At 43.4% G+C, this 57,202-nt stretch overlaps 1 protein-coding gene across 1 annotated transcript; it reads left to right on the top strand.

Moving 5' to 3' along the window:
* The first annotated feature begins 11,183 nt into the window (after positions 1-11,183).
* Positions 11,184-48,573, top strand: Il2ra (interleukin 2 receptor subunit alpha). The gene is made up of 8 exons (XM_041630815.1): positions 11,184-11,236; positions 38,407-38,583; positions 40,056-40,166; positions 41,830-42,045; positions 44,387-44,458; positions 44,837-44,908; positions 46,162-46,228; positions 48,549-48,573. Exons 1-8 carry the CDS (start codon positions 11,191-11,193, stop codon positions 48,571-48,573), a joined length of 786 nt encoding a protein of 261 aa, XP_041486749.1. The 5' UTR covers positions 11,184-11,190.
* The last annotated feature ends 8,629 nt before the right edge of the window (positions 48,574-57,202 follow it).

Below are 57,202 nucleotides of genomic sequence, written 5' to 3'. Positions count from 1 at the left end.
TTACATTTACACAATGGAGTACTACACAGTGTAAAAAAAATAATGACATCTTGAAATTTGTGGGCAAATGGATGGATCTAGAAATCATCATATTGAATGAGGTAATCCAGACCCAGAAAGACAAATATAATATGTCCTCAATCGTAAGTGGTTTTTAGACATAAAGTAAAGAAAAAACAACCTATAAATTCACAATACTAGAGAACCTAGACAACAAAGAAGACCCTAAGAGAGACATATATGGATCTAATTACTTGGGAAGTAGAAAAAGACAAGATCTCCTGAGTAAATTGGGAGCATGGGGATCATGGGAGAAGGTAGAAGGGGAGGGGAGATGAAGGGAGGGGAATGGAGAAAAACATATAGCTCAATAAAAACAATTTTTAAAGACCTTTAATAAAAAAAAGAAGCAGACAGCAGTACTCACTGGTACTGGAATAACCAATAACAGACACTAAATCAAACAGCTTGGGAACATCAACAGAGAAATCGATTGACAAGAGGTAGTGTTTTGCATAGTGAAGTTAAACCTTGAAGAGGAATATATGAACATATATAATTATAAAACTCTACAGAGGGAATGATAGTTACAGACTATGTATAATAACACGTATGTATGATGTGAATATAATAACACACATGTGTAAGATGTGAAACAAGGCTGTGTATCCTCTTTGGTACACCCACATGGCCCTGAGCTTTGAAATGGCTGGAGGATGCGAGGAAGCCATAGCAACAACAGCATGTGGAACAATGGAAAAGGAGCTGAAGGATGGGGACAGAGGAAACTTCAACCTGATCTTGTCATTCAGCTTCCTTCATCAGAAAAGCAAACGTGAGGCTGGTGACGGCTCAGTGCCAGGCACCTGCCGCCAAAACTGCTGACCCAAGTTCAATTCCCTGGGTCCAGATGATGAAAAGAGAGAAATGACTCTTTCAAGCTGTCCTCTGACCTCCACATACCACAGTGACACATTTGCACACATGCGTGCACACACTGACACATGCACACACATATACATAAGTGCACGCAGATGTACACAAAATAAATAATATACAATAGAAGTTTTTGAAGCAAAAAAAAAAATAGAAGAGAAAGTGGGGAATGGCCATGAGTTAACTGGCACAGGAAACAACTTTCTGAACAGAATATCAATAGTGCGGGGACTAAGCCTGACAATTAATAAACTGGACCTCATGAAATTCAGAAACATCTGCGTGCAAAGGATACTATCATTTGGACAAAATATCAGCCTACAGAATGGGAAGAGGTTTTTTTTTTTACCAACTGTGCATTTGATAGAGGGCTGATATCAAAAATATATAAAGAACTCAAGAAGTTAGATATTTAAAAAACCCAAATAATCTAATTTTAAAATGGGGTACAGATCTAAACAGAGAATTCTCAAAAGAGGAAACACAAAAGACTGAAAAACACTTAAAGAAATGTTCAACATCCTTAACCATCAGAAAAATGCAAATCAAAACTACTTTGAGATTCCATCTTACACCTTTCATAATGCCTGAGATCAATAACACAAGTGAAATCTCATGCTGTCAAGGATGTGGATCAAGGGGGCCACACTTCCACTGCTGGTGGGAGTGAAAACTTGTACAGCCACTATGAAAATCAGGGTGGTGGTTTCTCAGGAAGATGGGCATATATCCAAACTTTGTTTCATCCTACTACAGGGACACTTGCTCAACCAGGTTAATTGCTGCTCTATTCAGAATAGCCAGAAATTGAAAACAACCTACATGTCCCACAGAAGAAGAATAGATAAAGAAAATGTGGTGCATTTACACAATGGAGTTCCTTTCAGCCATGAAGAAGAAGGAGGAGGAAAAGGAGAAAAATAGATTGTGAAATTCAACGATAAATGGATGGAACTAGAAAAAAAAATCATCTTGAGACATCCCAGACCCAGAAAGCCAAATATGATATATATTTGCTTATCTGTGAATATTAGCTGTTTATTCACTAATAACCAAGCTACAATCCACAGAACCACAGAAGTTAAGTATAGAGTAAGGGACTGGGGGAACAAATAGAGCTCATTAGGAAAGGGAAATAGAACGGGTAGTTAGGAATGGATGAGGGGCTGGAACAGGAGGATCAAGTGGAGAATGGGAAAGAAGAGGAAGATAAGGGAGAAAATATGGGGAGAGACAGTTAAAATTAAGGGCCATTTGATGTGAAATTTAGAAACTTAATATATATATATATATATGTGAAGGCAATCTACTGGACCTCACCAAATAATGGTGGTGGGGAGGGATTCTGTCCCAAATAGCTACTTTTTGTCACCATATGAAGCTTCTATTACCAGGATTGGGTTACCTTTAATTGAGTTTTTGGCTAAAGGGATCCCATGGGAATCCCCAAACAACCTAGGCTGTTGCCAAGACAATAGGTTGCTCTCAATGAACTGACAGCAAGGCCCCATTTCTACAGACAACACCTACACAACTCACTGCACTGGGGATGTTGAGCTGATGCCTGCATAGAGACCTTACCTCTATGTTCTGTCATCTTTGGTACAGGAAGGTATTCTGCACATACCAAAAGTAAACACCAACTCAACCACAAACCCTTGGATAGACAATGCTGTCCTACCTTTAAGATATGCTAGGGCAACCAAAGTGGCACAAACTTGTGGGAGTAACCAACCAATGTCTGATGCGACTTGAGGTCCACTCCACAAGATGGAACCCATATCCCACACTACTTGGGTGACCAAGAATCTAAAACTAGATAGTCCAGGGATCCAGGGTGAAACCAAATACTTATATTCTAAAACAAAACAAAACAACAATAAAAATGTAGCAATAAAATGACTCCTGATGAGATTATGCTACACTCATAGATCTGTACCTTGCTCAGCCATCCTCAAAGAAGCTTCCTCCTGCAGCAAATGGGAACAAACGCACAGCTAGACATGCAGAGAATGAGAGACCTTGTAACACTAACCCTAAATGGGATATCTCCATCAAGTCCTTTCCCTCAGGGCTCAGGGAACCCTGTAGAAGAGGAGATGGAAAGAGCAAACGAGCCAGAGGGAATGGAGGACACCAAGAAAACAAAGCCCTCTAAATCAACATGATCAAATCACATATGAAGTCACAGAGACCGGAGCAGCACACAAAGGGTCTGCATGAGTCTGTACCAGGTCCTTTGATTATATAGTATGCCTTCCAGTTTAGTGTTTCTCTGGGCTTCCCAAGTGTATGAATGAGTGGATCTCTGATTCTTGTGCCTTCTCTTGGGCTCTTTTCTTTCTGTTTGTTCTGTTCAAATCCAGTGTGCTAGTTTTTGTTTTATTGTATATTATATTTTATTATTATCCCTTAGAAGCCTATTTTTTTCCAATGAGAGACAGAAAAGGAGTGGATCTGGATGGGAATGGGGGGAGGGACTAGAATGAGTAGAAGGAGGAAAAACTGTAATCAGTATATATTACCTGAGAAAAAAATCTATTTTCAAAAAAAAGAAAAAAAGTTTAAAAAGTAATTGAGAAGTAAATATGGTCAAGGATATAATATATATATATATATATATATATATATATATATGTCTGAAAATGTCTTAATGAAATACATCGCTTTGTATAATTACTATATTCTAACTTTTTAAAAAAGAATGAGCTGGATTTAATGTTACAGATTTTTCAAAGACCACTAAGAACAGAGGAGGCCATTTGGAGGCTTAGTGGATGGACAGAAAGTGTGAAGGAAAAGTGGGGAATTTCTACTGCAGAGGTAGGCTGAGGCTGAACATGAAAACTGGTAAATATCAGGCTAAAGAAGTTGGGATTAATTTCAATGGTATTTTGGCCATTTCTTAAGATTAGCTTGGAGAAAGGAAGGAGAAATGTATTCTTCAGGAAGGTGAGACTCAGGGAGGAACCAGGGCTGTAGCTTAGTGGTGAGGCTCTTGCTTAGTGTGTGCCAGGCCCTGCTTTCGATCACCAGCCCTGGAAGGAAAAGCACGAGAGAGGGCAGAATGTGTGAGTCAATGAAGTCCATTGGAAAACTCTAGGTTATGATGTCTAGACAAAAAGTGACACAGACATGACTTCCCCTGCCTCCAAACACCACAGCCCAGGGATCCAGACGCCACTGGGGTTCATCACTGCTGGCTTGAGAGACTAAGCTACTCTATTGTTCACCTTTGAGCTAGAACAAGGGCAGATGGGCTAAGGGCACCTTTCCTGATATCCACATTGCAAACACTCAATAGAAATGGGGACCATGGGCTGGGAAGGTGGGTTGGCTGATAAACCACTTGTCACACAAGCATGAACACCTAGGTTTGATGTCTGGTCAGGTTTTGGAGTAAGATGAAGACACTCAACATCAACCTCCTCTGGTCTTACACATGCAAACCCCTGCTTGCAACCCTGCACCCCTGCATACATACACACACACACACACACACACACACACACACACACACACACAAAACGGGGTTATGGGGAATGGGAATCATAAGATGGAGATCATAGCCAAGTTGATGCTTGATTTTATGCATAGGGACTGAACTTGTGAGTCTGACAAGCCAGTGGTCTCCCAGTACTTATTAGAGGAGTAATTCACAAGGCAGGGCACTCCCAGGGAGCTCAGCATTTGTACAGAGGATGGTTCCTTGGTGCATAGTGGATTCTGGTTTTCCACAGGACCCTGTCTGGTAAACCCTAGTGGAAATTACAAGCTGAGAAATTCAGCCCTGTGCCACAATAACAGGATGCACCTGTAGATTTCACAGAATTGGTCGCCGTCTTCTCTTAACACCGGTTTGAGAGAAAGAAGCCTGTTTGTCTGCTGCCAAATAGGGCAGAATCTGAAGTTTTCCCACATATCTGCCAACGATGGAAGTTATCAACCACAGTGAAGCTGTCTTTCCACCAGCCACCTGACAGGGACTGAGGCCAGCTTGCCTCTCTTTCCCCATCACGCTCCCTCCTTTTGGCTTCTGTGGGAGCTATCCATCTGGAATGCTTCACAGTTAATAGGGGCTTGTCTGGCCCTGCAGTCCCATCTCCATGGTTAGATTGTCAGTTCTTTGAGGGCAGGAATTTCTTTCAACTCATTTTTGATTCCACGCACTGGCACAGAACCCACTTCCTAGATTCTTAACTAGTATTTATTGAATTGAATTCTACAAAATGATGCATTTACAAGCACATGAACTGTGTAAAGGGGAAACCTTTTTTGTAGGTGGACATCCACACCTATGTCTAAGAAATAAAGACTTGATGCCCCATAGGCGGAAAACCACCTAAAAATGCAACAGATGTATAAATGATGGGTGCCCTGAGCTACTCCTAGCCGTCCTCCAAGAGAATGAAGGCTCCTTTTCTCCTCACATCTCCCCCTTTCCCTTCTCCTCAACTTTCCCCTCCTCTTCTCCATTTTCTTCTCCTCTTTGTACTCCCTTTCTCATCCTCTCTCCTACCCCCTCTTCTCTTTCTTTCTTCCTTCTTCCTCTCCCTTCTCTCTCCTCTCCTTTTTTCTCCCTTCCTCTCCTACTCCCCCTTCCCTTTTCTCCTTTCCTTTTCCCTCTCCTCTTCTCTTTTCCTTCTCCCCCTCCATGCCTCCTCCCTTCCCTCTTCTCCCCTCTCCTCTTCTCATTCTGAGACCACAAAGGAGCACCTGGCTCTTCAGAGAGGAGAGAGGAGAGAGATGACAGAGTGAGGGTGCTTTCATGTGGTGCCACTCAGGTAGAACTGGCAAGTCTGATAGCGTCAAGGATCGGTGAGCAATTGCTTCCCTTTTCATAGACTGGTTTCTTTTTCTCCTCGAGTAGATTCTGGGCAGTGATGACATCTTAACTTCTTGACTTCAGAGCCCAGTGACAGAATGTTAACATGTCAAAGCCAGCTCAACTCTAGAATGTATGAATAATAAAAAGGAATTCAATCCAAAAAAATTTTGTAGTGTTGAGGGAAGAGGTTAATGTCACAAAAGGGACCATAAACTATCACCATCAATGATTTTTAGGATTTCTTTTACTCTCTTTATTGTGCCCCTGAAGTTGCTCTGGTCTTTCTACTCTATCTGGATCCCTGTCCTTCACTCTTTCTTAAAATCTCTTCTACTATCTATCTCATTTCTTTTTATTAATTATCATCTTGTACATATATGTGGCTGTAGAATGTGTGCATATTACACACATGTGGGTATATGTGTCCCTGGGCACATGGCATGTTTGACATCAGGTGTCTTCCTTGGTCACTTTCTACTTCATTCTCTGAGAAAAGTCTTTTGCTGAACCCAGTGCTCCCCTGATTCAGAGAGTCTATCTCACCAGCTTGTTCTGGGGATCCCACTACCACCCCCAGAGTGTTGGAGTTAGAAGCAGCCATCATGCCTTCCTGGCTTGTGCCTGGGTTTTGGAGATCTGAACTCCAGCCCTTGCTCCTGTGTGGTAGGTATTTTATCCATTGAGCCATCTCCCAGCCCTTCATCACCTTTTCTATATTGTAAATTTTCTTGTTCTTTGGGTCCCTATTTTGTGAAGTCTTGCCTACCATGTTAAACATGTCAGAGAAATAGAAACAGGATGATGGTAGGGATCACAGCTTCAAATGTGCTAAGCAAGTACTCTGTCACTAAACTACGCCCCATCCTTAACCATGTCTTAACAACTGAAAACAATGATAAAATAATTCAACTGACGTCTTTTTAAAAAAAATTATTCACTTTTATTTTTGGTATGTATTAGTCTTTTGGTGTGTGTATGTGAATGCACCATGTGTATTCAGTAGCCTTGGAAGTCAGAGAAGAGAGTCAGATGCCCTAGAACTGGAGTTATGGTTGTAAGCTGCTATGGAGGGGCTGGGAACTGAACCTGAGTCCTTAAGAAGAGTGGCTAGCGCTCTAAATCCTGAGCCATCTCTCCAGACCCATAGCAGATGCTTCTGAAAGGTAGATAATGGGTACTAACGTGCAGTTAGGGGGAAGGAAGAAATCCTAATGTTCTGTAGCCTGGTAGGGTAACTGTAATCTACAACAGTTTATAAGAGCAGAACCTGAATGTTTCCAACACATAGGAATGAAGAATCCAAGGAGATGGAAATACCGTCACCAGACTACATTATTACGCACTGCATGTATGTACTGAAGTATAATACTGCACCTTGTAAGTAAGTATAGACATGTCTTTCAGTTTTTAGACCAAGACGGCTTTGAATCTGGAAGTACACAGCTCAGTATGGGACATGTGCCTAACACCGATGGGACATGTACTTAACACATGAGAGACCCTTGGTTCCATCCCCAGCCACAAAGCAGAAAACAAAAATCCTTACTTTATGAAAATGGTAAAGAAAAACATTAGAATAATTTTTAAAAGTAGGGTATTAGACTTTCCAGAACCAGAGAAAATTAAGGGCAAAGTTAACCTAGAGAATAACAGATAAAACCTGGCAATAGGATTAAGAAAAAGCAAACCAGAAAGCAAAGATGGCTACTTATACAAAATACTTGTGTCCAAACCATTCTTGTGACTGTTTTACACACTGACCTACAGAAAATGAATGGAAGTGGAAGCCGGGCATGGCGGTGCACACCTTTAGCCCCAGCACTCAGGAGCAGACAGTGGGTTTCTGTGCATTCAAGGCCAGTCTGATCTGCATAAGAAGTTCCAGGACAACCAGGACTTCATACAGAGACCCTGACTCAAAAAGTATTAGTGGAAGTATTAAAAAATGCTTTATATGTAAAGAAAAAAGAATGCAATACAGTTCTCGTCTTAGTAACCTTTCGTGTGCAGGATAAAACCAGCTCAATAGAAAAAGAATAACCAAACACAGGCCCTCTGGGGCTGGTGGCTTTTCTGAAATTACGGTGACAAAGCAGGAGGGCCAGGGAGGGGAAGTGAGAGGGGACTATACTTCTCTTCACCTTTCTCCCCAGTTCCTCCCATCTTTTGCTCCAGCTTTGACTCTGATCAGCAAAAAACTCTATGGTAAAAGTTAGTGAGGTGAAGGTAGGGGAGACTGGGAATCACGTGTTAGTGAAGACGGTGAACAGAGCACCTTCAAAGACTGTCCCATATGGTGTGAGCGAGAGACCTGCCCAAGCAGAGCATTAGCTCCTCTCTGTGAGTGAAACCATCTTTCTACTGCGTGCGTAATGCTAGCCTCAAGCACCTGGACTCAACCCATTCATGCGGTTAACTCAAGCCAGTAAAATTTTCCTCCCCAAAAGCCCACAATTTCTGCTTTCTACCTCCCATATTCAGATATTAAAAACTGCGTGTTCCCCTGCACAAAAACTCTGCCAGCAAGCTTCCATGTTATTTGGATTTGTAATAAACAAATTTAGGCCTCCATTATTCCATGCCTAGAGAGTATTTTAACATCTCTCAGCCCCCATTTCCCTTAAAATTGAACTCTTCCCTGCATACCATATCCATTTTAGGATTCCTGGGTGTCTTAGGGTTACTATTGCTGTGATGAAACACCATGGCCAAAAGCAACGTGGGTTTATTTCACCTAAAGAGAGGATTTATTTCGCCTAAAGTCCCATATAACAGTTCATCATCAAAAGCAATGAGGGCAGAAACTCAAGCAGGGTAGGAACCTGGAGAGAGGAGTTGTTGCAGAGGCCATAGGCGGATGCTTCCTGGCTTGTTCATCGTGGTCATCTTGGTATGCTTTGTTGTTAGCACTCAGGACCACCAAACCTAAAGAAGGCTCTACCCACAATAGGCTGGGCCGTTTCCCATAAATCACTAATGAAGAAAATGCCCCACAGCCACATCTCATGGAGACTTTCAGATAACTCTAGCTGGTGTGAAATTGACCTAAAATTAGCCAGGGTGGTGAGCTCATGCTCCACCCTGCTTGGACATGTCCAGTGGCTCAGAACCAACCATCTTATTCTATTCTTCAAAATCCTCTTCACCATTAATTTAACTGACGTTTCTGCCCTCACCTTCTTCTAGCCACCATCTCAACTGTGCTTCTGGTTAACAACTGACCACGACATGCGCCCACAGGATCCAAACTCGAAGATTACCTTCACCGTTCAAGGACAAGCCTTGGGTCTTTCCTGAACATATCCACCTATTACTTTCCCCTTGCTAAGTTTGCCCTGCTCTTCTGTGCCCTGATCACTAGCCAACTGCCACCTTGTGCTGTTAGAAAGAGCAAAGCCTCACCTCCTAAGCTGACACAATCTGGGTCAGATGTTTGGTGCCTGATATGATGAGCAGTTTCTTCTGAGAAATACCAAACACTTCTGATAATAGAGTCAAACAACTTCCTGATATGCCGAGACTCATCTTTATACAGTTGACCAATCACCTGTCCTGAAGGAACAGAGTGACCTTTAATCAAGTGTTTAAGCTAATCTATTGGGGTCATCTAGACTACCTTTTCTTCCTTACAGTTCTTTGCCAGGGAAGAAATATTTGAAATGGACTTAATGGAAACTACCTATTTCCAGCAGGTTTGAAACAAACCTTCGGTAAGTGCTTACAAGAACTTGTCTGAAATGACTTAAGATGTATGGGTGTTATATATTCATGTTCACATGTGTCCTCATGCATCACGGTTGAACACCCACCCATATGTGTAATGTACTGTTCCAGTGGTGATGTCAAAAATACATTGGATATAGTCTGTCTCCAGAAGCCCACAGCATGGTACCTTTAACCCAAGATCCCCAGACTATTAGAGTTCAAAGTGCCTGTGACGCTCCTGGAAATGTCTATAGATTTCCTGCTTATATGCTGGTGTGTGTTTCTCTCAAGGGAGAAGATCAAGATTTCATTAGATCTTATTCATAAAACACGATAAACAGCAGCTAAGCTAGAAGTTAAAAAGCATATAAATGGTGGCTGAGACAGCATGTTGACACGGTGAGAGAATACAAAGGGTTTTGAAAGGTCTCCTGGGAGAAGTCATACTCAAGAGTGCAAATTCTTTGGGTTCACTTTCTTATTTAGCTTCTGTAGGATCACGAATTATAGGCTCAGTGTCCTTTATTTATGGCTAGAATCCTCTTATGAGTGAGTACATCTCATATTCGTCTGGGTAACCTCACTCAATAAAGTGTTTTCTATTTCCATCCATTTGCATGCAAAATTCAAGATGTCATTGTTTTTTACCACTGAGTAGAACTCTAAAGTGTGTATGTGCCACACCTTCTTTATCCATTCTTCTATTGAGGGGCACCTAGGCTATTACAAATAGTGCTGCTATGAACATAGTTGAACAAATGCTTTTGTAGTATGATTGGTACTTCCCATAGGGCAGGGAACCCTGACTGCTCTTTGACCTGGAGAGGGAGGGGGAGGAGGAAGGGGAGGGATGTGGGAGGAGGGGAGGAGGTGGAAATTTTTAATAAAAAAATATATAAAATAAAAATTTAAAAAAAAGTGCAAATTCATCTGGGCACCAGACCGTCTTCTGGATTTGTGTATCCTACACCCATGGTGCAATGAGCCATGCATCCAAATTATTCAAAAATCTTATGCATGAACTGAACAGGTTTGTTTGTCATCATCCTCTAAGCACATGGCACAGCCTGGAACCCAGTTAGACTTTTAAGAGCGCTCCAGAGTCAGGCCAATTTAGATAAAACGTCTATCCTTGATCAAAGCTGCCCATCCATACCCCTGCATGACCTTGCTTATCCTCTCCCCACAGCCTCTGTTGAGTCCTCTGGGACTCCCCCTGGCCAGGGGACTCAGTTTACAAAACCTCAACTGAGACCACTGCCAAGAAGTGCTTGCTCACCCATCTGCAACGGCAGGGGAATCTCCCTTTTCCTTTTATGAGTGAAGCACAAGAAAGGATTCATAAGTGGAGCCTGGATCCTTCTCACCAAACACAGCCCACACCTCCCAGTAATTGAGCTTGATTTAAAAAAAAAACTGGTTAGAGATTACCGCAAACTATATTGTCATCAAAAAAAACACTTCCTATATGAGATCACAGAAGAGAGTAGGCACAACTTCCTGCTGAGACGATCAGCTAATGCTTAAATAGAACAACTCCTGACTGTCATTGACATTTTATAAGAAGACACGATGACAGCCCAAGAGGATACAGCCCTTATCCTGGCATCCTCCCAGTAGGATTCAGGAAGGAGGCTGACCCAACATACTGAGGAGCACTTCATCAAGTTCCCTGCTCCATCCTGATTCCAGGAGCCAGGATGATGGAATCACGTTTGCTGATGCTAGGATTACTCTCATTCATCACAGTACCCAGTTGTCTTACAGGTAAGAGGCCAGAAGCTGTCCTGGGAATCTTGGGAAGGCTAATGGACTCTTGGGAAGCCTAACACTCCTCAGCTGCAGAACCAGAGGGAGCACTAAGGTAGGAAACTGTGAGAAGGGGTTTCTACCTGTTGAATGTGGCCCACCAGAACCTCACTTTGTGCCTCAGTGGCCCCTGATCTATAAACTTTGCTCAGAATGGCATGAAGGATTTCATCACTCATAGTCCTTTATAGGTTTTGTTTGTTTGTTTGTTTTGAAACAAATTCTCGTGTAGCCCAGGCTGGCCTCAAACTTCACTATATAGAAACAAGTATGACATTGAACTCTTGATAAATGTGCTCCACCTATCTGGTATTTGCTTGCCTTCAGGTAGTCATGTAGCCCAGGTTAGATTAGGACTCACTATAAAGCCTAGACTGGTTTTAGACTGGAGATCCCCTTCCTCATTCTCCCACGTGCTGGGATTATAGGCCTGGGACACCATGCCCACCTAATACATTTTCTATTATTCTTTCTCTACACCCCTAAACACAACTGTATGGTAATTCTAAAAAGTACTAGAGACCTCTCAAAGTCATATTTAACATGCCTAAAGTATGAGTAACTCTATGAAGCAGACCATTTAGGACTTCAGAAACGTTTCATTCCCAGGGATGCTTTGGTTTTGCTGTCTTGGGGAGATCTTTGTGAGTGTGATTTTGTAGCAAATTCAGAAAACATAAATTTACTCATTTTCGGAACACAGCTCTTCTCTCCTTCTTTGTGTGTAGCTTCTCTATAAGTACACATGGACACGTATGTTAATAGTGAATTCCATCATCATGGATTTTCTCAGATATTATTTTCAGAAATAAAAATCACCAACTTGGGTATCAAATAGCTCCTCTTAATTGAGGGTGGATTTTCTAATGCTGCTTTTTTCTTGTTAATCCAGAAAGAGAAGTAAGGTTTGGGGAAAATATATATAGAGAGAAATGGGGGTGTCTCACTATGTAGTCTTGTATTGTTTGGAACTTGCCATATTGGCAAGACTAGATTGGCTCAAACTCATAAAGATCCACCTGCTTCTGTACATACCACCATACCAGGATGAAAATATGTATTTTTGAGAGCCTATGATTTCATATTCTTAATTTCTAGAAATTTATTCTCTAATAATGCGTAAAATGTGTTGAGACTGGAAAGCTTAAGACATTTACATGGAATCTGGTCGCTGATTTGGGGGCTGGTGACCACATTATGTTGGACCACACAGTGACCTGGTGTAGGAGCATTGTGACTTTGGAGTTAAGGTTCCCATGATTTTAGGAAGCTTTTAATGTGGTTTCTCGCTCAACAGCATCTTTCCTTCAACACAGTCTTTGCCAGGTCAGTCCAAGTCAAAACAACCAAGTCTTAACAATCAAGTGTGTTCTGTCTCTGAGAAAAGCATTTCAAGTAAACTTGTGTTATTATGAGCCACGCTTGACTTATAAAGGGCTCGGAATGGTCTTTGTGGGTTATCATTCCGAGGCCTTCATTTGTTTGGTTTTGCAAAATTCCTGCCCATACACTTCTTATGCATACATGTATGGAGAAATGGCAGTAATATAGCTTGAAGTGTGTTTAGAGCTATGGAGTGTGGAGCTGCCAGAGAAGCCTTCATGAAGGTAGCGTGTCAGCTGAGCCCTGGAGACTGGTAAATTTCCGTAAGGGAAGATTTAGGATGAGAAGACACGTGGGACACAAGACACAGAAGTGCACGCAGAATTAACAAGCAGTCCCATGTAGTCTCTATCCTGGGCAGGAATATGGGGATATGGGGGAAAGGACGGAAAGATAAAAACTAGGCCAAAGGAATTAAATCCCTGGTCAGGAAGGTCTTTTCTTTTCCGGTATTGTTGAGTTGAAAAGAAAGGCTTTGAATGTTCTAGACAAGTTCTCTACCACTGAGCTGCATTTTGAGCCCACAGCTCAAAATGTCGTAGCTGTATTTGGTAGGCAATGAAAAACTACTTGAAAATGTTAGGGAATACCACCCATAGAGCCCCTTTGACTAACCAGATACATACATTTTATTGCAATTTATAACCACTTGGCAGTATGGATGGCATGAATCTGTAGAATAATCCCAAACTCAGATCATCATGGTTGCAAGGCTCGAACTCAGTTTGTCCGTCCTGTTGAAAACAGGACCAGTGGCGACCCTGGCTGAGAGTAGAGGGGGAACAGGGGCAAGGAGCTACGTCAAGAGAAAAATTGGTTCCCGGTGGAAAAGATGATGAAATGGACTGGCGTACTGAGGTCGAAAGTGTCTCAGACACTACCCCAGGGCAAGAGGTAATGTCATTTCAGATTTCTTTTTCCCCCAGGAAGCCTCCAGTTTAAACAGTTCATGGGGCTGGAGAGACGACTCCCTGGTTTAGAGCGCTAGTTGCTCTTATGGAGGACCCAGGACCCAACATGGTGGCTCACAGCCATCTGTAACTCACTCCCAGTTCCAGGGGATCTGACAGCTTCTTCTGGACTCCATAGGCACTGCATGCACTTGTGCACAGACACATACACAGGCCGAACACCTAAAGATATAAAATAAATAAATCTTAAGTTGAAAACAATTAGAAAAATAAACAAGTCCTTCTATTCTTCGGGGGCGAGAGAGAGGTCTTTAATGAAATAAAATAGACTGCCAGCAGATATGCAATTTCTAGCTGATTGATAAAGCAGATTTTCATTCTGAAAATTTCCAAAGCCACCATTTAAAAGTGTGATGCGGCACAAGGGATGTATTAGTCAACCTGGGTGTTCTTAGTCTCTATATCACTGGGCGTTGGGATGTGGTTAAAAAGAGAATTCTCCCTGATATTGCCAACACGGCGGGTTACTACAGGCACCTTTCTCAGAATTGTGGAAATTCTGAGATACCCTCTGATCATCTTTCATTCTAGGAATTCTGTAACCAAATCTTTATCCCTGTAGAGTCAAAAGACAAAAGGTATGGAAACCCAGTAAGGTGACACACTTGTCTAATTATCCCTTCTGGTAAAGGCTGCTGCCCACCCCAGAAATTCCCATCTTTACTCATCTTTACTCTTGCTACTCTGACCCATGCTTCGCACGTGATCGTTCACTGTCTCCACACTTTAGAGCCACCGTTGCTGTTCCTCTTCAGAACAGACCCTGGAGAGAGATGGGCCTTTGCCAAGCATTGGCAATGCTTAATGAAAGAGTCATGACTTTGTTTTTAAGTGTCTTAAATAGACAGATAGGTATATAACCCACACTTATGCTCCATTGAGCTTTGAGAACTGACTGAAAAAAAAAACTGTAATTGATTCCATTCACATATGCATCAACTGGCTGTGCTTTGAGAGAACAGCTTGCGTGTTCTACAGCTCCACCACTCCATTCCCCCCAAAGACAAGGACTCTTGGGATTTTTGTGTTCACGTGGAAATGTGGGCATATGAATGGCGGCGGGGGTCAGCTTTGTTATTAATCTGCATGCGCCATTCACATGAATTTGCTTTGTTATCATTTGGGAGTTTTTATTGCTGTTGTCTGGAGATGGGTTTTTGTTTGTTTGTCTTTTGCTTGCCGGGGCTGCATGGTTGGGCGAGGATGTCTGGGCAGAGTTTCAGAAATCTACCCATTTCTTCTTTCCCAGAACTGGCATTAAAGGTATGACTGCCACATCCTGCTTTTCTTTTCTTCATTTTTTATAATATTTTATTTTAGGTGCATGAGTACTTTGTCTGCATGTTTATATGTGCACCACACAACTACCTAGTACCCTCAGAGGTCAGAAGAGGGCATTGGATTCTCTGAGACTGGAATTACAGATGGTTATAAGTTCCCAGGTGGTCCTGGGAAGCGAACCTGGATCCTCTGCAGGATCAATAAGTGTCCTTAAGTGCTGAGCCATCTTTCCATCCCCCATACTTGGCTTTTCTCTGGGCACTAAAGATCATACCTATGCAGCCAGCACTTTACAAACTGAGCCATCTCCCCATCCCCAGAGACGTGTGCACACATACATACAAGCACACACACACACAAGCACACACACTCAAAAACTTTGAAAGTTCTAAATACTTTTGTGTAATTTCTTGTGGAAATCATTCCTGTGCTAGCAATGAATGCCATGAAGGTAGATTGTACCTCCACACACTAGGTTAACACCCCATTTTCCATAATGTCTGGTAATGTACATAAATTTCACAAATAAAGTATGAATTTCTTTAAGAAATAGAGCATACCAGTCAGGCGGTGGTGGTGCACACCTTTAATCACAGCACTCAGGAGGCAGAGGCAGGCGGGTCTCTGTGAGTTTGCGGTCAGCCTGGTCTACAGAATTAGTTTCAGGACAGGCTCCAAAGCTACAGAGAAACCCTGTATTGAAACCTGCCTCCCCCCCCTCCCCCCCAAAAAAAGAAAGAAAGAACAAAAGGAAGGAAGAAAAGAAAGGAAGGAAAGAAGGAAAGAAGGAAGGAAGGAAGAGCATACCAGCAGTGGTTAATGAGGAAGAGAATTAGGAGACAAGTGAACTTGTAAAGAAGTGGAGTTTGGAGCAAACACCTAATGATGTTAGAAAAACCAAAAGCAAGATCTAGGAAGCCACAGCTTACAGGAAAATTCTAGCTGCAGGAGAAGGTTGATAGAGACCTCTTGAAATCCCCTTCCAGCTCCAACATTCTATGTCCAGAATTCTGGAAATAAAAACATTCTCCACAGAAAACATTTTTATTCTAGGGTACTGTTGGAAATCAGAGAAGTTCCCAACCAAAGACAAGCCCAATAGGATATGGATTGAAAGGTCACCCAGCATCAACAGACCAGAGTCTGATAGCTCCGTTGCAGGTTATTTCCCACTCTCATTGTAGCATGATTACAATTTCCGCATTGCTCAAGCTGTGGGTGGAGGGTAAAAACATCACTGTGTTTTGATGAAGTCTTCTTAGGCTTATTTGCTTTCCAAGGGAATTTCTTCCCTCCAGTGATGCCCTTGTTTCTCAAAAGGACTGTGGAGCTATCTTTCTTCTCTTTCTGAGCCATCCCCTGTGAGAAAAAAGAACACCTTCATTCAGTACATCACTTCAAAAAAGTTAAAGGTCCCAAGGCTGAGATGCCTTGGGAGTTAGGAGCACATGCTACTTTTGATGAGTTAGGTTCCTAGTACCCATGCTGGGAGGCTCACAACTGCCTGTTTGGATCTAGTGATCTCTTCTGACCTGCATGTACTTATGGACACACACATAAATAAAAAATAATTCTTTAAAAATGTTATAAACCCTTCATCTCTAAATGGGTTTTAAATAAAGGCTGGACTAGAACCCAGGTCTCTTGAATATTGGCCCAATATTTCCTGTACATCTTTATCCTGATTCTCAGAAGTGATATCCCTTCCTTCATCCAGCCATCATTCATGTATTAGGATTATAGGGATAAGAAAAGGTACAGCCCTTGTTATTCCACAGGGAAGATTAAATGTCTGCTGAGTGGCTCCTGTTTTGAAGACTGCCAAGGGAGTGTCAACATCAGCAGTGAGTCAACATTCCATTCCATACCAATTCCCCACCATGTTTTCAAAGAAGGCACCCATCTGCAGGGAAAGCAATAGTTAAGTCATCCCTGGAATTTTAGATGATTTCTACTCTAATGTTGTTTGTTGGGGAAGGCCAAAGTAGATATAAATATTGTAACTGTAATTCTTGCTTGATACCTGTTCTGTTATATATAATTTTACTATGCTAAAGTTAAAGCCTTCCTTTTTATTTAGACAGAAAGGGGGAGGTGATGTATGCTGTGAATATGGTTTATTACCACTGGTTAATAAAGAAGCTGCTTTCGGCCAATGGCTTAACAGAATATAGCCAGACTGAAAGAAATATATAGAGAGAGAGTAGGCAGAGTCAGTGAGAACCATGTAGCCGCCCACAGGAGACAGACACCTCTACTGGCGCCCAACGGAACCTTGCTGGTAAGCCACAGCCTCATGGTGATACATTAATAGAAATGGGTCAATTTAAGATATAAGAGTTAGCCAGATATATGCTTAAGCTATTGGCCAAACAGTATTGCAATTAATACAGATTTCTGTCTGATTATTTTGGTCCTGGACATCCGGGAATGAGCAAGCAACCTCCACCAACAGTTGTTCAGATAGTTTTTGGCTATTTGATTTTATGGTCATCTTGGGATTTGCCTTCATCAGTAAGAGAACACAGGTCTCACTGGGGACTGGCTGAGGAACAGTGTTGCCCAATACCAGCTGCACACTAGAGTGTGCATCTGGGATGCTTGTGAAAGTGATGACTGAGACTTCTTAAGACCAGTGAAGCCAGACTCTCTAGGGAGAAAAACCAGACATGCTGATGACATTGTTTGTTATGTCTTCAGACAATGAAGACGCACTGAGGATTGATACCCAACTAACACTTTAGAGAAGGAGAATAATGGCCCAGCCAGGCTTGGTGTGTACACCTATAATCCTGCACTTGGAGACTGGTGCAGGAGGATGGTGAGTGTGAGACCAAAGCTCCACAGTGAGACTGTTTTAAAAAGAACAAACCACAAGAAGAGAAGGAAGGGGGAAGTGGGAGAAGGAGAAGGGGAAACATAAATGATTCCCACGTTGGTCTGATTTCGTGATTTCACTTTTGTTCACTAGGACTACAAAAGAACTTCCCACACTTTACAGGACTCCTGGAGATATTGTCCTAAAGCACTCTTTTTGGATAGGGATTTGGTTGCTTGAAATTCTAGCTCAAACAGGCTCCAACATGAGGCCTCTGTTGTCAGTGCCTGGGCCCTATTGTGAGCAGCAGGCTCTCAGGTAACAGGAGGCATGCACACTGCCTACCCACACAGAACTCGAGACTGAAATGGGAAGCAACTCCAAAGAAGATCAAATGTTAATCAAAGGTTGCAAGATCTGTATAACACAGCCTATGGATGTTGTGCGTAGTCAGAATATAGAGAGCAGAGTGCTGCCTGGTTAACTAAGGAAGACCTCTGAGAAGGGCTTTTGGAGAACCTAGCTCAGAAGGGTGCTTAAGAATAACAGATGTTAGAAGACAGTATTGATACCGTCTTCCTGTATACATGGACCGCTATCCATGCATGGCAAAGTAAAGACTGAGGAACTGAATAGAACAACCAAGCCGATAAACTATATCTGTCATATATACTACATATATATGCTTACAAATGTGTGTCTGAAGAAAATGAGGTCCAGGTGCATAGTGGTTCTCTGATAAAATTTAATAATTTCCCCACATGAAAAAGAAGAACATGGTGATATATGTTTGCAATCCAGTGCTGAGAAAGCAAAGCAAATCCCTGGGGCTCGCTGGTCTACTGGCCAAATCGGCAGGCTGGTGGAAAACGATATCTCAAAGGGAAAGGTGGATCACTTCTGAGGAATAGCACTGAGGTTGATCTCAGGCTTCCACAAGCACACACATGACAGATGTGCCCTCATGGGTGTGTGTAGTAATAATAATAGTAATACGAATAATAATATTAATAATGCTTCTGCTCAGACAAGACTGTGCGTGTCCCTCAGCCTACTCTAGTCCTTCCGCACCTACAGGTGTTACTTGTCTCTAGTAGATTTCTTCTACATGATGGATTACTGACTAGCTTTGCCAGTATCACATGACATCCCTGGCTATGGTCAACGCCAGGGCTTCTAACCTGATACCCTACTTCATCTAGGCTTCAGTCAGTCACTCTCAAAGGCAGTAGCAGGCAGGAGTCTTAGGTTCACATGCCTGGACAGTAAGTGAGTTCACCGAAGAAGCAGCATTTTACTTTTTCTTTAAAATTTTTAAAGATTTTAGTATATTTTCTGTGTGTGTGTGTGTGTGTGTGTGTGTGTGTGTGTGTGTGTATGTATGCTCCATGGATATGCTTGGTGCCCAAGGAGGCAGAATAAGGCATTGATTGGATCCCCTGAAACTGGAATTATGAAATGTTGTGTGCCATGATGTGGGTGCTGGGAATTGAACCCGGGTCCTCTGCAAGAGTAACAAGTGCTCTTGACTACTGAACCATCTCTCCAGCTCCAGAAGCATTTTAAACAGTGATGATAACAATGAAAGCTTATGTTCACTGTCTATGTGTAGTTTTTCAGTTATTGTGTTAAATCAATATCTCTTGGGTCAATTTTCAAAATAAGATAGTTCTGACAGGCATTGTGGTTTATGCCTTTAAGTCCAGCACTTGGGAAACCAAGGCAGCAGATCTCCATGGATCTCTTCTACATAGAGCAATGGTTCTCAACCTTCCTAATGCTGGGAACTTTTAATACAGTTCCTTATGGTGTGGTGACCCAAAGACAAAATTATTTTCGTTGCTACTTCATAATGGTAATTTTGTTCCTGTCATGTATTGTAATGTATTAGTTAACCCACAATCACAGGCTGAGAACCGCTATCATAGTGAGTTCCAAGCCAGTCAGGGCTATATAGTGAGCCTCTGGCTCTCAAAAAAAAAAAAAAAACTAAGTAGTTCTTACTATCTCCACTTTATACCTGACAAACTTTGTCTTTGATCAGTGAAACCAGCAGCTGATGTAACACAACTAGAACGGTTCTAGAATTTGAGTTTGTAGCACCTCTGCCTACCACCTGCCTTACAGAGCAGCTCCAGGGTCTAGCAGAATGGCCTACCTGTTGGATCTCTTGCATTTCGTTGTGTGCATGAGTGTGTGTGTGTGTGTGTGTGTGTGTGTGTGTGTGTATACACGTGCATGTATATACACGTGTGTGGAGATTAGAGGTCAACATTCTGTCTTCTTTTATCTTACTTCTTTTCATTTTTATTTTATTTATTTTTGAGACAGGGTCTCTCACTAAGCCTGACCTGCTCAGCTAGACCATCTGGTGAGAAAGCCCCGGGGGATCCTCCTGTCTCCCACAGCCCCGCTGCTGCTGCTGGGGCTACAGGCCGACATCACCATTACCACACTCAGATTTTCCCGTGGGGTGTAGGGCTCCCAACCAGACTCCTCATGTTTTCACAGCCCTTTACTGCCCAGCACAGCCTCAGCCTCTTTTTTTTTTCTTTCTGAAATGCAGTCTTATGTGGCCCAGGCTGGCTTAGAAATTCATGACGTCAAAATCTTGATCCCTCTCCTCAACTTCCAGGTGCTTGGATTACAACCACATACCACTATATCTCAGTCTGGTAGAAGCTCTTCAGAACCCACCTTGTCCTTAGAACCCATGCTCTCTGGATCCTGCTGTTTCCTTTGCAGCTTTTTCTACCTGTTTTCCTTTTGCTGCCTTAACAGAGCAGCCTGGGGTGCTTTCCTTGCATCTGACTGAGCTTCACAGAAAGCGCTGTAGCCGCGTCTGCCTCGGAAGCTCACAGAACAGAGGAAATTCTGAGCACCTCTGGTCATGAGTCACCACACCTTGTTCAGGAATTGCCATCTCTGCCCACAAAGTCACCCACTGTTTTCTGTTTGGGACCAAAATAGATACCTCCTTCAGAAACTGGCTTTCTTTTGTGCTCCCAGTAATAAAAAAACAAAAGACAAAGATGGGTACGTGCCTCTCAGGGCTGACGGAGAAGCTGCTGAACAGGTAGATGTGACAGGAGGAAGAAACAGTGACAAGGGACATCCTATGTGTGGGGCTGGGCTTCTGATTATTTCTGTGTCTATCTCTTGGTCCAGTCATTTACTCACTAATTCATTCCCCATGTATTGAGCACCTACCGTGTGTGAGTCACAACGTCAGAGGTGAGTAAAACCCACCTCTCGGCCTCCAGGAGCTTATCAGGAGAGAAATACTGCCTGGACTCCTGGCATCCAAGCCAAGGGCTGAGATGCAAGTACAAACACAGAGATGATGTACACATAGGCCATTGTCCATTACTCCCATGAGACCAGCACACCAGAAGCCAGTAACTCTCCCCCATTACACTAACATTTAGAGCAGAAAGAAGGGCCCAGAGCAAGGTTTTGTCAGCATAGATCGCTGGAATTATTAGGATCCGATACTTTGCATTTGGAACTTAAAACAGTGTGGACAGAGGTTGTGCACTTTGTCTGGCTCAAGAGATTCCTTGCAGGAACATCTCAGGTAGGATATATGTGGAGTCCTAATCCTGTAGGGACAAGAGTATTTCCACGGCCTTGTAGATCTTCCAAGCACCATCTACAGGTCAACTGCCACACGTCTGAGTACGTATGGAGTTTCCTCCAGTCCTCAACACCTATGGCCTTTTCCAGGAAGGAATGAGAAAACGGAAGGAGAGAGGGAGGGAGGGAAGGAACCTCATTAACCCAGTTCTTACTGTTAGTGAGTTTCCCTTCCCTTTCCTCCTTCTCTTCTCTGTCTTCTCCTCCCTTCCTTCCCCTTCCCTTCTCTCTCCCCCTTTGTTGTGCTAAGGATCTATCCCAAGACCTTAAACAGGCTAAACTATGGCTTAAACACTCTACTTCTGAGCATATCTTTAACTTTTGTTTTTAGAGACAGGGATTCTAACTCAGACTGATCTCGAACTTTCTACACAGTCTAAGCTTACCTTAAACTCATTCCCTTCCTTCCTCAGCATGTCCCGAGCTCTGGGATGGCAAAGTTTATCATCAGTTTAGGCTTTTGTTTTTATTATTTTGTGTAATGCTGAGAATTAAACCCAGGCCTTCATCCATGCTAAACAAACACTTTACCACTGAGCTGGGCTAGCACTACTTCATAAAGCAGAGAAGGAGTGCTTCTTTTAAGATGTATTTTTAAACTATAACAATAATAAATGAATACATACAAAACATATGATACATACATGTAAATGAAATTAGCCCCCCCAAACTGGCTCATGTCCCCAGGGAAAGGTCAGTTTATCATGCTACTGGGTAATGGCAAGAGAAACATTTCTAAAAGTTTTGTTTAAAGTCCCCCAACATCTATGGTGACGTCAACCTCTTCCTGCCCAGCACCTTGAGAGTTTCCAGGGAGTTTTGGGGCCAGTGGCTTGACACCGGGTTGCATGCTTGACACTTGCTGACAGTGGGCAGGCTGTGGTGGCTTTCCCCGCCAAGCTTGTCACTCAGCTGAGCATCTGCTTCCTGCCCTTGTGGTAGTGACACGTCTGTTCAGAGCCTAATTTAGAGCAAAAAGAACCTTTGTGAAGAGAAAACTCCTCATTTAAAGAAAAGGAAAACAAGCTTCTTAAGAGTCTTTTTAGAATAAAAGGGCGATGTCCTCAGAGATCCCACTAGTACCCCTGACGGAAGGCACACCCTGAGGGCTCTTGATGTTCAGTTTTTCGCTTAGGCTTCCCTGTCTGGGACCAGCCAATCCATTACGTCCCCTTTCTCACTGCTTCCTCAGGTTCTGCTTCTCTGAGGCAATTTTTAGCTCTTAATGCTGAGGAACTGTTGTCGAGGATCCAGAGGCATCTGACTGCCGTCCTCCTCCTTAGAGGATACAATTGCAGCTGTAGGTAGCTAGGTAGGCTGTCTAGCCACTGAGCTCAGGGGGTGTGCCTGTCTCCACCTTGTTGGTTCTCTAGTATGGGGATTTGAAAGTGCACAGCCATACCAGAGTCTATGGGATGCTGGGGAAATGCCCCCAGGCCCTCATGCTTGTGCAGCAAACCCACAGAACCATCTCCCAGCCTTGGTTTCATGTTTCAACACAGATTCATATTATAATATACAGCATAATATATGTTCTTATACTATTGCATTGGCAATGCTTAACATAGTTACTCCTGGTGCCTCTTATTTTCCATGGCTTTTTGTTTTGTTTTCTGTTTTTCTTCTAATCCTAAATTGCTATCCTATACCATATTTACCTTCCTGGCTATTTATTTATTTATTTTATTGTTTGTTTATCTCTCTATTTTTTTTATTTATTATTTATTTGAGACAGGGTCTTGCTATATATTCCTGACTGACCTAGAACTCACCACAGAGTTCATGGCCGTGGACACATGGTGATCACATGACCTCACAAGCACTGGGCCTACAAATCAGGGGAAATCCCACAGATATCCATTTGAAAAATCTCCTCATCAACACAATTTAACTTCTCGGAAGGTTCTGTCTTTTTCCAGAAGGCTGTGGGTGAGATTTACCAGTTTAGCACATCTCTGCTAAAAATATGCCTCTTTCCCAAGAAAGCAGTTTCCAAGATTTGAGGGGAAAACTCTTTAGTTTTCAGAGAAAGAGCAGGGATGTTTCTTCCCCATCTGTTTTCTTCTTCTCCTCCTCCTCCTCTTCTTTAAATCTGATAACACGTTAATTTAAATCAAGTTGACATTCTGTGGTAAATTTGTGGTTAACTCTTTCAAGTACTGAAGCTTGTTTTCAGTGAGGAGACTGAAGAGTGAGAACAATCCAGGCCCAACCACTCTAAGGCTGAAGCGTCATAGATCCTCAGACCTGACAATTTAGAGATAGCGATGTGTGACAGGGGATACTTTCAATGGCTTGCTTCTGTTTCTTTCTAAGAGCAAATTCTTAGTTCTTCTAGGTCTACTGTTTGCTGTTTGTGTAATTACCTTGTGTCCAATGAAGGCACAAGGATTTCTCCAAAGGGATCTTACTGGTGAGTTGCTCATTCCTCCCTTGTGGAAACTGCCTCTTTGATGCAACCTGAGAGAGCTGACCTCAAAAACTGGGTCAAATAACACAGCACTCACAGAAAAGCCAGACTAATTTCCAGGGAGACACCACCATACAAACATTGCTTATTGTTTATTTTCAGGGTCTTCACTTGAGTTTTTAGAAACTTCTTGAGCCTAGCATGGTGGCACACGCCTTTAAGCCCAGCACTCAGGAGGCAGAGGCAGGTGGATCTCTGTGAGTTCAAGGCCAGCCTGGTCTACAAAAGGAGTTCCAGGACAGCTAGGGCTACACAGAAAAAAAAAACAAACTTTGTCTCTAAAAACAGAAAAACAAGCCAGGTGGTGGTGGCACAGGCCTTTAATCCCAGCAGCACTTGGGAGGCAGAGGCAGACAAATCTCTGTTAGTTTGAGGCCAACCTGGTTTACAGAGCAAGTTCCAGGACAAGCTCCAAAGATATACAATGAAACCCTGTCTCAAAAAACCAACCAAACAGACAAAAAACAGACAAAACTTCTTTTTAGTAATGACTGCCTTAAGAGATTTTTCTTCTAACCATGTGTGTGTGTGTGTGTGTGTGTGTGTGTGTGTGTATACAGGGTCTCACTATGCAGTACCTAGCTGTCCTGGAACTCAATATGGAGACCAGGGTTGTCTAGAACTCACAGAGACCCACTTGCCTCTGCCTTCCAAGTACTGGGATTGAAGGAATATGCCACCATAACTGGCTTTCATGAATATTCCTTTAATCATTTTTAGATTCTTTCTTTCTGTACTATTGACAAGACCATATAGATTTCCACCTTCAAAGTTATGAATTAATCAAGAGTTTTTCCACTACCATCCATCATTACAGAGATAAATTCTAATCAATCAGAATATTAGTTTTTTGGGTTTTTTTTTGGTTTCGAGACAGGGTTTCTCTGTGGTTTTGGAGCCTGTCCTGGAACTAGCTCTTGTAGACCAGGCTGGTATCAAACTCACAGGCTAAAGCTGAGTAAGAATATCATAATATTCTGACATCTGTTTATATAAGTGAGACTTTCCTATGATCATTTTCTCTGCAGTGTGTTCCAGGTTTAATAGAAAGACTACAATAACCATGTAAAAGGCATTGGAAAGAATCATTAACCATCCGTGGTGATCCGAATGAGAATGGCCCCCATAGGCTTAAATATTTGAATAGTTGGTCCTCAGTTGATGGAATTGTTTGGGGCAGGATTAGGAGGGATGTCTTTGTTGGAGGAGATATACAACAGGGGCAGGGGGTGTGCTTTGAGGTTTCAAAAGACTCCAGTAATAGCCCGTGTGCTCTCTCTCTCTCTCTCTCTCTCTCTCTCTCTCTCTCTCTCTCCCTCTCCCTCTCTCCCTGCTTCCCCCCTCTCTCTGTGTCTCTGTGTCTCTGTCTCTCTCTGTGTGTCTCTCTCTCTGTCTCTTTCTCTCTGTCTCTCTCTCCCCCATGGCTATGGACCAAGATGTGAGCTCTTAGCTGTTCTATTGTTCTGCTATCATGAATTCTAACTCTCCAAACCATAAGCCAAATCAAAAGGTTTTTTTGTAAGCTGCCTTGGTGGTCCTGATGTCATATCACAGTAATAGAAAAGTAACTAAGATACCCTCTGAAACAGTTTACACTGAACATCTGGTACTTACTTGTTCCTGAGTTGACTTTTTTAACTGATTGATATCTTTATTAATTATACTTCTACTCTTTCTTCAATTTCTTTCTCTCTTTCTAAGACAAGGGCTTGCCATGTACTTCAGGCTGGACTTGAACTCACAATCCTGCTTTCCTTTGAGTTTTTGGTGGATCAATAGCTACATCTCCTTTTTCTTCGTACTGTTGTTCTGTTGTGCTTGCTCCTTCTAGTTCTGGCTATTTTCAGAATCTATTTAAATGAACAGCTTTTAATTTGCCTGACATTCTTTATTGTTTTTTTCTCTTTGATCAGTTCTTCTTGTAGTCTTTGTATCTTTTATCTCCTTTCTTTAACTCTATTAAACTCTAGTGTTTTTAACTTCCTTCAAATAAATATTTAGTTGGACAAGGCTTGCTCTTTAATTAAGCATGTATTTTCCTTTGGGGTTGTAAGCCTCCCTGTAGGTATGGTGCTGGCTGAGTTCTGCAGGATTTTATGCTTTTCGTGTTCCTTGCCATTCTGTGCAGAGTGTTTTACAGAGTGAGTTGTGAGTTTGCTTTTGATCCACGAATTTATTTGGAACTTTAAGCTTCCTTTTCAAAATGTGTTAAGTTGTATTGTTGTTTGTGGTTTTGCTTTCTGTTCTTAACTTCTACTTTCATTACACCGTGGTTAGAAAATGAATCTGTGTGATACTTACTCTTTGATACTTGTAGAAACCACCTCTGATGCCTAGTAAGAGTTCAGTTTTTGTGAAGGTCCCAGGTGTGGTAAAGAGAATGCACATTTCCTATGCATTGGGCACACAGCTACACAAGCCAAGCTTACTGACAATTAGCAGGACCTTCTTAGAGCCTTCTCTTGACAGTGGTCCTTGATATATCCGTTTATTGTGTAGTGAGTGTTGAGTTTAATTCTAGTAATTGAGGTTTTTCTTGTGATTTTCTGGGCTGCATTTGGTAGCTTCTGATTGGCTAAGTGCTGAAGGACCTGCTTTTACTGTGGTATCCCCACAAGTGGGGTTGCTCTGGTGGTTCAAGAGCTGTGTAATAGGCAGTGCAGTATACGAGATGCATTATCTCCGGTCAGGGCTGTAGAGTCAGCACTGTGCCTCTTGGAGGAATATAAAAGTGATTTGTGTAGCAGTGCTTCTCCTGTGTGGGGTGAGTGAGATGTGCTACTTCTCCCTTGTAACATACAGTCTTGAGTCTTCAGCCCTGATCCCAACCCCACACCTCTGCATCTTGGGACTTTTGTCTCCATTATTCATGGTCAGATATCACCTACCTTTGAGCAGGACTAAGTAATGGAGGGAATAGGTTGTAAATTCTCTCATCTGAGATAGGCGTATATCTCGTCTCCTACCCTATGTGTTCCAATGTTGGGCTTGATCTCCAGCACCAATAGTAATATCATTGGCTCAGAAGCAAATCGTGTTCTAAACATACAACAAAAACCTATTAAAATAACATCTACAACACCAATGGCCATAAGAAAGTGAAGAGCTAATATCAAACACCTAGAAAAGATATACAATAAAGAAAGCAGAATTATATAAAAAAGGAATAAAAAAAGAAATAGAAAAATCCAAGTTAAATGATAAATATAATAGATAAAGGAGTGAGAAAAATATCGAGGGAAAACAAAGACAAACTCAAAGCAAGCAAAACTAAGCAAGCTGAAGCTTCTTTCTTGCATAGATAATGGAAATGCTTCTTTCCCTAACTTTTGGTTTCAGATATCACCAGAGTTGTGTGTGTGTGTGGTGTTGGGGATGGACCTTGTCTTCTAGTCAAACAGGTCAAACCAGATGGTACAGTACAGATACTTAGCTCTGGCCTCCTTGCCAATGAGCACTGCAAGGCTGTATTCACCCCACTGAGCTACATCTGCAAACCCCAGCACCTGTGACTATAGGCACCCCCAGCACCTGTGGCTGTAGGCACCCCCAGATTGCTATTCTCACTGGCTGAAATTGTCCATGTGCTTGCGGGAGTGGAAAATGTCTAAGTCATGGCTAATGCTCTAAAATGTCTCAGAACCTCTGAGCATGGAGAGCATGATCAAACAAAGCAATTGGTGCTGAGGTGAGTGAGGGCAGGCATCGGCCACAGTGACTGATTTATCCTCCACCTCCTAGAAATCCTCTTCTTCTGTCTCTGCTTATAAAGGAAGTGCCTTCCAGTTCCCTCTGCAATGTAGACCCTGCTTTCTCCCACACAGACCCTGATTTGTAAAGTGTGTCCAAGTCACAGTTGGTTTCCTGGGTCTATATGGAATTTTTGTGTGACCACATACTGAGCCAGTCAAGAAGGAAGGCCACTGGAACTTAGAGATATTAAAGGACAATAGCTCGTGCTGGCAGGACAGCTCAGCAAGTAAAAATACTTGACAGTACGCCTGATAACCCAATCCCTGGGACACAGAAAACTGAGTTCTGCAAGTTTTCCTCTGACCTCTACACATGTACTGTAGCATATGAATGCTCATATACATACGCACAATGAATAAGTAAATCAACAAATAGAAAAGAACACATGATCAGTTAGAGAGGCACACGCCTTTAATCTCAGCACTTGGGAGGCAGAGGCAGGTGGATCTCTGTGAGTTTGAAGCCAACCTGGTCTACATAGGGAGACTCTCCCTCAAACAAACAAAACAAAACACAAACCCCGCAAAAAAAAAAAAAAAAAAAAAAAAAAAAAAAAAAAAAAAAAAAAAAAACCTCTACACATCAGACATTCAAAGGACCATATTTTAAAAAGAAGAACACAGAAATTTATGATTTCTCAGTAAGAAAGGTTACATTCTAACCACAATGGGAAAGCAGAGTGCTTGAATGTATGCATGCCAGTGTTCAGCTGCCTCCTCATTTTATACAGTCCAAGATCTCCTGCTCAGGGAGCAGTCAGTCCACAATTAAGATGGATCTTCTAACATCAATTCATGCAATCAAGACAATCCCTCACAGTACGTTCTGTGACCTACCCTCACAGAGGCTACCCTTAATATCTAGACAATTTCTCACTGGTGTGGCCAGACGCTTGCCTCCTAGGTGACAACATTGACCATCACACTAACCTGTTATGTGCAAGAGGATGCAGTAAAGAAATGACTGTCATGACTGCTGTATGGTATAGTTAAGGTTTCTACTGTAGATACGAGGGAGGGAGGAGAGAAAAAGAAGCAGACTGAAGGTGACCAGGGCTAGGGAAGCAGGAGAGAATAGTGGAGATAGCAAGAGATCACCACTATTCAAAAGAGGAGAGAGAGAGAGAGAGAGAGAGTAAGAGTAAAAGCAGGAATAGTAAAGAATAGTGAGTTATAAGGAGGGTGAGCAGCTATGGGGAGGGAAGGGCCAGGAAATTGTCATGGGGGCTTTGAAATATGCAACAGGTACTTATGATGCTGAAGGAGCCTGGAGGCCAGCATGTGCTTTTGATGTGCTGAGAGGCGCCAGGTAGCCATATGTCCCTTCTGTCAGAGGTCAGGGAAATGACTCCTTTTGGCAGAAGGGAATCTGTTTCACAAATTCCTGAGGAATGCTGGCTTTATCTAAAGGCCAGAAATCCTCCTATAGTCCAGGTTGAGCTCTGGATATTTGAACTGTGATGAGACATACCACCTTCCTTCTCTCTGTTGATGGTGTTTGGGAGGAGATTGTCATATAGGAGATCATGGACCATGGTGGCATTAATGGCTTTACAAGAAGAGGAGATAGTCAAGCTACCACTCATGTGACCCCTTCTGTTTTTTAATGATGTAACAGGAAACTTCTCACCAGATGCCTAGCAAATGCCCATATTATCTCCTGGAGTCTAAGCCTAAGCCATAGACTGCCCAGCCTCTAGGACTATAGGCCAAATAAATTTCTATTCTTCATAATATACCCAGTATAGGGCATTTAATTATAGTAGCAGAAAAATGAATCAATATAAACAGGTTCAAAACTCTTACAACTTCTTAATTAAAGAAAAACTCTGTCAATACTGTTATGTTATTAGCTGGTTCAAGCCTCTGCTGTGTGGCTTCCCCAGAATTATGGACTGTAATAACCAGGAACTGGGAGCTAAAATAAACCTTTTATCACATAAGATGTCTTTGGAAGCCAGGAGGTGATGGTTCATGTCTTTAGTCCCAGCACTCAGGAGGCAGAGGCAGGTGGATCTCTATGAGTTAGAGACCAATCTGGTCTATAGTGGAACTTCCAGGATAGCAAGGGCTACACAGAGAGAAACCTTGTCTCAAAAAGCCAGAGAGAGAGAAAAAGAGACACAGACAGACAGACAGATGGGGGGGGGAGAAGGAGAAAGGGAAAGGGGGGAAGGAGGAAGGAAGAGAGAGAAAAAGAGAGGGAGGGAGAAAGAGAGAGAGAGAGAGAGAGAGAGAGAGAGAGAGAGAGAGAGAGATTGTTTGGCTGGAGAAATGACAGCAGTTAAAAAGTACCAGATGCTCTTCCAGAGGACCCATGTTCAATTCCCAGCACCCACATGGATGGTGGTGGCTCACAACCATCTATAACTCTACTTCCAAGGGATCTGACTCCATATGTGAAGGCAAAGAACAATAAACAAACAAATGAATACTAAATAAATAAATAAATGAAATTTTTCACCAGGCAGTGGCAGCACACGCCTTTAATCCCAGCACTCAGGAGTCAGAGGCAGACGAATCTCTATGTGCTCAGCCAGATCTACAGAGTGAGTTCTAGGAGAGCTAGGACAACACAAAGAAACTGTATTTCGAAAAACCAAACAAACAAAATCAACAAAATGTTGAGAAGTAATCTGAGCAGCCGTTATGACTTGTGGGGATTTTACAGATGAAATAATAATAAAATATTTTTCTGTCCCTTCTGAGTAATATTCCAACATGGGAGTCTCCCTGCAGTCTACTGAACACAGCAATGCATTGGCAATGTCTAGTCTCATTGTCAACTTGATGGGACTTAGAATCACCATGAAAACAAATCCCAGGGCGTGTGTGACTGTGTGTGTGTGCCTGCATGTGCGTGTGCGTGCGTGTGCATGCATGTCTTTCCAGATTAGGTTAATAAGAGGAACACCTAAAAGTGGGAGGTTTCATTTCCAGGGCGGAAGTCCTGGTATGTATTTGGAAGGGAGTTAGCTGATCACTCACTAGCATCCATCAACTCTCTGCTTCCTGGTTATGAGTGCCACATGGTCAGCTGATTCAAACTTCTGCTGCCATGTCTTACCACTGCACTCTCAAACTATGAGTCTAATAAAATCCTTTCTTCCTTAAGTTGCTTTTGTTGAGTATTCTGTTATAGCAAGGAAGAAAACAATAAACTGTGTTTTGCAACCCTTCTGCTAGGATGGCTTGTTTTGTCTACTCTGACCTCTAGTCAAAGGTAACCTCATTCCTTTGCCAGGCTTTGAGGCAGGGCCCAGGATTCTCTCCAATAGGCCCCATGTCAAAAGCCCAGAAAGACAAAACGGTCTGGCAAAAGGCACTGTCTCAGGGTGTTTGAGAAGCCACTTTGGCCACATGACTAATTGATGGTACAGAGGAAGCTGCCTTCCACTGTTTGATTAGTAACTGGATGGTCAAAGTAAAACAAGGACAAAGTCAACATTCCTTGCCAAGAACTTAGCATATGTTAGGTTAAAAAAAAAGTCCTGGGTCAAAGAGAGCAGAGAGAGGCTTTGTAGTGGTATTGCATCTAGAGATAAACAACAAAGCTGAGTCACATGTTGGGCTCCACTTCTAGTCTTTCCTTTGTTTTGAAAGTGTTTTAAAAGTATTTTGAAAGCGTAAAGAGAAGTGGGGCAGCGAGGAGGTGGGAGGTGGCTATTGCTGCAGAGGAGGGCAGTTGCTGGGCTGCATGCAAGTTTTGAGAATCAATGGAGTGGTCTTATGGGGGCAAGAGTGTTGTGACTCGTGGGAGCCGAGTGATGTGAAAGTCAAGGACATGTGGAGTTAGCTCAGATGGTAACAGTCACAAAGAGGAATGGATCAGAAGGGAAACGGGGTGCTTTGTCTGTTTATTCCTAACGTTTTGCTTCAAGATTTAGAGATTCATACTCTGTCCGCCTTCTCATTCTTCTGCCCTACCACATTTGAGTTTTCTACTTGAAATAATTTTCTAAAGGTAAAAGGGAGATTTTTGTTTTTCTCAAAGATAAAATAAATAAAGGCACCCCTTAGACTTTTGGCATTCTCCCACCGCTACGAGAATGTGGTTGGTTTGGGTAACTTGACCTCTTGGGACCTCAGTCTCTAGCTGTGAGAAGTGGATGAGAATATCTCCCTTTTGTGGCTGCACAGCGCATTAGAGGTAATACACACAACACAGAGATCAGAAATTAGAGCTGCTATTACACTTAAAAAAAAACAAGTGGGGGGGCCTGTGTGCTCTGACTTTGTAGATAATGATCTGAACTGAACCACAACATCAATAAACACTGCCTAGTATGCGTATAGTTAGACAGCCGAGATATCTTCCTGCAAGCCTTTAACGGGGTGGAGAGTGTCCTGTCTCCTGGAGATTACATATCTCTGACATGGAAGGAAGACCTCTGAATTTGGAATCAAGAACTTAGGCTGTTTTTCAGGCTCTTCCACAATTCACAGAAAGGACTAAGACATCAAAGAGAGAGAGAGAGAGAGAGAGAGAGAGAGAGAGAGAGAGAGAGAGAGAGAGACTGGTAATATGAAGTGTTTAGGATTCCTTCTCTGACTTCTATGAGCTGTGTATTTGTAATTCTCCTTCATGACCTCTCTGAGAACCTTCTAGACTAATTGTTTTTATTCTTTTTTGGCTGTTGCGCTGGTTCTTTTATGACACCAGAGTGAGAAGAGCTAAGAATAACCCAGATCTACTCCTATGGGATCAAAAGGAACAAACCTCCAGGACTGCCTTTCCCATGGACCCTTCTGCCTCGGGGTCTTTGGATAATTTTTGGAACACATTTGGCAAGGCCTTTCAGGGGAGAGAATTACAAGAAAAATTGGGAAAGATTCTTTTAGGAAAGGAAAATCTGTGAGAGTACAGAGTTCTAGAACTTTCTCCCTGTCCCCACATGACCTCCTTGGACACTAGACTAGTCCACCAAACTGTGGAAATTTCCATGACCTTGTGTAGAAAAACACCATCTTGTACTGAAGAATGCCAAGGGGTGCAAAGTTATTCCAAAGATAACCTATCTGGCCCTTTTCAAATTATTTGTTTGAAAGGTTCCTTAGCTTGTGGTTTGTTACCAGATTCCAATTATGCGTAAGATTAATCCTTGACTATTGGTGTTGATAAACCCAAGAGTTTCTAAGTTCAATAATTTTGTTGCAGTGAAATTAGTTATGGAGAAATTATTTTTAAAGGATTTTATGTATTACTTATTTAATATGTGTATCAGTGCCTATATGAGTGTATGCACATTTCTGTGTATAGAAGCCTATGCCTGAGTATTATTAAATCCATAAGATGCTAATAAGCGCCCCCCTGTCACTCTCTACCTATTCCTTTGAGGCAGAGCTCTCCCTGAACCTAGGCCTCATGCTTTTTCAGCTAGTCTGGAAACTAGTTAGCCCGAGCTGTCCTCCTGTACGACCCCTCGGGGCTTGTGCTAAAGGTATTTACAGGAACCCCTGACTGGCTGCATGGGTGCTGGCATCCAAACCCTGGTCCTAATGATCATGGAGCATGATCAAGAGCAGCAGCTGACCCATCTCTCCAGACCCCAAACCTGCAGGGCCTATTTTATTTTACTTACCATGGTGATCACAATTATTTGTGTGTGTGTGTGTGTGTGTGTGTGTGTGTGTGTTAGGTATGTAAGAAAGATTGTTTCTAGAGAAGCTGTGGCACAGATCTGAAGTAACTTGATGAGTTTGACAACTGTGCAAAAAACTCAACACCGAGCTCATTTTAGTGTCTCCTTTGAATTAACCACCGCCCACCACAAGAAACCACTAGCGTAATTTCTTTGTGTTCAAACTCTGTCTCTGTCTCTTTCTTTTTAATTTTGTATATGCGGAATCATAGAGGATCTGTAACTTTTTTAGTTCAACATTTTTTTATTTAACTATGTTGCGTGTAGTATTAATTCATTCCTTTGAATGTTTGAGCATTTTTTAAAAATTTATACTCTATTCTCACAGTGATAGGTATAGAAGTTACTGAGTTGGTTTTGTTGTTTTAGAGATAAGGTCTCTCTAAGTAGCCCAAGCTGGCATCAAACTCGTAATTCTCCTGCTGTAGCTTCTTGAGATCTGGGATTATAGGTATTTACAACCATATCCCTCCTTGGATTGGCTAGTAATCAGGCTGCTGGAGGTCATTGTAAAATCTCCCTATGTACACTTTACTTCACTGCTTTTTGACAAATACTTTGAGGTGGAATTGTTAGACCACAGTGCAGGTTTATGCTAAATTTTATTTGAAATATTTTCATTAACATTTTTTAGACTTATTTTATGTTGATGAGTATTTTGCCTACGTTAATATATGTGCACCATATCCGTGTCTGGTCATCACAGAGTTCAGAAGACAGCATCATATCTTCAGAAATGGAATCCCAAAGAGTTGTGAACCACAGTGTGCGTCCTGGAAACCAAATTTGAATCCTCTGCAAGAATACCAGCTCTTAATAGCTGAGCCATCTCTCCAGCCCTGTTTTAAATAGCTTAAACCAGTGTTCTTAACCTCTGAGCCATCTCTCCAGCCCCAGTAGCTTCTGTCTTGATAATTAGTTTTACTGACGATCTGGGTAACAAAAGGTATGAGTCTCCAAACATAAACTTTATTTTAGCACTGTCTTAGACACTTCCAAGAAAGTTCGAAAAGCAACTTACCAATTTTACTAAAAAGTACATTGGATGATTGTATTGTAATTACATTGAGTTGAAGATAGACCCACTAGTGTCTGTAAAAGTCAGCCTTCTAAGCCAGGTGGTGGTGGCACATGCCTTTAATCCCTGCACTTGGGAGGCAGAGGCAGGCGGATCTCTAAGTTTGAGGCCAGCCTGATCTACAGACAGTCAGGAAGGAGTACACAGAGAAACTCTGTCTCCAAAAACCGAAAGGGAAAAAGAAATTAATCTTCCAATTTATAATTTCCTTTTAAATAGAGAAATTCTATTTCTCTATTTACTTCTCCTGAAATATATCTCAACAATGTGACAGTTGTCAAATCTGGTCTTCTTGGAGGCTTGGGTGAATTTTTTCATGAATATTTTATGGTTTTGATGTGTAAATTCAGTTGATGATAGGTTTTGTCTAATTGAGTCCATATACACAAATGACTGGTTAGAGATTGTCATGCCTGCTGACTTACAAATGCCCTTGTGTAGAACTCTTGGTACTTCCATGGAAAGAGGCATTCCAGCTGTGAGCATTCTCAAGAGACTACTTTCTGGTAGTAACAGCCACACCAGCTTTCTTATGCTAATCCCTGCATCTATTTTTCTACTCTTCTAGTCTCAGTTTATTGTGGGTTTTGCATTTAAGAATGTTCCTGCATGGACAGCATGTAGCTGAGTCCTGATGTGTGTTGCGGTCTGAAAGCTTTCTACCTTAGAAACTTTGTTCATTTGTGTTTAGCCACTGGAATGGCTCCACCTTCACATTTGCCTTCCAGCTCTTTCCTGCCTGCCCCATTTGCATTCTTCTTTAGTCTTCATTTTAGCTACTCCAATACATTTTCAATACACATTGGAATATTCTGTTTAATTTATCTGATTACCTTTTTAATGCATGCTCCCTGCAGTATTTTATTATTTGACCCATTTCCTGGGGCATTCGCCATGCATTCTTAATTTTCCATGCTCTATTTAGTTAATATCATACCGTTTCAGACATACTAGAATAACTTAAAAAGCTAAAGGCCCATTAACCTCAACCTTCTTTATACAGTTGACATATGTTTCACATTTACATAGGTGGTAAGATCTACCATGTAGGCACCAGCAAGATGGCTCCGTGAATAAGAATGTATTCTGCTCTCCTAGAAGATCTGGGTTCAGTTCCTGGCACCCACATTGTACAGCTCACAGTCATCCATGACTCTAGAGTCATGACACCCTCTTCTGGTCTCTAAGGACATTGCACCCATGAACCCTTTCCTGCCCCAACACACATAATTAAGATAAATAAAAGACCTACCCTACAATGTTATGTTTATTTTAAACATTTCTTTCAGTGAAAAAGATGGCATTTTCATATGCATATTTATTCACTCATGTCCTTCATTGTTCCCAATAGATTTCTATTTCTATCTAGTATCATTTCTCTGTAGCTTGAAATTTTGTCCTTAACTTTTTTTTTTCTACTTTAACATCAATGTAAGTGTGCTAGTGGGATTCTGTAAACTTTCTTTTACCTGGAAATATGCTAACCCCACCTTCATTTTTGAAGGGTGTCATTTCTAATCAGGATACTGAGCTGATGGACTGTTTGTCTGTTTGAAGGCTGGCTTAGTTCCTCCGTTATTCTCTGGCTTTCTTTGTTTCTGTGGCAAAGTCAGTCGTCCCTTCATCACTTTGTCTACCTATACATGTGACCTTTTCCTCCGGCTGCTTTCAGACACTAGGTGTTTGATGGCTTCACAATGGATGAACACTGATCTGTTTGTCTTTATTCTGTCTGGAGCAAGGAACATCTTGGATCTGTAAGTAAATGTTTGTCTTTGGGGTCCAGAAATGGGCTGGCAAGATGGCTCATGTGTAAAGTGCTTGTCACCAAGATGCTGTCCATCCCAGGGTTCATCCTTCCCAAACAGTTCCACCAATGAGGACCAAGCATTCCAATATATGAACTCATGGTGCCATTCTCATTCAAAATATGAGAGAGAGAGAGAGAGAGAGAGAGAGAGAGAGAGAGAACCAGGAAGGGTGATAGAACACACTTCATTGCCTCTATTTTCTGTCCCTGTCACATTCCTGGCTGACTGTTGGGTGCTGTCGCAGAGGGCGGTCTTTTCTCTTTTACTTTGTCAACTCACAGTCAACCTTCTCTGTTAATGTGCTTACAGATTCACCCAGAGCTATGCTTTGAATTCTCTAGGCAGCCATTAGAGTATCCAAATTGACACCTCAAACCAACCATCATGATAAACAACCATCTAGTAGAGACAGCAGGTGCTCCCCTGGATGGAGTGGTTCGCTCCTGCGACAATCTCCTGCTGGGATCAGCCTCAGCGTGCTCCCCTGGATGGAGTGGCTCCTCCTAGGACAGTCTCCTGATTTCCTCGCATTTTCTTCCCTTACAGTTACTCCATCCCTTGTGCTGTCTGTGGCATAGTCCTAGTCACCAAATCTCTTTGCAGAAGAACTTGTTGTGATGGAGCGATTTTCTGGTTAGAAATCATTTTTTTTTCCTCAAGAGTTGGGTGTTGCAAGCTAGCTGTAGTGATATGCACCTGTAATCCCATCACTCAGGAGTGGAAACAGGATGATAGGAGTTCAAGGTTATTCTTAGCTACATAATGAATTTGAGGCCAGTTTGGGCTACACGAGAGGACTTGTCTCAAAAACATGACCTGTTTCTGGTGTTCATGCTAGGACACCAGATCTGTCTAGAAGTTTTGACTTGACTTGCCTTCCCTCTCTTCTGTATTTGCTAGGCGTTAAGTATCTTCAGAATAGAACTCTACTTATTTCTGCTTATTCCTTCTGCAGTGCATATTCTATACTGTGGAACAACTTGAGTGAACACTGATACAGCATCTCTGACACAATATTTATCCTTTTAATTTCATTAGCATATATTAAATACATATAGAATGGTTTTCTACCTCCACACATGCATATAGTGTATTTTGATCATATTCATATACACAACCACCAGCCTCTGTGGCTCCACTGATCCCCTACCTCTTCCCAACTGATTTCTCTTCTTTGTTCTTGTCTTTCTTTGTGGTGAACCAGAGTTTAATTAGAGTTACTTATAGGAAAATGGGTACTGGATTATTTATTGATTCATAAGCAACGTACCAGTGACTACATCACGGAGGGAAATGACTTTCCCTCTACCAGCAATCATCAGTTGCCTATATGTCTTCAGTGGCGAACCTCGTGATAGCCCAGCAATTGTTAACCAACTATAAATCAGGAAGGGGTGGAAACCCACAAGCCCTTCCCCTCTTTATGATGAAATATTGACAGTCACAATCATGCGCAGGGAATGACAGTTGCTGGGAGTTCAAGAGTGCACACCCAGGTCATACTCAGGAAACAATGTTCTACACCACCCCACTCCTCCCTCTCACTCTTCCTTTGTTTCCTTCCCCTTTTCTGCAATGTTCCCAAACCTTGGAGGGAGAGATCCAGATGGCACATTTAGGAGCTAAGCATTCAACAGTCTCTTGTACTCAGCACATAGATCATTTATACATCCGTGCAATACCCAACACCCATTGCAAACAGAAGCATCTCTATATAAAGATTTCTAAAGAACTGTCTTAGTTAGGGTTACTATTGCTGTGATGAAACACCATGACCAAAAGCAACTTGTGGGGGAACCTTCCATCACTGAAGGAATTCAGGGCAGGAACTCGAACAGGGCAGAACTCTGGAGACAGGAGCTGATGTAGAGGCCATGGAAGGGTGCTGCTCACTGGCTTGCTCCTCATGGCTTGCTCAGTCTGCTTACTTATAACACCCAGGACCACCAGCCCAGCCCAGGGTGGCATCACACACACAATGGGGCTGGGCCTTCCTCCATCAATCACCAATTAAGAGAATGTCCTACAGGCCTGCTTATGACCTGAACTTATAAAGGCATTTTCTCACTTGGAGTTCCCTCTTCTCAAATGACGTTGTCCAGTGTCAAGTTGACATAAAAATCAGTCAGTACAGGAACCACAGTGTGAGGCCTCAGTTTCTTTCCTGAGAAGGTGGAATACATACCAATCCTTTAAACAGAAGAAGACATTTGTGAGCAAGTCACTGCCCCTCAAACTCGTGTCTCACTAGGACCTCCTGCACTAACATCTTTCTTGTCTTTTCAGACATGTGTGTGGAAGACCCACCAAAGGTTGCGCATGCCACATTCAAAGCACTCGCCTACAAGAGTGGCACCATCCTTAACTGTGACTGCAAGAGGGGTTTCCGAAGAATAAAGAAGTCGGTCTATATGGTTTGTTTAGAGAACTCCTGGAGCAACAACTGCCAGTGCACAAGAAACTGTAAGTGTCCCTTCGGTAACCTCAATGGGAAGGGGACTACTGGAGACAGAGTCAAGCTTCCATGACCTTGGACTAACAGATAAAATAATGGTCAACAAATCTGTGGGATAACTGAGTTTAGAGGCTTCTAGGATATCCACTTATTTATCATTATTTAATGAGTGTCTATTCAAAGAACAAGGCTTGCTAAGCCTGAGTCAATCTGATAGATTCTATGACTTTGTTGTTGGTCTCTATTCTTTCTTCCTTGAGTTTAAAATGCTCCTTCACACAGCCTGTCTCTGTACTCAGTTTCTTCTTCATTCTCGGGGGGTGAAACTGTGCAAAAGTTATATAGATATATATAGATATAGATATAATATTTTATATATAAAAAGCTTTTGTTGAATATATCCATTGCACATAGTGTATTTCGTAAGAATATTTCATACAGGTACACACTGTAGAATGAACATCTTCTGCCCCCACCTGATATCCCCTACTCTCTCTTCAATTCCCCTCCCATTAGAAACTTTCTGTTTCCTTGGACAGTTTTCTCTAGCTGCGTCCAGTTTTCTTCTCCGTGGCTGAAAATTTCCCATCATGCAGGTGATGGGTGGCACATGTCTTTAATCCCAGCACTCAGCAGTCAGAAACAAGTGGATCTCTGTGAGTTGGAAGCCATCCTGGTTTATATAGTGAGTTCCAGGCCAAGTGGGACTACAAAGTGAGACCCTGACTCAAGTGTGTGTGTGTGGTTTATACATGTATGTATGCATATATTAAAGAAAAATTCCATATACAGCACACTTGCTTTAATTACTCTTCTATTGTTAGACACCTAGGTGGGTCCCCTAACTGATCTTTATTTTTTAACCCCGAGGATGGAGAGGCTCAGTGAGTCAAACCATGTGAGGAGGATAGAGTCTAAAGATGGCTGCCCTACTGAAATGACTGGTTAGCTCATTTCCCAACAGATCTCCCCTTACCCTAAGCTGGGGTTCTGATGCCTCCTCATCCGCAACTTCTCTTCCTAACTGGCATTTTCTTACCATTGCCTTCAGAGTAGCTTTGACCCACTGCAGGAGAGTGAAGGAGTTAAGTGAGGGTGGTGGGGTTAGACCGTTCCCACTGCTGTGTACAACACTGGTAACCCTGGTGACATGAAAAGACCCATTTTAATTATGTTTAATTCACATGTACACAAGGATTTTTCCAGTAGGAGAATCTTGCATTTCTTCTAGGAAAGTACTGAATCCATTGTCAATATGCTCATGAATGTGAGTGCGCACACGGAGAGATCAGTACACACAGACTAGGTGTGCTGGCCCCATCCCAGAGAGGGCTTGTTTGCTCATCTCTGCAAACCCAGCCCCGGGCTATTTATTCCTGGGTCCTAGAAAAATGTCCTGGAGTGAAGGAACGCATGAACAGCTTTTTTCTATTCGGAGTATTTGCAAACTTATTTGCCTCATTCCTCCCGTATTCTCTAGCCAATGACAACAGAAGAAAGCAAGTTACACCTAAACCTGAAGACCAGAAAGAGCAACAAATCACAGAAATGCAGAAATCAACACAGTCTGTGCATCAAGAGAAACTTCCAGGTAAGATATGAATCTCAACAAGCATCCTCTAGCTGGCTCCTGGGAGCTGACCTTTGGCTACCTGCGAAGGATGAGCCAAAGGGGAGAGGTTAGTACTATTCTCCACAGGCAACACAATCCCTTTGCCTTCTCTCAGAACACATGCAGATGACAACATTGCCTAATGATGGCAGACTCACTGCTTATCATTCAAGTTACTCTTTCTAAAGGTGATATAGACTATGACTTGGGAGCATAAGAATTTAACTCCAGACTCAATTTGGTTCAAATTCATACAGGTTCTGTCAATTATGATGATTCTTGCCTTAAAATAATATTTTGTTCTGAGACCAAAACACAGTTTCAATTCTGTTATGCCAAGTGCAAAGTAGTCAGGAACACTCAGCTTCCTACTGGGGTAGAGGGTTTATATGAGGTTTTGTTGGAGATTATTTTGAAACTCTGGCAGATTCCAAACCTGCGAGTAATTTCATAATCCAGAGTTCGACAGTCTATCTAGTTCCATCTGATCAGATTGGGGGCCAGTGAGTGGGGAATTCCAGATTAAATCAAAACGGCCCATGACCTCAGGGGCCAAAGTTCAGCCAAGCCTGGTTCAGTCCAGTGAGTGTAAGTTGCTGGGCACAGGAGATCTTTAGAAGGCCTGACAGGGCCAATGTGGGTCAAGCTTCAGATGTGGTTTAATTAAGGATCATGATTCGTTTCTCTGAGATTCTCTCAGCATCTCCCCTGCTCCAGACATTAGCCTTATCCTTAGCTCAGCAAAGTCCTAGAGTGATTACCAACTGCTGCTCAAATTAGTGCCTCCTCAGTTACTCTGTGGAAACACAGAGTGGTCTGTTCCCTTACTGTCTCTCAATCGAGTGCCCTCTTACACCTGTCTGCTTTTCAAAAGTCCTCAAGGTCTTTGCAGCATCCGTCAAACAAAGATCCCCTTCCCCATGCCCCTGGCAAGCATTCACTTGCCCCTCGCACTACCCACTTTCTGTCCACCTGCCTATGTCTTTCTTACCTACTCAACTCTGTGACCCGTACAGCAGTGACAGGACCCTGTGGGACTTTTCCTGGGGAGACATGAGCAAGCATCTGTTCACCAGATGGAGAAACAATCATATCCAAGTATTATGTAATGGACCAACGAATTTACTGGCTTTACTCTTGGGAGCCTGGATGGCTCAAATGCAGCTGTGTCACCCAAAACCCTTTCCAGCATGGATGACAACCTATGGAAGTTGCATCCCTGGCGATCCCTGCAGGATGGGCAGAGAGCTCCAACAACTGAGAATTCCCTCAGTCATTGTTACCACTTATGTAACTTTGGGCAAGGGGTTGGTGAGTTTCCTGAGACCAGTGAGTTTTCTGAGACCTGTGTGTTTTGTTTATTTTTCTGAGTCCTAAGGAGCCTCCCTCCAAGAGAGAAAATTTCAACTCCGAGGAAATAGCTGCACAGCACTGGGTTCCATACCATCCTACAATGCCTACATTCCTGCTCCCTGCCCCGGATGCTCTCAATAGTTGTAGGTTCAAGTGAGAGAGTGAAACAGAACCGTAAGAACCAAGGTCCAGTTTCTAGGGATCAGAGTCACTCTGGGTACAAGAAGCAGCCTAGAGGCACTCACTATGCCTTCCTAAACTTGCCTTCAAAATTATTGTCCTCTTCCAGGTCACTGCGGGGAGCCCCCTCCATGGGAACACGAAGATACCAAGAGAATCTATCATTTCGTGGTAGGACAGAGAGTTCACTATGAGTGCATTCAAGGATACAAGGCCCTACAGAGAGGTCCTGCTGTGAGCATCTGCAAAATGACCTGTGGAAAGACGGAATGGACGCAGCCCCGGCTCACATGTGTAGATGAAGGAGAGCACCATCAGTTTCCAGGTACGTTGTATTAGGGTTTTAGAGAAGCCCCCGAAGAAGACCAACAGCCATAACAAGAGCGCTTTATTAATTTCAATGTTGGGGTGGCATTTGGAGACCCCCCCAAAGGAGGTCACGAGCTCCTTTTATGCAGAGTTAGAATTCCAGAGAGAAGGGATTAACCTGGGGTTGATTGGTGGAGGAAAGATTAGTATGGGGGCTGATTGGTGGAAGGTCCTAATGGTTAGGGACCTTCCAGCAGCAGGGTAGGAAAAGCTATCTTTAGCCTGCAAAAGTCTGGGGGACATCTGCTGAGCTAGCAGAAGGGCTTTTGGATCCTGTTGAGCCAGCAGAAGGGCTTGTGATGGTTTTCGTGAGACCTGCTTGCTCAACTCTGTCCCATTTTGGTGTAGCCTCTGTCAGGGTTTTCTGGTCTGCTGTCCCACCTTCCAGCCTTTTCAGTTGTTCCTTCTTGTGTCTGTCCCATTGTTTTCTCCATCTGGACCAAGGTGAGACGCCTCTCTGCTTTGGGACTTTGGGAAAGCGACTTGACCCTCTGGGTCTCATCTTCTAAAATAAAACAGATCAACACTGAGGTCCCTTCATCACTGTTCTGTACATAGAGGCAGAGAAATAGTAGTCTCTCCAGTGTTCCAATACACACAGGATGCTGTCTCATGGTAATAATTCTATCCTGTGTCTATCTGATCCTGAACTTCCACAATTTCTGCCCAGCTACTAAGACATCCCATAGTTCATGAGGGCAAGTCCAGAGTCACACCTGCATGCTTCTTCCTTCCTCTTGAATTTAATATAGGTATGTCATTTGTACAGTGCTCCATTGTTACTGTCATTACACTCCCCTGTAAAGGTCCTTCATGACCTTTGATAGAAAATACAAGTATGTGGGAAGGGGTTTGCATTTCCTACCCACTCCTGCTCACATGTGACCTGCCTGTGGTGAGGTCTTCTGCCATATTTGTTTGAAATCTTACTACTTTCATAATCAAAAGTTACTCACATTGACTCATGAACATTCCTAGTTTCTCTATCTGCTACCATTTGTTCTACTCTGTGACTTCTCCCACGGTCCTCTCAGGATGCTATGCCTTTCCCATAACTTGCTCCCAGTGAGCTGCCCTCTTGGCCAGGGCATGCTGAAATGGATTTGCTGCAAGCTGCCGGGGTCCCAAAAGCAGCCAGTCCCAAGCAGGGACAGCACAAGACCACTTGATCACTCAGCAGGAAGGTGGCTGGTCCCCAGCGAGCCATGTGGGCAGGCAGCGGGTAGGAGGCAGACAGATAGGCACACCACACAGAGTGGAGTTGGACATTTATTTAATGGTTATGGAAGGGAAGGGAGAAGGGCAGAAAGGGGGATGGGGGGAGAGAGACAGAGAAGTGGGGGAAAGGGAGAAGTGAGGAGAGGCAGAAGCTGCTTCTTCAGAGAGAGAGAGAGAGAGAGAGAGAGAGAGAGAGAGAGGTTAAGGCTGCAAGCAGGAAGGGAGTGGGTGTGACTTGTCTCTTAAAGAGACAGAGCATTACACATGCCAATAATTTTCTTTGTAAGAGATGGAATGACAAGTCCCTAGGTGTCTGTGATAAAATACTGTGACCAAAGGCAACTTGGGGAAGAAAGGGTTTATTTGACTTACACTTCCACATCACTGTTTATCACCCAAGGAAGTCAGGACAGGAACTCAAACAGGGCAGTAACCTGGAGGCTGGAGCTGACGCAGAGTCCACAGACGAGTGCTACCTACTGGCTTGCTCAGTCTGCTTTCTCACAGAAGGACCACCAGCCCAGATGGCATCACTAATGATGGGCTGGGCCCTCCCCCACAAACCATTATTGAATAAAATGCTCTCCAGGCTTGCCTACAATCCAGCCTTATGGCAGCATTTTCTCAACTGAAGCGCCCTTGAGCGCCAATGAGTCCAGCCTACGTCAAGTTGACATAACATTAGACATAAGTGACCCACATACTGGGTCACTGATCACAAAGGGACTAAAAGCTCTATTCAGATACATGTGGTGGTGGTGGTGTGTGCACACGCAAGTGTGTGCACATGGGATTTGACCCATTTCCAAGTCAAAGGTGGAATCCAGGGCTAAGTAGGAAGGCTAGAGGGAAAGACCTGCTCACAGTTCCATAGATAGCCACGGTCAGGGTTAGAGTCCCCCTTGTATGCTCTACTATGGCCCTTCACTGCATGCAGTGCTGCTGATGTGGATCTGTGTCCCTGAATCACGCCTTAGCAGGTGTTTCTGGGACCAGAAGCAGAAGGCAGGTGTAAGAAAACATTAGCATCTCATAGCTCCATCTTAGGTTACAAATTCATTGTGTTTTCTCTTCTGCAGCCAGCGAAGACTCTCAAGGAAGCAGAGATCCTTTTCCCGAAAGTGAGACTCCCTGTCCCATCATCACTACAGGTATGGAGAGAGTGTCCAAGAACAGACATTTGGCCATCAGGCAAGGACAGGCAGTGGCTCTGCAAGCTTTTCCAGCAATGAATAAGATGAGGAGGGGAAGCTGGGCCTTGCTGTCTTCCTGTCCTCCAAAGCAAGAACATGGCCATAGCAACACAGTCAATGCAAGGCAGGCTGGGAAGATGACTCAGTTAGTAAGGTGCTTACTTTGTAAGTGTAGAGTGCTGGAGACCAGCTTCGACAGAAATACCACTTACCAGGGTAGGGGCATGGGGATCAGAAAAATTAGTAAAGAGGACGAAGACACAAGTGAAAATAATTAAACAGAAAACATAGGATAGTACCGGGAGAGAGTTTCAGCCTTGTTTCTCTTCTCCACAGACTTGCAGCCACTCACAGACGCAGCAACAACTATGGAGACCTTCATCCTGACAATGGAGTATCAGCTGGCAGGTGGGTCAAGTCATTTCATTTGTGGACAGATAGGGCAGCATGCCAGGACATGGGCAATCTGACCTATTGAAATGATCCCTCCTTTCACTGAGGTTTATAAGGAGAAAAGATGACTTTTGATGCTCACATTGCTCAGAACCCTCTGGATTAGCTGCGTGTGTTGGGAGTTGTATTAGCTACCTTTAGAATTGCTTTGACCAAATGTCTGACAAGACAAACCAAAGGAAGGAGGGTTTGTTATGAAGAACAGTTCCAGGATCCTGTCCATCACTATGGGGGTGCACAACAGAGGAGGCTGAGCAACTGGTCACTCTGCATCTGCAGTAAAGAAACAGAAAGGCTGCCTATAGTGGTGCATGCCTTTAATCCCAGCACTCAGAAAGCAGAGGCAGGCAGATCTCTGTGAGTTTGAGGCCAGCCTGGTCTACAGAGCGAGTTCCAGAAGATCCAGGAGTAAACAATGAGATCCTGTCTCAAGAAATAAAAGAGAGAGAGAACGGGAGATGAGGTGGGAGAGGAGAGAGAGAGATGCTTTGCTCAGTTCACTTTCTTTCTCACAGAGCCTAACACCCCAGCCCATGGAATGGAGCTGTCCACTTTTAGAATGGGTCTCCCTACCTCAGCTAACCTAATCTAGATAATCTCACACAGACATGCCCAGAGTTTTGTCTCTAAAGTGACTCTAGGTTCTGTCAATCAAAACAAACCAAGAGCATCCCAAGAGTTAAACCTTAAAGCACCCTAAACCAGTTCCTCTCACATACATCTTCAAGAACAATGCCCCCCAAACTTTAGTGAGGGACAAAGCCAAGACCCAGAGAGAGAAATAAAATTGCCCATAAGCAACTCAGCTGTTCCTAGTAGGAGGTAAGAAAATGCTTCCTGGACCGCTGGAAAAAAAATGGCAGAATCTGGAACCTTCACAAGTCAGCATTTGGGGAGTGCAAGCACCTCCAGGAGATATCAGTATGTTTAGGATTTCTTATCTTGTTTCAACATTCCCCCATGGAGGAAAGCTGCTGGTGAGGCCTGTCCTCTGAGCCTTCCTCACGTTTCAGCTGTGGTCTGCTCCAGAGGACAAGGGCTAGCCCCTTTCCTACAGGAAAAAGATGCCGTAGGCCCCAGCTGTGCAGGAGGTCCTTGTTCACCTATGGAGTTTTCTCACCCACCCTATGGATCCAGTTCCTTTACACCCACACACCCCCTCCAAAGCATAGCTGTAGTGCTCAACCTAACCTTCTCTCTTTTGACAGTGGCCGGCTGCATCTTCCTGGTCATCAGTATCCTTCTTCTGAGCGGGCTCACCTGGCGGCGTAGATGGTGAGTCTGACGCTGTAAGAACTAAGTACCCCCAATGTCTGGTCTCTGCCCTGGCAGCATGAACACTGCCCAGAACCTGAACTCAGCTGATAGCCTAGGGAGATACACGCCTCAGCAAAGGCCTTACCGTGCAAGCAGGAGCACTTGAGTTCCATCTTTTGGGAAAAAGCTTTGTGAAACACAAAACAAAAGCAAACAAACAAAAACTGGATGTGATGGCACTTACATACACAGTTGCACATGCACACACACCCATGGGGATGGGGGGATGGGCATGCTGGCACATTCCTTTCATCTTTGCACTCAAGTCTGGAGGCAGGAAGATCATGAGTTTGATTTTGAGGGCAGTCTGGGCTGAACAGAAAATAGCATGTCAACCTCAGCTATGTAGTAAGACAGACCTCAAAATAAACGAACAGATAACATGCCTAGGGATGTTTGTAGCTCTGTTGATAGAGTGAGTGCCTAGCATGCTCGCAAAGCCCAGGTTTGACCTCAGCACCAGGAGAAATCGAGCATAGTGGCACACACCTATAACCCCAGCACTCAAGAGGTAGAAGCAGGAAAATCAGATGTTCAGCACTGTCCTGGGCTACATGAGATCGCATAGCAAAAATCTAAATTGTTTTTTTAAAAAGACGTAAGAATGTAAAACCATCTTGAGAAAAGCCAATCTGTCCTCATTAGGGTCAACTGGGTGAGATATTCCGTCCCTGCTTAGTTTCATTTCCTGTGCGTGTGATAACATACCCAGACAAAAGCAACTGAAAGGACAGAGGGTTTATTTGACTCGCAGTTCCTGGTTGTAGTCCATGGTTGTGTGGGAGTTAAGGTGGCCAGAACTTGAAGCGGTTTCTAATCTCACACCCACAACCAAAAGCAGAGAGCAATGGATTCATGCATACACACTCAAGCCCAGCTCACTTTCTCTTTGTTTATATTATACAGTCTGGGACCCAAACCCAGGGGGTGAGTTTAGGCTGGGCCTTCCCAGATCAGTTAACATAGTGGAGACACCCTCTGCAGACGAGTCCATAGGGAACCTTGTCTAGGTTACCCCTTATTGAGCAATTCCCTTCCAGAAATTTTGGATTGTGTTAAATGGACAATTAAAACTAATCATCCCAGTCTCAAATGTGAAGGGCATGCCCCTTCTGCCAGAGCAGGTTCTGGCCAACCCAGATACTCTTAAATCCTTTAATAACATAGCCATAGGTGGATAGGTGGGAATTCAGTTCCTTCCATTCTCAAGTTGTTCCTCTGGTCTACTCTGGGCAGGTAACTTAAAGGCTACTGGCTGAAGGAGTTCCTACAGCACCCCAGAGGTGGTTGTTCTATCCATAGCCTTAGCAATCTACCCATTTCCTTAAGGTGGTCTCTTGGGGTTATGGGAATGAAGCATGATGTCATATGCCTGGCAGTCTAGGGGCCTCAGTACATGTTAGATCTTCTCCCTGCTCAGGATGAGCAAGCAGCTAGCTGGCAATAGTCTTTCATTTGGGAGCTTGAAGACCCAAACACTCAGAACCAGAGGATAGGCTCTTTGCGAGCCGTGATAGCTTAGAACGGTCATGATGGGAAGTAAGGAAGTGTGTAAACACTACATGAGTTCCTAAGACCTTCCAGTACCATCAGGGAGATGGAAATATAATCATAATATGACCCCTCTGGTCAAAGAACTTGATTTAAAAAAAAAAAAACAAGCAAACAAACAAACCCAAACATAAAAACCTTACCTCTGGGGGTGTTGTGGCACAAACCTGAAATCCCAGCCCTGAGGAGTCCAGCCTGGGACTACATAACAAGACCCTGTGTCTGACCTAATTCACCTAATGGTGCCCTCTTGTGGCCAATTGGAAATCCTACCTCTGAACTACTGAAAAACTATGATCTTGGCCAGAGTTATTTTGGTTGTTTTGGAACAATTACTAGGAGCTAGGAGTGTGCAATAGCTGGCTTACGTTGATTAAATTTTTGGGAGTTGGATCCAAGGCCTTGAGCATGCCAGACAAGTGTTCTATTCAGATACCACCCAGCCCTTTGAACTGTTTGGTTTTGTGAATATTTTCCTCTCTTTTTATGTTTTTTAACGTTAGTTTTTGGGTGGGGCTAGGGCACTTGACACCACATGTGTGTGGAAGGTAGAGGGATGGGGATATCTTGAGGCTGGGTTTCATCAGGTTGGAAGGTAGCGAGATTCTGAGGTGAAATTCAAACTTAGAATCTCAGCGTTAGAGTGGAAGACTGTTTGGTTCACGTGTGTTTGGGTGGGGACCATGTCGTACTATGATATGTGGCTGTGACTGAGTTAATCTCCTAGGAAGAAGAGTAGAAGAACCATCTAAAAAACTCGGAGCAGTCGGAGGCCAGGAGAAGCTAATGGGAATCATGAAGCTCAAGCAAAATCAAAGAAGTCAAACACACACTCAACAGGTGTCACCTGTTGATCCTTTGGATTCTAGAAAGTTTTGAAGTCACAGGCTATAACCACACATTAGGAAACTGCAACCCCCACCACTAAACTGGACGTTGCCATTGAAGAATGGGAGAGAGGACCCCACAGCACTCTGTGTTCTTCTGTTCTGTTCTGTTCTCGTGGACATCTGTGGATGAAAGCTAGAATGGCATGGACACTTTTTATGCCATATAGAATATAGAAAAAGTAGCTTTGGGTGACTTCGTTGTAATTTCCCAGTTTGGAAAGTCTACGTAAAGCCTAGCACTAATGTAAATACTCTTTCTCGTCCTCCCTCGTTCTCCTTCATCCTCCCTCCTCTACCTCCTCCCCTGCGCCCCCTCTCTGCTCTCACAAGCTCACCCTAGTCAAATGGCTCCTTCATCAACCTCTGGTTGCCTCACTGGCTCTTCTGACGTCATCACTTACTGATCAGCCATTCAACTGGGGCTGGCAACTAGGACTCCGTATGTTGTTCTCTTAGCCCTAGAAGGGAGCCAGCCCCCTTCCTGTTGAGGCTTCAGTTTTAAATTTCTAAAGAACAGAAGCTTTGGATGAGCAGATTTTTGAATAATCCTGAAACAAGGGGGTCAAGTTGTGGGAAACTGTGGAGGGTCAATGTTCGGTAGCTCACGGCTAGGGTCAACGTCAGGAGCAGAGGGCTAGGTCCTGGGACATGAATCATACTTGTCTAATGCTTTCCTAATTGGCCACTCTAAGAGCTGGTTTCTTTGGGACTGTCTTCAACTGCACTCTAAATTTAGCCTGGGTTGTTGATGCTTTTAGACGCGGACCTTGTACATGTCATGAAAACACTGAGAAGCAAGGAATCCTTTCTATGTTTATGGAAGGAAGGAAAGAAATAAGGAAGCAGAGGAGGTGATTATACCAAAGATTAACTGTAGACTGGATAGCCAGCCATCCTCAAATAATTCCCCTCCAAAATCTCCCAATTCAGAGTCACCAGGAAGCCTTAGGAAACAAACTGCCTGGCCAGTCCAGTCTGAGTCAGTAAGTGTGGAATTTGGGTTTCTCACAAGTTCCTGGGTGGTGACTTGATGTTGATCTCTAGACCACACTCTGAACCACCAGGCTCTCCCTGTGTGCTCTCATCTTCTCTTGCTACAAAAAGCAACCAGGTTCAGGTGCCAGGTCCCCGAGAACATTCTTGTTCAATCTCTTCTTGTAAGATTTCCTCTCAAGTGAGTTGAGCCAGATGTTCAAAACTAACAGTGTTTTGGGGATTCACAAGAAACTTAAGCAATCAGTTTTCATTTCTAAAACAACTGGAAAATGTTACGAGAAGTCAAATGTCAGACAGAGCCCTTTTTGGTCTTTAATATGATCAAGTTTAAACCAGACTTTTCCTATCTTTGGTCCCACCCCTTTCCAAAAATACTCTTTTTGGGGGGAAAAAAAGCTAAATAGAATCTCAAATCACTAATTTTAGAAAAGAAAAGAAAATGTTAAAATCTTTCTAAAGAGCTGTAGTTAGTGGCACAAACTTGCAAGCCCAGCACTCAGAAGGCTGAGGCAGGAGGATCATAGCAAGTGTGAGGTCAACTTGACCTACATAGCAAAAACTCTGCCTCAACCGCCACCCTTTCCATAAAAACAATCTTACTTGCATAAAATTAAAATTTTAATGTACAACTGTTTACCACATGTGTGCCTGGTGCCCAGAGAGGCCAGAAGAAGATGTTGGGTCCCCTGGAACAGCTGGTCATGAGCTGCCATGTAGGTGCTAGGAACTGGACCCTTGCCTGTGTCCTTAACCACTGAGCCATCTCTCCAGCCCAATAAATTGAATTGTATTGTCCTTGCTCATTATGGGAGATGGGGATATAATAACAAACTTTTTCTTGATAATACTAAGATATTGTTTAACTGTTTTACTCTCTTTCACAAGTGTATGGTGGAATTTTTCTAGAATCTACATGTGTGATGTTGTCATCACTCTGGTGTTAATGTATAAGGGATTTTATCTTGTTGTTTAAAAAATAATTAATAAATGATGTCTTAAATTTTTCTTGGTTTTAGTTTTTAAAGATGATTAATATTGATAGAAACTCATTTACATTAAGAAAGCCTTTTGGGATCCTCAGGAGTTTTTAATGGTTTTAATAATTTTTAATAACATAGACAAGGTCTGACAAATTCTGCTCAAAAGTTGGTATGGTTTGAATCGGAAATGTCCTCAACAGGCTCATATGTTCCAACACCAGCTAGCAGAGCTGTTTGGGTTATGCAACCTTTAAGAGGTGAGGCCTTGCTCATGGAGACAGGCTTTTGGAGGTAAACCTTTGAGGGTAACAGTCCAGCCTTGCTTCTAGTCTCCTTCTCAAGACTCTCCCATGAAGCCACCATGTGAGGAGTTCCACAACACACTTCTGCTGTCACAGACTCACTCCCCTGTGCCTTACCCACCACTGAGGAGTGTACCATCTGAAACTGTGAGCCAAAGCCAACCGCTCCTCCCCTAAGTTACCTCTGTCAGCTCTTTCATCCTAGTGATGAAAAAGGTAACCAAGACAAAGGCAAGACACGGTGTGGAGGCTCATGGGAGTAGCACAGCCACACTCAGGTACAGCTGAGATGTTGGAATTATCAAGAGTGGGGTGTATAACAGTGGAAAATTAACCCTTATGATGGAGATTGCTATAGCACCCTAAACCCATTCTTCCCTTCTTCCACTGGTACTAACGGTTCAAGATTTTAGAAGATCATATCTTGTTGGTATTCTAATTCATTTATACTGTCAACTTGGCACAACCAAGACACCTGGAATGAGAGAATCCCCTTGATCAGATTGTCTTCGCTGACAAATGATATGGGAAAGGTCCAGCACTCCGAGGAGCATCATCCATAGGCAGGTAGACTTGGGTCATATAAGTAAAGTAGCTAAGCATGAGCCAGCGAGTGAGCCAGCAATCAGTGTCCTTCCACGGCTTCTGCTTCACTTTCTGCTTGGGTTCCTGCCTTGATTTCCTCAATGATAAGATTGTGACCCGGAACTATAAGCTAAAATAAACCCTTTCTTACCCATAGCTGCTTTGGGCATGATAATTATCACAGGAACGTAAAAGAAAAACAGAACAACATCTTTCTCCCAAGCTCATGATGCCTATTTCCAGCCTTCTTTGCAGCTACATGTGACCATGTGATTATGTTTCGAACACAGAGCTAGGAGCAGACGTGACGTGTGCAATGTCTGGGCTGGGCCTTGAGAATGTGAGCTGCATTTCCTCTCTTAGTTCTTCTCATTAGCAGGCACATGGTTTCATAGTGGGAGCTAGAACCACAGCAGGATAGAAACCCAGGACACAAATCTAGGCATTTGTCTGGTGCCAGGAGGAGTTGCAACATGGCTGATTGTATCGGACTATATTTTGGCCAGATACACCACTCTGATGGAGGCCACTATGACTTTTCCCTTGGTATAACAAAACCAACAATCACTAACACCTGTGCTGTCATCATATCCACACATACCCTCTTCCCACTCCAAAATTTTTCTCTTGTGGTAATAGTAACACCAAAATATCTTCACTAAAAAGAGAATCCAAGAGCAGACTCAAGTAACTACTCGTTTTAAAGTACATGACTGCCGGGCGGTGGTGGCGCATGCCTTTAATCCCAGCACTTGGGAGGCAGAGGCAGGCTGATTTCTGTGAGTTCAAGATTAGCCTGGTCTACAAGAGCTAGTTCCAGGACAGGCTCCAAAACCACAAAGAAACCCTGTCTCAAAAAACAAAGAAAAGAAAAGAAAAGAAAAGAAAAAAGAAAAAAAAGAAAAAGAAAGTACATGACTTTCGTCTGAGCATTTGCCTCCAGTAGCTCAGTACACAAGATGAAACGGCATGAAATCGCCCTCCTAATTGGACTATTCCCTTAATTGTCTTTGGAGATGCAATCAACTCACAACAACCTTCAAAGATTTATAGAAACCCTGGAGGATGTCTGGAAATTGTTGGTCATATGGAGATATTCCCATCAGATGAGATTTCTGGGTAAGTCAAGAATCAGCAAGAGAAGGCTGCTGAGCCGTTCCAAAGCCCCTCCTCTGATTTCCAGGCCACACTTCAAGAGGTAAGGGATAAAATACATCTTCTCTTCTGATGCAAAATTAAAAATTTGTGGGCTTTTTTTTCCAGTCTGGCCCCTTAGTCCTCCATCAAAACCTTATAGAAAGGGGCCAGTGAGATGGATCAGGGGGCAAAGATACTTGCTGCCAAGCCTGATGATTGGCTTCAATCCCTGGAACCCACGTGCTTGGAAATAGAGAACCAGCTCCATTAACTTATCCTTTGAACTCCACATGCACACCATAGTACAGGTTTCTTCCCAACACATACACACACACACACACACACACACGCATGCACGCACACACGCACGCACACACACACGCATGCACACACGCACGCACACACAACCTTTATAGGAAGAAAAGGAAAACTAGAGGCAGAAGCTGGAGATACAGGCTTCAGGAAGCTAAGTTGTGTTTCGATAAACTTAACACTACTGGTGACATAGAAGAGAAAACAAATCTACAAATTTGGTATTTTTGTTGCTTGAGACAGGCCTTCATTATGGTGCTTAAGCCTGCCTTAAGCTTGCAATCCCATTTCAGCTTTCTGAAAGTGCAGGCATGCATCAACATAGCCAGCTCTAAACTTTTTTTTTTTTGAGCCTTAAACTTCCTATGTGTTGAAGGAAACCCTTGAACTTCTGGTCCTCCTGTCTCCACCCCTTGAGTGCTGGGATTACAGGCACACAGTACCATGCTTCATTTATGCAATGCTGGAAATAAAATGTTGGGCCTAGTGCAGATTAGGTAAGCACTCTGACAAATCAAAGTATAAAATAAAATTCTGAGACTGATGCTAGGGAATCCTCTAATCCTCCCCTTTTCTTCTCCAGAACTGCAATTAGAGTCCTAAATTCTGCCCCGTAGGCTGCCAGAGAGCCTAGATAAACCTGAACCCTAGTGGAAAATGCACATGAAGGGAACTTCCAGTCCACATACATGGAGATGCAGGTTTGGAAACCCTGTGAATACACCTACATGCTCTCTTGCTGGTGATGCATGATATTCTGCTTTTCAGCTCATAAGTCAAGGAACCCAATGGTGTGCATGTCCCTTGTAACCACCTACGCATGGATTTGGGAACATAAAATCACTAGATGTTAATCTGCTGTGTTGAAAAACATTCCAACTGATGTGTGACCAGAAAAGTGGAGGAACAGGAAACAAACCGAACTGGTTTCCTTCCTACCCACTCATGGTCTCACTGTGAGTGAGGTGGACCAAAGCTTCAGTCTTCTTAATGCTTAGTGATTTGAGGAGGAAAGGTAGCTTTAATCCACAGTTCCCTGTTAAACTGAGGTCCCTGACAATTTAGCAGTGTCTAGTTGTATGATGAGACAAATCACTACAAATGCAAGTCCTGCAGACTAGAAACAGGAAAGCAAGGGGGAACTAGAAACATCCCTATGAATTTTCCTCTGGTACATGTGGTCCAAACAAGACCCAAATGTTCCCACTTGCCCAACTCGTGAGAAATGGTTACCTGAGGGCATGAACAGGCCCTGAGGATTAATAAGGAAGGTGCTCAGAACCCTGCTATAAACCCACAGGAAACTGTGTCTCCAGTGGGCATCCTTGCTGGGAATTGAATGGATACCTACAGATCTGCAGGCTGCTGCTGCCTGCTATACGTTCTCTCCATCATAACGTCTTTGACATCTTTACACACATAGGACAGAAAGGAAAGTGAGGCTTCTTCCTGCAATGTGTGACTAGCCATAGCCTCCTCCCTTGTCCTTCCCAGAGTGCCTGACTGCTGGAATTCTAGCAGTAAATACCCAAGGAAGAGAAGATGAGAACATACAGGTCAAATTTTAAATCAAGTACTAATTGAGTTAATAATTGACTTAGGAAATTACTGAAGTGTAAAGGAAACAAACTTGGGGGACAAAGTTCAAACGAGGACACCTTCTAGACCAGGAGTTTAGAATCAGATATTAAATGCTATGCATCTTTTTTTTTTTTTTTTTTGGTTTTTCGAGACAAGGTTTCTCTGTAGCTTTGGTGCCCGTCCTGGAACTAGCTCTTGTCGACCAGCCTGGCCTCGAACTCCCAGAGATCCGCCCGCCTCTGTCTTCCGAGTGCTGGGATTAAAGGCGTGTGCCACCACCGCCCGGCTTAATGCTATGAATCTAAAATACGATTCTGGCTTGAGGTTCTTAGGCCAATCTGTTCCCTTGTCTTAGGAAAAACACACGTGGTATTTTTGCTCCACAAAGGACATATTTGGGAGTTGTAGCCTTTTCTTTCCCTTGTCAATAATGCCCATCCCTGGCGATATCTTGGGGTTAGCTGTTTTGAACGAGAGAACATCTGCTATAATTCTGCATTGCTTACTTGAGCAAACACTTGAGAAGAAACAGCTTAAGGGAAGTAGGGTTTGTTCAGGATTGCTATTCTAGTGGAAGCAGCCCATCCTGACAGGAAAAGAAGGCAAGAGATGTAGAACGAGGTTGGGTCATCTAAAATCAGAAAGCAGGAATGAAAGGTGGTGCCACCCATGTTCAGGGTGGATCTCCCCTGTTCAGTAAAGTCTTTCCAGAAGCATCTTCATAGACACAGACAGGGGTGTGTTTCCATGGTGATTCTACATCCAATCAGGTTGACAATCATAATTAACAATTACAAATTTAAAGAAGTCCTAGAAGACATATCATGGGATACATAGGCTACAAGGAAAACACATCATACTATCTCAAAGTAGGTAAAAACATTCATAAATGATTGGTGGCCCACATGGGGAAAATCTTCTTCACCACCATCTTAAGCTCAGGCAAGGCCAGATGACTTACTCTAGCCAAAAAATATGATAGATGATGCATACCCGTTCCCCAAGCTGAAGCTTGAAGAAATAGCACCTGCCCCTCAACCACCCTTTTCTTTTCCTGCCTCAGAAGTTGAAGATAATTTTTTTCTATCAATGTATCAGGTTGTGAAGACCAATTTGAACATACACTTAGCCAAATTTTGATACAATGTAGTTCAAATACATAACACACTTAATGAGGGAATCTTTGTTTCTGAAGCTTCACCTGGCTAATTATGATAAGTATGTACACTTCCGGACCCATATGGAAATTATAGCTGCTTCTTCCTCCATGCTGGCTAGCTGTCATGGTGTTTAGGATATGCTGCATAGGCTGTTGGGGAGAATTCTCATCAACAGTCTTACGCAGCTACGGATCCTGTCTGCTGCACTACTGACCTGCTGGGCAAGATATGCCCATTGGTGCAATAGCAGCATGATTACTGTGGGTTAACCAACCACTTTATGCTTAGATTTGAGGCCTGTTCCGTTTAACGCATGCCAGGAGTGGTAGTTCGAATGTTGGCCCCCATAATCTCAAAGGGAATGGTGTTATTAGGAGGGGTAGCTTTGTTGGAGTAGTGCAGCCTTGTTGGAGGAAGTGTGTCACTGTGGGGATGGGCTTTGAGGTCTCCTTTGACTCAAACTTCACTCAGTGTGACACTCAGACCATTTCCTTTTACCTGAAGGTCAAGATGTAGGACTTTTTTTTGACTCTTTCTTTATCACCATATCTACCTGCACGCCACCATGTCTGCCAGCACGCCACCATGTCTGCCTGCACGCCACCATGTCTGCCTGCACGCCACCATGTCTACCTGCACGCCACCATGTCTGCCTGCACGCCACCATGTCTGCTTGCACGCCACCATGTCTACCTGCACGCCACCATGTCTGCCAGCATGACACCATGTCTGCCAGCATGACACCATGTCTGCCTGCACGCCACCATGTCTGCCAGCACGCCACCATGTCTGCCTGCATGCCACCATGTCTGCCTGCACGCCACCATGTCTGCCTGCACGCCACCATGTCTGCCTGCATGACACCATGTCTGCCTGCACGCCACCATGTCTGCCTGCACGCCACCATATCTACCTGCACGCCACCATATCTGCCTGCATGACACCATATCTACCTGCACGCCACCATGTCTGCCTGCACGCCACCATGTCTGCCAGCACGCCACCATGTCTGCCTGCACGCCACCATGTCTACCTGCACGCCACCATGTCTGCCAGCATGACACCATGTCTGCCAGCATGACACCATGTCTGCCTGCACGCCACCATGTCTGCCAGCACGCCACCATGTCTGCCTGCATGCCACCATGTCTGCCTGCACGCCACCATGTCTGCCTGCACGCCACCATGTCTGCCTGCATGACACCATGTCTGCCTGCACGCCACCATGTCTGCCTGCACGCCACCATATCTACCTGCACGCCACCATATCTGCCTGCATGACACCATATCTACCTGCACGCCACCATGTCTGCCTGCACGCCACCATGTCTACCTGCACGCCACCATATCTGCCTGCACGCCACCATGTCTGCCTGCACGCCACCATGTCTGCCAGCATGACACCATGTCTGCCTGCACGCCACCATGTCTGCCAGCA

Source organism: Microtus oregoni, unplaced genomic scaffold (assembly GCF_018167655.1).
Source record: "Microtus oregoni isolate MIOR12 unplaced genomic scaffold, Mior012 000035F_ref0000213, whole genome shotgun sequence".
Lineage (NCBI taxonomy): Eukaryota > Metazoa > Chordata > Mammalia > Rodentia > Cricetidae > Microtus > Microtus oregoni.
Note: the sequence above shows the minus strand (reverse complement) of the source record. Positions and strands in the feature narration are given on the sequence as shown.

What these genes read in the sequence shown, in the direction of transcription:
- Il2ra (XM_041630815.1), top strand. Translation starts at nt 11,191, where the DNA reads ATGCTAGGATTACTCTCATTCATCACAGTACCCAGTTGTCTTACAG. An exon ending in AGTACCCAGTTGTCTTACAG is followed by an intron (nt 11,237 to 38,406) that starts GTAAGAGGCCAG and finishes TTGTCTTTTCAG; the next exon opens with ACATGTGTGTGGAAGACCCA. An exon ending in CTCACCTGGCGGCGTAGATG is followed by an intron (nt 46,229 to 48,548) that starts GTGAGTCTGACG and finishes TTAATCTCCTAG; the next exon opens with GAAGAAGAGTAGAAGAACCA.